The sequence below is a fragment of the Carica papaya genome, chromosome 3 (assembly GCF_054855325.1).
Source record: "Carica papaya isolate Zhongbai chromosome 3, ASM5485532v1, whole genome shotgun sequence".
NCBI classification, from domain to species: Eukaryota; Viridiplantae; Streptophyta; class Magnoliopsida; order Brassicales; family Caricaceae; genus Carica; species Carica papaya.
In genome coordinates, this window is record NC_142311.1 from 31,748,389 (window position 1) to 31,820,477 (window position 72,089).

At 34.2% G+C, this 72,089-nt stretch overlaps 3 protein-coding genes across 6 annotated transcripts; 2 read left to right on the plus strand and 1 right to left on the minus strand.

The window, feature by feature from the left end:
* The first annotated feature begins 2,442 nt into the window (after positions 1-2,442).
* On the plus strand, positions 2,443-14,007 carry EMB269 (GTP1/OBG family protein). 4 transcript variants are annotated; one of them, XM_088216531.1, is made up of 8 exons: positions 2,449-3,626; positions 4,078-4,157; positions 4,266-4,351; positions 7,263-7,554; positions 7,655-7,814; positions 10,831-10,939; positions 11,359-11,497; positions 12,527-12,761. In XM_088216531.1, the coding sequence occupies exons 1-7, from the start codon at positions 2,515-2,517 to the stop codon at positions 11,452-11,454; spliced, it is 1,935 nt and encodes a 644-aa protein (XP_088072657.1). In that variant the 5' UTR covers positions 2,449-2,514; the 3' UTR covers positions 11,455-11,497; positions 12,527-12,761. The 4 variants fall into 4 exon arrangements, 2 of the variants coding, with proteins under 2 accessions (XP_088072657.1, XP_021904974.2); XR_015818018.1 differs by adding an exon at positions 13,813-14,007 and having other exon boundaries at positions 2,453-3,626; positions 4,078-4,351; positions 12,527-12,657; XR_015818019.1 differs by lacking the exon at positions 12,527-12,761 and adding an exon at positions 9,460-9,780 and having other exon boundaries at positions 2,443-3,626; positions 4,078-4,351; positions 11,359-11,455.
* A 6,643-nt stretch (positions 14,008-20,650) lies between these two features.
* PUCHI (Integrase-type DNA-binding superfamily protein) lies at positions 20,651-22,417 on the plus strand. Its single transcript, XM_022049186.2, has one exon. The coding sequence runs from the start codon at positions 20,682-20,684 to the stop codon at positions 21,861-21,863; it is 1,182 nt and encodes a 393-aa protein (XP_021904878.2). The 5' UTR covers positions 20,651-20,681; the 3' UTR covers positions 21,864-22,417.
* A 518-nt stretch (positions 22,418-22,935) lies between these two features.
* LOC148268569 (Zinc finger C-x8-C-x5-C-x3-H type family protein) lies at positions 22,936-28,797 on the minus strand. Its single transcript, XM_088216533.1, has 7 exons — positions 28,385-28,797; positions 28,103-28,245; positions 27,677-27,742; positions 27,366-27,485; positions 26,951-27,259; positions 26,543-26,860; positions 22,936-24,000 (listed from the first exon to the last, which is right to left on the minus strand). The coding sequence occupies exons 1-7, from the start codon at positions 28,470-28,472 to the stop codon at positions 23,605-23,607; spliced, it is 1,440 nt and encodes a 479-aa protein (XP_088072659.1). The 5' UTR covers positions 28,473-28,797; the 3' UTR covers positions 22,936-23,604.
* Positions 28,798-72,089: the final 43,292 nt, after the last annotated feature.

Consider the following 72,089-nt stretch of genomic DNA (forward strand, 5'->3'; position numbering starts at 1 on the left):
CTGCTATTAAAAAAATATGAGAAGTCTTCTAAGAAGTAAATGTTGAGCTTAGTAGTAAAACTAACATTTCACTTGTATTAAAGATGAAAATTTTGAAGCTGCTTTCGAGCCAATAGCTACAATTCAAAAAATATTTGTTTTTATTGAAATTTTCTTTTTGTTTGCACTAATGATGTTGAACAACTTATTTCCTTTCAAGAATCTTGTTACACTTATGCTACTAATGAAGTGGTTCTCATTCATGATATTACATTAAACATGAACTGCATAAACAAATTTCTTGTGATAATTTCATTTTGTCTCGTTGGTTTTATAATTCTTAAGAATCTATAATTTTGATTAACTTTCAATTTTTATATAAGATTATAAAAAGTCTCCACTTTTGAAGATTTTGAAGAATATTCATGTCTTTCCTATCATGATGTTTCGCTACTTAAAAATACAAGATCAACTTTTTGCCAAATGGGATAGTACGGTACATAACAAGAAGATTTAATTTAGAATATATTTTTTTATGAAAGAAACTTTTCATAATTATTCTAATTTATTTTGTATTTTTATGTTATTTAGGTCATTTAGATTTATTTAAGCATTATAATTAGGTCATTTAGATTTATTTAAACATTATAATGTTTTAGTTTCTTTTCAGATAAATTTTAAATATTATAGTAATTATAATTTTTTTACTTTTTTTTTATAATTTTTCCTATTAGTTGTATTACAGGGGCTAGTGGCTACAACAAAGAGAATAGATCATGACGAATTAGTAATGTCTTTGTTATAGTTTTATTTCATGTTATCTCTTTCTATATTCATTCTTTTGAATATCATTTTGTCTAATCTATCTTATTCATTGAATTTCTTCCTATATTTCTTAACTTTGACCTCTACTATCATCTAATCTATCTTTATTCTTATATTTCTCATCTAAATTTTCTCTATTTCTAAACTATGCGCATACTAGGTTAGTTTGATCATTATTCGTCCTACATCGAAATCATTTCTTAATTCAACATTTGCAGTAATCGATTAATCATAACATTAACATCCTGTTTGGATAAATTTTAATGATGGTTAATTCATGTATGGTAATGACAGTAATTAAATGACAATGACATAGAATGAGAATTGTAAAAAAATTTTATATTTGGATGATTATATATTAATGTATATTAATGATATATTTTTGTTTGGATAATAGAATGATATAGTTATATTTTCAATCAAATTACTAATTTATCTATATCTATTTATATAATAGTAAGTGGTATATAAGAGATATATAATAAAAAAAAATTAAATTATTTACCAATATAATTACATTTATATTTAAATAAATAATTATTACAAATTAAATTTTTATATTTAATAAAATAAATAATAAATTATGAAAATAAAAATAGAATTAAATATATTATATGGGGTATAAAGAAAAAAAAAGTAACATATCAGTCACATATCACCGACTCAGTGGTTTTAAAATTCATCCCAAATTTGTCGGTCATATACCTTTTATTACCATTGAAAGTTGAAACTTTCGTGGAATGTCATATATTAAAATCTTATCATTTACTACAATTTAAACATAGTGTAAACAACCAAGATTTTACCAAAGAGAAAGGCGAGAGTACTTCCAATATATTTGGGATTTAATAATCCAAATAAGAACTTTTAAGTACCGTAAGATTTGTGATACGAAAATGACAAAGCTAATATTGAAAAGAAATTTAGGAATGAAGATTAGCTAAAAAAAAGTAAAAGGAACAAAACAAGATATGAAATTAGCAATTCATGTCTATTTAATTTTAGCAATCCATACAGATTACCTTCATTATGCATCAGTGACAGGATTACTCTTTTCTTCATCCCTAATATAGATTTCAAATGCATCAGCGACGGGGTTAATTATTTGAGAAATGAGTTCTGTTGTTTCAAACCCTTATTGGAACTCACCTATTTTTTCCCCTATCAATACCATCTAGTCTTACGTTCAGATTCATGGTTTTAAGAGTATTATTGTGCTCAACAGAAACTTGATGGAAGCAAAATCAGGCCAAAGAGAACAGGAAAGAGCGTATTTTCAATTCTTGATCTGAACACTATAGTGCTCCACTAATCTAACACGTCATCCGCCTTTGAGGATCCATCTTGTAGCTCTTCCAACCAAATTTTCAGAGCGAGCGAGCTCACCTATCAAGTTGAACAATTACGAATCGACATAACATAAGAGATAGGAAGATGAGACAGAGAAAATTACAAAAGAAAATTAGACAACTAAGAAATGACGTCGTTTGAGATTAGCAGAAGAAGATGAAGCAGAGAAAATTACAAAAGAAAATTAAATAACTAAAAAATGACGTTGTTGAACCAGCGTGGCAGAAGAGATTAGAAGAAGACAGAGAGAAAATTAGAAAAGAAAACTAGGCAACTAAGAAACGACGTCGTTTCCGTAGGTTCACTTTCTATTTTGCCGCTTTTTTTTTTATTTTTTTTTTCTTTTTCTTCCTACTGCAAATGGCGTCTTCATCCCTATCCATAAACTGTCTCTACTCTGCTCAAGCTCTAGCTCGCCCGAGGACCCGAAACCCTGCAAAACCCTCTAATTCGAAACCAAAACCATCCTCTAAAACCCTCTGCCCTGACTCTAACCATCATCACCATGCCCAACTCAAATCCCGACGAACACCCGGCCCTCAGCCGGTCAGCCTATCCGGCGGCGAAGCTACCACCTATACTCGCCTCCCTCCAAAAGAGGATTTCTCCGTTCCTTCTCTGTCTTCTTCTCTTGCTTTCTCGCCAGAAGTCAGGCTCTCTGATTCAGATGTAGCAAAGTTCACTACAGAGAATAAAATTGGCAGCTTGAGTACCGAAGACGATGAAGAAGAAGAGGAGGTCGATCAGGAGGGAGGGAGTGATTATTCCTTTGGGGTGAATCATGGTCGATTTGATATCTTTCCAGGAAATTTGGGTTCTAGCGATGAGGATGAATTGGATGAGGTTTACGGCAGTGAGTATGAAGATATGGTGTTTGAGGTTAACGGCGGTGCGGTATATAATTACGAAAACGGAGATGGTGGTGATGATAATGGGGAAGATGGAGTTAAGGATGGAGAAATGGTGAATTTATCTGATTTGGAGGATGATGTTCAGGTGAAGGAGAAGGGGGTTCCCGCGGTGATGCGGTGCTTTGATAGGGCAAAGGTATATGTAAAATCTGGGGATGGAGGGAACGGTGTAATGGCGTTTAGGCGGGAAAAGTATGTGCCTTTAGGAGGACCATCTGGTGGAGACGGGGGGAGAGGTGGGAATGTGTATGTTGAGGTTGATGGGTCGATGAATTCATTGCTGCCTTTTAGGAATAGTGTACATTTTAGAGCCGGGAGAGGGGCTCATGGGCGGGGGAGGATGCAAAATGGGGCAAAAGGAGAGGATGTGGTGGTGAAGGTGGCACCTGGCACGGTAATCAGGGAAGCAGGGAAGGAGGAGGTGTTGTTGGAATTGTTGTATCCTGGACAACGTGCATTGTTGTTGCCTGGTGGGAGAGGGGGAAGGGGGAATGCTTCATTTAAGTCCAGAACAAATAAGGTGCCTAGAATTGCTGAAAATGGTGAAGAGGGTCCAGAAATGTGAGTTATTTTTTTATAATCTGTTTGATTACTGTTGGGTGCCTTTCATTGTTTTTTGGATTCTTGGTTACCTATATATTTTTTGTTTGAATATCCACTGATTTTGTGTGTCTGGTTTGGGAAGAAACGTTTTCAAGGTTGCATTTTCATACTTTTTCCATGAGTTTTTATTATTCTTCAATCATAGGTTGGCATGAACCTGATTTTCTTCTGGATGCTAGGGACAAAATATTTTAAGGTTAAATATCATGGGCATGTGCTCTGATATCCTCATAGATCAATACTGAGAATAAAGTACAGTTGCTTTACAATAAAGAGAAATGAAGTTAGTCCAAAGTGAGGAGGCAAATATGCTAAGATATTCCATGAACAGATTAAGGATTTTCATGTTTATGTCATGTGTTCCTCTTGGGTTTGTATTCATTTTAGGAATATTGGTATTTTATATCAGGTGGTTGGAATTGGAACTAAAGTTGGTCGCCGATGTTGGAATAGTGGGTGCTCCAAATGCAGGAAAAAGCACACTTTTGGGTGTGATAAGTGCTGCTCAACCAACAATAGCAAATTACCCTTTTACAACTTTACTTCCCAACCTTGGCGTGGTTTCATTTGACTATGATTCTACAATGGTGGTGGCAGATTTACCAGGTTTGCTTGAAGGAGCACACAGGGGTTTTGGTTTGGGTCATGAGTTTCTTCGACACACTGAAAGGTGTTCTGCCCTGGTATTTGCTCTATGTCCAAATAACTACTGTTGCAAATATAAAATTATTAGTCTCTTAATGGATGATTACATATTTAAACCTAGTATTTTTAGCTTTGTATTGTTTTTTTTAAGTAAAAGAAGACAACATTATTAAGATGAGAAGGAAAAGTACAGCAAGGGAGAAAGAGAAATCCTCGCCATAGAAACAAAAAAATAAAACCCCCAAACAGAAAAGCAAAAGTAAAAGATGAAAAAAGTAGACAGTAGAAAAGCTGCAAGCTGTATATAGATATATCCCAGTATCATTGGAGATTGATGATGCAAATATCTGTGAAGAAACCATGGTTTAGCTCATATGGACGCCAAAAAACTCGCCCTCTCCCTCAGCTCGGAATATGAAGTGTAGAGATTTGGGTAAAAATATTTTCTTTATTTTCTACTCCTTGTTGTGTTATAGACGATCCATATATATATATATATATATATACAAATTTTCCCAGTACAAATAGGAAAAATTACCCTTATAGTAGAGATTCTAAATAATTACAACATTAATAGGGAAATTAACTATATAGAAAAATATCACAATTATTTAGGAAACCAAATATTTATGTCAACATGAAGAAATCCTGTTATTAAAAACTCTTGAATTGTGCATCAACCAGATGCACCAGAGACCTGTGAACAGCACCCCTGCCACAGGAGTTTGGCAGCCTTCCGAATCCAATCCTCTTTGATAAACATGCACAAAAAACTATTCATTGTTGGAGGCAATACCCAACTACATTCAAACATCCTAAGCACATCAGTTCTCAGCCTTCAAGGCACCTTGCAATATAGGAACAAATGTACATGTGTTTCCCCCCTTGAAGCACAAAACACAGACACTGGGAGAAAGAGCATGATTAGGATGACGGATTTGGAGCAGATCAATTGTGTTAAGCTTTTGATGAGTCATCATCTATGCAAAGAACCTCACCTTAATAGGAATAAGAACTTTCCAGAATCCTTTAGCAACAATCATAACCGGGTTGGTGGGGTTATTTATGAGATAATCAAATAAAGATTTGCGAGTAAAAATGCTAGAGATGTCTAAGGTCCATAATCTTCGGTCGGGCTGGAGGGAAATGGTAAACTTTGCGAAGGCTTTCAGCAGGACCAAAATGTTTAGGTCTCTCTAACATAAAGATTATGAGATAAATGGAGGTTCCAAGATGTTTTACCCTCCTGTGTTGTTGTAAAATAGGATATGAGAGCTTGAGGACTAGAAGAAATCATGTGCAACCTTGGGAATTGAGGCTAGTGATGGGTTGCCTAACCAACAATCTTCCCGAAATCTCAAATGTGGAGCCATTTCCTACTTGGAATCGGGTGTGAGGTAGGAAGAATGTGGAGCCATTTCATGGACCATTATGAGTAACAAAAATTGCTCGATTTTGTACGATAACTCCAAAAAATCCTCCATCCAGAATTCTCTACTGTAACCCCAGAGCAGATTGTGTGGCATAAGTTTAGTTGATTTGAAAATTGAATCATAAGTCCAATCTACTTTCTTCCTGTCTCTGTCATCATGATTGGTGCATGGCCTCTGCCTGAGTTGTTCGGCAACTTCAGCTCCTGGTCTCTCCACACTATTGGGAAGAAGCAACATCCCTGTCAGATTCCTTCCCTCTGCCTCTTTTGGCTTCTCTTTGCCCTGGTCCAGAAAAGTCACAGAAGACAGCACGCGGCCATGTTCATCTGCTCTCTTCCTCGAGGCCCCTCTAGAACAGACCTTGTTGACTAATACTGACCCCCTGAACTCAGCTATTTCCAGGAACCTCCCACGTTCATTCTTATTTATTGCAGCATGCATATACCCTTTCCCCACTCCGCAGACTAGTTGTAAAGTAAACCCTCTGCTGCTGATGTTTTGAGGCAGTTACAAAGCCACCCTGCCTCCCTGATGCCAGTTCTGATTGTAAAACATTGCCGCTTCTCATGTGCACTGTCCCCCTTTGCCCCATTTGTTGTCATCCTCCCTTCTTACTATGAAAGACTTCCTCCCTAACATGAATTTCCAAAGAGTCCCCCATGGATTCCCATAATAATGGTTAAATGGCAAAATATTGGAAACGTTATCAAGCTAAGCTTGGTCTCCACGGCAAAGCTGTTTTCCTGACTATGAGGCCATCAAAAACCACTATAAACCACTAGGTTTTCATCTTCAAATGCCATTAGAAAAACAATTTGCCATGTTTGCAGCCTTCACTTCATGTTTGCAAGTGGTTAGGTTACAGTCAATTTTCCTTCAGTTAGGCGTCCCATTCTTCTTATTCAAGTCAAATTTTTAAGCTTTATATGTAGATTATCTAATGCTATATTGTTGACCAAGTTCTGTTAACCATTTGTTGTATGGACTCTTGGGGATCAGTTGGGTAATGCCCAGTACTATAAGGGATGAGATCTGGGATTGGAAGGGTATTAGTGGTGGGAAGAACATGTGGTTCTCATTCCCCTTGCTATATTTCGGTGGTTTGAAAAGAAAGAAACAAGAGAGTTTTTGGAGGGTGGAAGCCAATTTCGATAGGGTTAGAGATAAATAGTTCCACACCTTGGGTTTTTTTTATCATGGGTCATCTTTTGTATTCTATGGAGGATTTTGGGAATGTTAGTGATATTCTATTTGACTTGTAAATAGTTTTGTACATGGGTTGGCATCTCTTTGTTGCTAATAAATAATGATACATACCATACTTTTTATTTCAAAAAAAAAAAAATTAATAAATGAAACTCTTGTTAGCACCTTCCTTGATCACCATGAACCCGTTTTGGGTCCTGGACCAATTATTTTTTTGACTATTCTTTTCTCATTTCTCTACCTCTTAGCTTAAATGAGTGCTGGTGTAGGGTTTGCAATTAATAAAATGTTTATTTTTTGGGACATGTAGGTGCATGTGGTTGATGGCTCAGCACCGCAACCAGAATTGGAATTTGATGCTATTCGTCTTGAGCTTGAATTATTCAGTCCTGAACTAGCTGAGAAGCCCTATATTGTTGCTTATAACAAAATGGACATTCCAGAGGCATACAACAATTGGCCGTTATTTAAGGAACGTCTACAAGCTCATGGGATTGAACCATTTTGCATGAGTGCAGTGAAAAGGGAGGGAACTTATGAAGTGATTTGTGCAGCATATGGGCTTCTGCAAAAGAATAAAGAAGCCAGCAAAGAGTTTGAAGGTCAAACTTCTCATAATTCTCCTAGCTACCTCCCATATAAGTGATTCATTAAATCCTTCTTATTTTAATAACTAGGCCTGAAAAAGCTCCATATTTTTAGGATGGGAAGATCCAATTAATTTGAACCATGTAGCAGATAAGGTGCATAAGCAGCGAAGCACTTCCATCAATGAGTTTGAGATTTTTCATGATAGTGCTACCAGTACTTGGCATGTAGTTGGATCTGGATTGCAACGTTTTGTTCAGATGACAAACTGGCGGTAGGTTAACGATTGTGTATTTTGATTCTTACTGGGTACTCTATTGCATCAAATGTCAACATTATTTTCATTATTTATCTTCCTGGAAATGATTGTTTACAAATAATAGGGAACATCCCTTTAAATTTGGATTTCATATTTCTATTTTTTATCTTTTTGCAAATTATTGTTTTCAAGTTATAGGACATTCTTTTAAAGTTGAATTCTGCTCATTAAACGTCCTATAGGTTTGTTTCCTTCAAAGAAAATTTTAAAAATTTGTTTGTTGAAGTTGGTGACAAGTAGTTACTTATTTATAGAAGGTTTACAACAACTGTTCACTTAGATAGTAACAGGTGTCGGCACAAGAAACAAGTTAGTACTTTGTTGAGTTGAAATTGATTCTCTTGGAATTTTCTGAATCTTGCTGCAAGCAATTCGTAAAATTCGTCAAGTTACAGGTTCTTTGTTTGATTTAAGTTTTTTATCTAGTTCACTTTTATTTTTATGAAGTTTCAAGTTATGTATCCTTCAACTTGAGGGGGTGATAGTGAACAAGAATTTTTTTCTATTTTAGTCTATTATGGGATAATAGGATATTTTGCGCATAGGCATTTCTATATAGTCAATGTCCCTATAGAGTTAGGTTTTCTTCTTAGTTTCTTATTCTTTGTGATAGAAATTCCTATAAATATGATTTACTATTCCTTCAACATAATAACAGAGCACTTTACAATTTAATTTTAGTTACTCTTCTACCTAGATGACTAGGAATAGCTGTAGAGGCAGTGAACAAAACCATGAAATTTACTAAACTGTTGCATCTGTTGCCTAATATCAAGTTGGAGGAATAAATTATAATATGATAATGTTGATCATCATTATTTTGATACATGATATTACAATATGATCATAATACATGATATTTATTGGATACCTGTGAATAAGAGTAGGAAAACTAAAAATTGAACCAAACTATGCAGAGTTTTGACTATGTAGGGAAAGATATTGTTGAAGAGAGAGGAGAGAGATTTCTGAGCATATTCAAATGGTTCTTTACGCACGTATATACTAGTTACCTATACATAGAAGTAACTGTATATATTTACAAAAGTAAAGGCAAGTACTCAAGGATCAACGTCATGAAGCAAGGTATACAGAAGGAAGTAAAACATTTCTGTGCCATTTATCTGTATTCAACCTCTGCAGTAGACCTAGCTACTACTAACTCTTTTTTATTCCTCCAAGTAACCAAGTTGCCTCCACAAATGTGCAATAGTCAGTTTGACCTCCTGTCATCAGGAGATCCAGCCCGATGTGCATCGCTAAAACGTTCTACCTTGATGTAATTTTGCTTGAAAAAAGTAAGCTTTTTCCAAGGGAAGATTTTCAGATATCTGAGAATTCAATAAATTGCATTTTTTTATGGTTCTTGGGGTTCATTCACGTACTAGTTTATAATTACAGATAAGCTATATCAGGCCTTGTATGTGGTCAGTAGAATAGTGTTCCACCTAGTCTCTGACACCTCTCAACTTTAATTGGCTTATCATGTTGCAGTTTTTTATTGGTTTTAGTGGGAGAGTCGGTTGGCTTACAATCCAATATACTAGTTTCTTCTAGGAGATCCAAAATGTATTTTCGTCTGAGACAGAAAACGCTGCAGGACAGTGCAGTAGAGCAGGTGTGGCTGGAGACAAGAAACGCACAGCTTGGTGATGGTAGGGACTCTGCTGCTAAGTAGAGCTGCATCTAGTTAGTGCAGTAGAGGCTTCCGGGCAGTGGCAGGAACTTTGCACGACTTAGCACAGCTGATCGTTGGTGGCAGAGCAGGCGGCTAGAGCAGGGTGGTGCTGATGGAGCAGGCAGTTGGAGCAGTGGCTGAAGCAGGTGCAGACTCAGTTATGAAGGGAGGTTGTTGAGATTTCCTGCTACAAAGGCTGGTGATGGATTTTAGGGATGTTCTTTTTTAATTCGGGCAATAAAGGTCAGGTTAGGGTTTATAGAAAAACATTAGAATATTTGTCTTATAACTCTGATACTATGTGGTAGAATAGAATATTATGATATTATTGAATAATTTGACCCTATATATATAAACAAGTATGTGTAAAAAAGGGAGACCTTAAAAATTAAGTACATAGCTATGTTTTTACTAATCTACTCTTGTACAAAATAATTACATATATACATTTTCAACTAGCTATGAATAGAGCTTTGAAATTAAATCTTTCAACAATCCTATCAGATTTTTGTTTCCCAGTAAACACTCACCTGTAGCCTATTGTTTTTTTCCCCAATAGAAGATTGAAAATTGCCCATAACTCGTTCTTTATCAATGCACTCCTCTCTTAAACCATTAGCTTTCTTCTGCTTTGGATTCCTCAAAGTTTCTTGCCAAACTTGTGGAATAGAAACAAAAGAAAACGATGGTACGAAAGCTTCCATAGGAAGGTGATAGTGAATTATATGAGGCATAAGTAGGTACAAGGCATTTAGTAGAAGTACGAGTCCCTTTTTTAATAGTAATGGGAGCATTAAGATCATCAGTACTAGAGAGAAAATTAGGAGCTATTGAATTCACGGTGTTTCTTTATGATCTGAAGCCAATGTCTGGGTTGGCTGGCAGCTCAACCGTCTTGTGTCTGTGGTAGTAAGTTCTTTTATCGTTCCTATCTAATCTACTGCACTCTAGACTGTTTTGGGCTGTCATCCTTATCAGTAGGGACAGAGGTAACAGTAAGTAGAACCGCATCCAGTAATTGAGAGAGGAAATTTTCCTTATTTTCACGAGTCCCCCTAAAGAGCTGGCTGTAAAAAAAGGAAATGTGATTCAAATTCCGAAGGGGGAATTTCATGCTAACAAATAAATAGGATTTATAGCTTTTTGTCTAGCAGAATATCCAATAAAAGCATACCTGAGAGTCCGAGGTTCTAATTTTCCCATACTTCCACATTTAGAATAAAAGCTTCCTTTTCTTCCTTTTCTATAAGCTAATGACTCATGATGTGTTACTCAACTTATGTTTTGTTACAGATACGTTGACTCGGAGAAGAGGTTCCAACATGTTCTGGAAGCATGTGGTGTGAATAAGTCCCTAAAGAAACTTGGGGTCAAGGAAGGTGACACAGTGATTGTTGGAGAGGTGCATCACAATATCCTGCTGGCAATATCTTGTGTTTCCTATGATAGCTCTAGCTTGAACCTAATTGATGTACTTAAAAATATAAACTGCACCACATGATAGCTGCATGTGTTTGAAGTTAGGTTTTGTGAACACTAGGGGTTAGGATGTCATTGTGGTTACTTGCACATGACACATTCAAGAGCATGTGTTTCAGGCAATTCATATAGTAGATTCTGGACACTTTTCAGAAATAAAGCTAGATGAAGTTTGTTATTTTTACATCCAGGGTTACATTATAAGGTTATTAGGCAGAGAGATCATTGCAATTCTATGCTTTTCATTGTGTACAACCAGATAATTCATCTACAAACTTATAGAACATGTTACATCATTTAATCTAAACATGATCATATTTATTCCTCTCTGCTTCCTTCTAGATGGAGAGTATTTGGCATGATTCCGACGAGAACTCTGGAGCATCAAATGTGAAGAAGGGTTCAGCAGATTCAATCAGATGGCCTCAGTGGAAGTAATCTGCCAATGTTTCTCGAGGCAAATTGATGCTGGTTCCTGCAGGTATGATAGATAAATTTTTCTTTTCCTGAAGTTAAGTTAAATAGCAGCTAAAATGCAGAAACTTTGTTGCATGTCCATCATGCAACACAATTTATTTAGGCTTTTCGCTCCTTTACCACTTGTTGAAATTTGGTTTGATATCACTTGCTAACAATTTGCTTAGATAAAATTTAGGATTGCAATAGATCTAGGTGTGAGAAAAATTAAACTAATAGAATTACAAGAGGACAAAGTAACATGAAATATGCTGCTAAACAAAATTCTGCCTTGGGTTGTTATTGTTGAGTTACGTTGCTCTATTGAGCTTTCTCGTTACAAAAATGAAAACACAAATAGGTTTTTTAGCGACTTACTTGGTAGGGGTCGTTGTCCTCTATATGCTTAAAATCTGTCATATTTGCATAGGACCACTTGAGCAACAAGTGGAGCATGTCACTTTTTGAATTAAAATACAAATAGGTATATATAGTCTTAATGTTGCCGCCATTGTCAAACCTCCTTAAGCCACATTAACTGCAAACACTAATTGATCTTATTCAAATGTTTTTAACCATTATGCCTTTCCAAGGGTTTTTCACGTGTGCTAACTTAAGCTAAGTGTGCCATCATTTAAAGTACAATTGCAAATTGTTTTATGAACTTTACTTGATTTGTTTTTCCGGCACAAGGTTTCTGATATAATGGTGGCAAAACTTGGTATGCTTTGTTCTGCTATAAAAGAGAGGATTTTGGTCATAGTGATGGCAAACGTATAATGACAATATATTACAGGAAGAGTATCTTGTTGTGGATCAAACAAAATTCTTCTTAACCACACTGCTTCACGTTATGCATTTGCTGCTGCAGTAAACTCTATACTTCTGCTCATAAAAGTTCTATAGCTTTTGCTTTTTAGATGACCGTGAAATTCTTTTTTAAACTCATGCCATATATCTAAATGTGCTTTTTCCATCATCAATTTGACTCTATCCAATCACTATTTTTATAATCAACGAGGTTTGGTTTCTTTTTCGTTGGCAATGTTTGCAGCAACAGCAATGATGAGGAACATAGAGATGTTCACAAAGCTCGATGAAAAATTGAAGTATGAAGTAAAGTTTGGTTGGAGAACTTCATCAAGAGAAAATGTTTGCTTGGAGAAGGCACTGTTGGGGAAGGAGGTAACATTAAACTTTTGCATAATGTCTGTTATGTTCTTAATTTGGTTCAAAATTTATTAAATGTCAAATAACTACTGAAGAAAGAATATAAGTTAAATTTTTTACGATATTGCCTGATAATTGATAAGTAAATAGATATGATCAAGGGAAAGTATGGAAGCATTGCAATTGAACATTTTCTCTTATTCATGCCTCTTAATAGAAATATGGATACTAGGTTATCTACTAATACCAAGAAAGATAAAACTCGTAAAGGCTATTTACGAAGATGTCCTTGTCTTTTTTGGCTTGAGCTCTAAAGTGGAGGAATTTTGAGAATGCTTCTGATTTCTACTTCAAGGGGTAAACTTCTAGTGTAATCATTAATGAAGAGAATAAAATATTAAATATATAGTTTTGAAGAATGGTGTTGTTAGTCCATAGATGTATGCATGCACGCAGTAACTCCCCAGAATGTTCATAGAAATGCAAAAGCAAAGCATTTTGTATGAAATATAGCATTCAAAAACTTCATCTTTTAGGCAATCCAACACCTATATTTTTCTTCTTTTACATCGTCAATCCCTTGTAAGTCGAACTTCCATATTGTAGATGCCGCATATATGATTCACCTGTCTCATTTTAATTCTGAAATGTGTGCTTCTCATTCAATGACATAATAATAAGAGGAAATATTGTATCCCAATTCCTGTGTACTATTTTAATGATTATATTTCTCCTCTTTTTAATCATTGTGCAATCAATGAATATTTGTTCTTCATTAGGAATTAATAAATTCTGAGCTAAATCAGAACCAGAATAGGCATCATGCATAAATTTAGTGTTTATCTCACTTATTCAGCACCTCAATTGTGCCTTTCTCCATCTTGAAGCCTACTTAGTTTTGTAGGTTTACCTGACCCGCACAAGGTTAGATATAGTTTTCCATCTTGAAACTCTTGAACTGTAGCTACTACATGTCCAAAACTTGGTGACAGATTCCTTAATATACCCCCTTTTCACCTTCTGTTGTGTTGCAGGAGTTATTATACATTTTTACCTTCATCTTCTGGCTAAAATTTAATCAAATTTTCGTTATTTAGAGTTTAACATGGATTGCTTTCAAAGAAATTGGGATATTATTATTATTATTATTATTATTTTTTGCTCTTATAGGGCGATTTGGTCGAGCTGGTTGAAAATTTACTTGGGATGTAATTTGGGATTTGAAATTAATCTTGCAGCATGAAAAATTAAGCTTAAAAGAGGTTGTAATTCAACTACAAAAATTATTATAACATATGTACGTGATTACTATAAGCTATAATTTAATTGTTTTATTTTAGATGTTAAAATTAATAATTTTGAAGACGTCAAAATAGAAAACAGAAAAAAAAAAAAAAAAAAACTGTTTACAATGTACTCTTTCTTATGATTAAATTCAAACGGACACAAATTCCAAACTTGATTTTCTAATAAATCAACCCAAAAAAAAAAAAGAAGAAGAAAAGAAATTGTTACCGGCACAATAATTTCCTGCAGATACGGAATTATGATATAAATAGAGAGCAAATCTCGTGGATTGAGCTCTAAAACAAGTACAAAGGACGCCGTCACTCTCAGCCGTCCAATCCAAATCAAGCGTCTCCTAATTGAATCTTTGACCAATCCGCTCCTCCTAGATTCGGTTTCACTGTTCATCTCCTTCTCTAACCAATCCCCACCCCTACATCTTACCTCCGATCTTCGTCTTCCGATCCTCGAGACGCGTCAGAACGGACCGTCTTTCTTTTGCCACGTCATCCCCGGCTCCCAGTGTTTCTGTCCGAATGCGTGGCAACAGTGTCCACGTGTTTGGCCCGCCCCCTCCCACTCGACCCACGTTGTACTGGCGTACTAGGTTTACTGCCCTCATTGTGCTTACGTGGCTGTATCTAATTGGTTGACTCGACAACCCCGCTTCTGTTGTTGAACATGAAATATCCAAACTGTTTGAGATCTGTCCAAGAAATATATATATATATATATATATCCACGACTAAAACAATGAAATGGAATAATATTAATTTTATAAAATTTAAACGTATAATATTGAAGTTTCGATTATTATTATTATTATTATTATGAGAAAATCAATTCGATACTACTATTTAATAAATCAATTATGTTAGTAAAAATTTTGGATTTGCAAAATAATAATTACAAATTCGTCTTCGTAGTAGAAATTAATCATTGCAGGCGTGAAGACGATGAGATTAATTGAAACAAACACCATCAACTTCCTGAGAATGCTGAATCTACAGTACCTGTAAAAAGTTGGTAAAAATACTTTTTAATATACGGAACCAACTGCTAATCAAGCAGTGATCAAATTATATTAACAATTATTAGTCGGTCTCTAAACAAAAAAAAAAAAAAAAAAAAAAAAAAAAATTACCATTAGTAATTTATCTTTTAACTACACACCACAAAAAGTTTATAATTAATTGTTCAACTTATAACTCTTTGTTACATGGTAAAATTTTAATGCACTATTTAAAAAAAAAAAATCTATGAACTCATATTCACAAAAAAAAAAAAAAAATCAATTAATTAATTAATTAACATTTGTAGATAGCTTGAGCTCCTTTTCACTATTTTCAAAAGTCAAAGAGGCAAACATATATACTACATATAGTATACCGAAAACTAAATAGCAATTTAAAGTAATTAGGCACGTAAACACTACTTAATTACAATTACTTACACCATATACTTACATATATACACACACACACACACATATATATATATATATATAGGTCTACTACAATAGATTCATCTAAGAAACCAATCATTGCAGAAATCACCTACATAACATGGACGCACCATGCTTCTGTAATAGTCACCCCTATATCAGTGGGTGCGATCAGCTACTATATTATAATATAAAAGTATGTGTGTGTCTGTTATATCAATAAATTTTAAATTAATTGTTGTCACTATATATATATATATATACACACACACATAAAATATAGTAAAAAACTATGGTAAGTTATATTATTTTTTTCTTCAGATATTTCTTAATATTCATGCATAAATCTCTTTATAATATCATAGATAAAATTTAATCATAACATCCAATTATATCATCATTGAGCTACATAAATTCTTTTTTTAAAAAATAAAAAAAAAAAAAAAAACAAAGAACAAAACGCATATAATCTAAATAATTAAAAAATCATTAATAAAAATTTTATTCTAACGTTTTAATTATTTTAAGATAATAATATTGTACTTGAACTAATCATTTAATGAAATTTTATTGATAATTTTATTAATAAGAACGAAATAGTGTAATGACGAGTACATAACAGTTAGATATAGTAAAACTTTACGTTACATGCTAATTAATCTCTACATACATACATACAAACACACACACACACACATATATATATATATATATATATATTAGTGGTTGCTAAGTGGGTGGCCACAAGTCATGTTTTTGACTACTTGACTTGAAAAGACCCAAAAAAAGGGAAGGAGGGGGGAAGGGGGGCAAAATCAACACAGCAAGATGGGACAATTTTTTTATGATACTAAATTTAATGTAAATAAAGTATAGTTTTATATATATATATATATATATATTAGATGTATCGTGTTATATGTATGTATATATATATAAATATGTATTATGTATTATGAAATATGAGTTGTATATGTGTGATGAGCATTGGCCACTGTTATCTCTCCCACAATCTCCTGTTCTGGCTCGTCAAAGTCCAAATTCTACAAGAAAGAAAGAGATGTAATCTTTTTCCCTAAATTCCGGATGACCAAAATAATAATAATAATAATAATAAAGTGAACGTAGTGTGTTTGTGTGGTCTTGGAGAATGTGTAAAATTCTCATATTCCCACCAAAATTAACAAAAGTCCCACAACAAAACTTCAAGAGGCCCCTACACCCTCCCAAAATATATATATATATATATATATATATTTCAAATGGGTCGTATTTTTTTTTTTTTTTTTCATTAGAATAGAAATATATGTATGTATATATCCCTCTAAAAAGCAAAATTGTATATGGGTTTCGATTGAATATAAGATAAAAATACAATAATTATAACAGTAAAAACATGTTAAAGAAGATTATATTTTTGAAGTATTATGGTTTGCTTCCTTAATCCTTTAATTAGCTTAAAGTCCTTCTTGTTCTCTGACAGGTTACGTGGAATAAGGAAGATTCTATTTAGCAAGTTTGAATTACTTCCACCTCTTCATTTGTTTTTGTTCTTCTTTTAATTGGGTTTCTGTATGCATAAGGATTGAGCGTATGTATACATATATATATATACATGGGTGTGTGTGTGTGTGTGTATTATATTGAAAAGCATGTGGTTTGTGGGCAAGTACTTGTCCTCTTTCAAGAGAGGGTTGGACGTGTAGAGCTTATTCATGTCCTACAAAAAGTATCATAGTGGAGTAGTCAAGGGTGGTCATATATTTCTAATTAATTCATTTAATTCCTAAAGAATTTTAAAAACAATTAATTAAGTTATACAATTTTTAATCTCTCTTTTTTTCTTATGTCATATTCAATTTTTTTTTTAAAAAAAGATTAATTTGTTAATTAATGAAATAAATTATACTAAATTTTATTTTCTAAGACAAATTTAAAAACCCATTTTTTATATTGACCTAATACATTTAGTTTTTTTTTTTTTTTTTTACTTCTCTTTAATATTTTTTTAACAAAATACAAATAATTAAATTAAAATGCACTTTTTTACTTCCTAAAACTAATCATTAAGGACTTTGACTGGTGTTGAATAATTAATTATGATTTCGATTATATTTTTTTTATTAACAGATGTATTTTGTATTTTTTATTCTGATCGTAATAAATTATCAAAACATAGAATACTATACGCTTGGATCAAACAATGTGTTTATTTATGCTATTGATTTAGTTATCTTATGGTATGTCAAAATATTAATATAAATGCTACATAAATTCAGGTTAGAAACATGATATAATTAAATTGGATCGTTGTTTATAATAAATATCACGACATAAAATTTGATATGTTCTTGTTATCATTACACACATAAAATATATATATGTATACATAGATTATACCACTTTACACTAAACTTATTTAAATTTTAATTTCATTGTGTTAAGTAATTAATTATAATTGATGATACTAAAATTATAGCTGAAATTTAGTATTTATAAATTTGTTAGGTGCATGATTAATTAGAATAGAGCATAATAATGAGCACATGCCAAGCATTAGTACAAATGAGAAATAGAAAAAAACAAATTACAAGCAAAAAATAAAATAAAAGAGATTGACCCATTTGAGTATTAGTCATTGCTTTCTTGTCATTTCCAATGCAGTTTAGGCATGTGATGTTAACCAAATAGCATTACATATGTATGTATATATATATATATATATATACATATTATATACTTAATATACTTCCCTTGAAGGAACTCCTAATTTAATCCAACTTGTTTTCATTGCCCTTTTGACTTAGCCTTTTCTTCTTTACTTTTGGAGATCAAATACAGCCTATCCATGTCTCCTCCATTTTCATATATACACATATATATATATATATATTACTAAAAAGGCAGTTTTGCAAGGAACTCGAAAAATATGCAATGTCCCACACCATAACTTTTTCTTGAACCTTTTCTTATCTCTAAATTATCTTTCAAATCCTATTTTTACATTCTTGTAAAACATCTTTGTATCTCACCTACTATTAAGAAGAGACCACCATTTTAAACTTTATAAATTTTATTTACGTTCATGTTTATATCATCAAATCATCCATCCTTTCAATTAAATTAATAATTTACTTGGGTTATTTTTTAAATAAATTAAGAATTTTTAGACAAATTTGAAATAAATGATTGAATTCTATTCAAAAGTTTATTTTATAAATATAATAATTTTCAAGTCAACCTCTAGAATGGGTTTGCCCAAGGTATGATATATGTATAATTTTCTCTCATGACTAGAAATTACATACGTAAATACACATTCATATATAAACACCCACAGTAGGATATCCAGTGTATGTATGTATGTATGTATAAATAAATCAAGTCTTATAAACTGACAAGCAACACACAGCCAAAATAACCTTGACTTTATGGGTGACTATGAAGGGAAACCCTCTCGATTGTTGTTGTACTTTAATGCTCAAATATTTGCAGGTTAATTACAAAAGGAAGCCTTAATTATCTTTGGTAATTCATATGTAGAAATTCATATATATATATATATATATATCTCTTAACTGCTCCATTGAAAAATACATGAAGAAGACAAGAACTCCCAATTGATTTTTTTTTTTTAATCGACATAAAATACGGAGTCTCCCCATGTGCATAATATTAATTACATTATTTTTGGTGTAATATTTTTAATTAATTCAGATAAAAATAAATAAATTCATATTAAAAATATTTGTAACCTAATTTCAATATAGTACTGAAAAATTACTTATCGTAAATTTTTTGGTAGACCCAAGAAAAAAAAAATTAATTTTAGTAATTACCTAACCCTAAGAAACTATAAATATTATATAATTCAAGGTGGTGATGAAATTAGTCAATGATAAATTTAGTAATTAACAATCATATAATTAATTAAAGTTAATTATCTTGAGAATTTCAAGGTGTGTTTTCCAAATTTTGTTGTTTTATATGTCCAAAACAATAATCCCACCATCAACCACTCTAATCATGGTTAATTAATTTTTATTAATTATATAATTCTTATGATTTTGACATTCCTATAATTACAATTTTTTTATTAATAAAAATTTAACATTAAGATTATAATTGTAATTATGTTCGTAGCCCAACAAGCTATTGAGTGTCAATTTTTAGATAGATCCGCTGGCTAGTACTACCTATACATACATATAATATATATATATATATATATATATATATATATATAGGCTAAGTAATTAACCCGGATTACACCTGACTTGATTGCTTTTAATATCGAATTTTGTTATATAATTTAATTAGTAGTTTAATTTTCCTTGTAGCTTGCATTAACATGATGTAATATTTACATCATTAACAATAATATATAGTGATCATAACTAGGGTATTTATAAGCAAAATGTTAATTATATGTTAATGAGGTTTCATTTTCTTAATTAAATATTTTCTTAATTCATTTGTGCCTAAACTATTAAAAATTTTCCTAAAAAATGTTTTAGTTCTCTAACGGATGAGTTCAAATATTCTTTTAAGCTAAGATCTTAGATCATGTTAAACTTTATGCCTTTTAGAAAAAAAAATTAAAATTCATATATATTTTAATTAATTACGTAATATATATATATATTAATTACAATATAATAAAAATACTTAATACAAACATACAATCTTTTATAAAAAAAAAAAAATAAACGTAATATCTATTTATTCAAATATTTATTAACTAATATGAAAATCATGAGTCAAACATAACTAATAATATGGTTTTATAATATTAATGTAATTTTATAGCAAATATATATATATATATATATATATATATATAAGACTACGCTTTTTTTTTTTTGCAGTTTTATCATTTAGTTCATCATTTAAGATCTTGTTTTAAGGGCGGGGGGAAAAAAAAAAGAACTAAAAGGTAGAATGGAGTCAAGGCTGGTAAAACTATGTGTTTGTGTGTATACATATATATGTATGTATGTATATATATATATATATGTATATATGTGTGAATGGTTGTTAATTAGAATAGAGTGGAGTAATAATTATATATGATATAGCTAATTATATAGCTATATGATAAATGATTTTGGATTTGAAATTGTACCTTAGAAATAATTAAAATATTATAAGAAAAAGGTAGTATGGTGTTGAAAATAATGACATCAACAAAAATATGTCTTCCTTGTCTTTTTCTCTATTTCCCCCATCTTTATAAGCCTCACATTCCCATAATTTCATATCACCCAAAACCCCCCTTCCTCCATCAAACATTCTCCTCATTCATACCATGGCTGCTTCAAAACCCTCTGATAAACCTTTCAAACCATTCGAATTACCTTCACCTCAAATGGGTAGTTTCGCCCTAATCCAACGCACCACTGCTACCACTACCAGTACTACCACATCTCCGTCTCAGGAGAGACGAGGACGAAGGAAACAAGGTGAGCCGGGAAGGTTTCTCGGCGTCAGACGGCGGCCATGGGGTCGATACGCGGCGGAGATTAGAGACCCGACGACGAAAGAAAGACACTGGCTTGGCACGTTTGATACAGCTCAAGAAGCGGCTCTTGCTTATGATAGAGCTGCACTTTCCATGAAAGGTGTTCAAGCAAGGACCAACTTTGTTTATACTCATAATACCAGTTTCCATTCTCTTCTTTCTCCTAATTTGGTTGATCATCATCAAACACTGATTTTCCCTCCCCCTGCTAATTCAAATTTTCTAACCAATCCTCCTGCCAAAAATCCCGTTATAAATCAGAACAGTACTTCACCTGATCAGCTTAATAAGGGTACTATATTGCATGGTGATGATCGTGATCGTGATCGTGATCGTGATCGTGATCGTGATCATGATCATAACTCAAATATATTGTCATCATCAGTTGATGATTGTTCTAGTAATTTCTTTTTCACTCCAGATGATTCTAACTCTGGTTACCTGGACTGTGTTGTGCCCGGAAACTGTCTTAAACCTCCTTCAAGCTCGCAGAACCATAAAAGTTCTACTGATATTCATATAAATCAATATTCACATTGTGATGATCGTAGCTATTCTTCAGTATTTGATCCTGTAGATGTCACAAGCATGTCAACAATGGGAATATCTAATAACAATGATGATTTCAGTGCTTGGTTTGGTGAGGAAGTCGTCAACATGCAGGGTGGTTTCTGGAGAGATGATGATCATCAGCAGCAGCAGCAGCAGCCATGGGAGTTGAGTTATTATTCTGGTACTCAAGTATCGACGACCATCGTCAACGACGTCGCTTTAGATGGGTGCATTGGGAATAATTTCTATCCGGCCGCCATGGATAATTTTGGAAATGGGGTAATGCTGCCGCAAGTTCAAGCTGCTTCTTCTTCTTCTTGTTCTTCAAAGTCGTGTTCTTCAAAGTCGTGTTCTTCCCCATCATTGCCGGTGGGTCCATTTGGGGAAGTAATGGAATCTGGTTATCCGCTGTTTTGAGAGAAGAAATTTGGAACTAGTAAACTGTGTTTATGTTTTGTGTGGATGAAGGTTTGGGAATTATTGTTGGGAGTAATTTCTGTTTTTTTTTTGTTTGATTTAGTTTTTGCCTTTTATTTGCAGTGTAAGTACACTTAAAAAGTGTTGGAAGCAAGAGATCTGGTCCTAAAAGATGAAAATGGAGGTTGTCTTGTCAGAAAGCTCCTTTAACCAAATATTCATATATATATATATGATCAGAAAATTCATGACCCACCCATCAAAATCACGACATTGACCGCATGAATCATGGCATTTGCTACCTCTCTCTCTCTCTCTTACTACATACATGTATGTATTTATATGAAAAGAAATGAAGATGGGAGTATCACCAAGAATATAATATAAGTACTATATTAATACTATTTCTATTGATTTAATTTTTGAAAAGCAAAACTAAGCTGAACTTGGTTATTTAACGTTGACTATGATATGAGACCTTCAAAATTAAATAAAGCGCATGCAAATACATAGTTCCTTATATATGGGTATCATCATTGGCGCTTGCCAATTTTCTTTTCATTGCACTTTTTGGTCATTGATTAATGCTTCTGGTTTTGATTGTTTAGCCTCTTCTTTTTTACCCATTTTTTTCAAAAAAAAAAAAACCAAGAAAGAAAAAGCTTCAACTTTTCCATGGTGAGATTTTGCATTTGACCATATGTTCCCAACTCCCACCTTATTTCAAAGGCTTATACAGAATGAATATTACTAATGGGTAGTATAAGTAAAACTGGACCAGTACAAAAAAGAAAAGGAAAAGAAAAGAAATTCATCTAGTATTTGAGTAAACTACCAAAGATTGGCAACCATCCAACATAATAGTTTGAAGTCTGGGCCTTTTTAGCCTGAAACCAGTAAGGAGTTCTGCAAGAAGGAAGATCAGATCAGATCACACAAAATTGAGAAATGGTGCCTCCGGATAAATTTACCACTTGATCGAACCCGCCAGATAACTGCCTGACCCCGGTCACCTACATCATTTGCTACAGCAGTAAAATTTAGTGCATCATCACATCAAGGATCAACTACATTCATGAACTAAATCAATTAAAAATAAAGGGAAAATTATTACACAAGATGATTCTTCATATATTTGTAAATTTATCAGTAACCATGTCAAGCATTTGAATTGTCACAACATAACTATATATCTAATTCCATATAAAAATGGCATCATGATGCCTTCTTTAAGTCTCTTTAATGACTTCCCTTTTTCACAACAAACCCCAAACAAAAAAGTGAGGGAAAAAGATCACCTCCTGTCTAACTTCAACTGAAAGCTTGTTCCCAAAATATAGAAAATCTCTCTAAAGGGCACAGTTGATGTAAAAGGATGGATGTTGTTGGCTGATCTTTTTCATTCCATAAAAGATCTAACCATAAATAAACACAACAATCTGAGGTGTAGACATAGATTTTCCTAAAGGTGCTGCTGAGTTCTTTCGTGGTTATTTCAAAGTGGTTTGAAGGCACTATGGGTTTAAAACTTTCCAATGTTGGCAATAGCTTATTCAAGTAAAAAGGATGGCCATATAAGATTATATGGACACAAATGACCTAACTGCTGTGTGCAAGACCTAAATCTCTGAATCAAGATAACAGAGAAATGAGCCTCCTATTTGAGAACTGCACAAAAAATATGTTCTGGTTCATGAAGTTGACCAAAAAGACAAATCATGAGTTGCCTTCTTTTTTTTCTTTAGCTTGAAGTGTGAACCTCTGAGCTACTGCTGCTGCCACCAGTTGACAGGGCAGAACTCTGACCAGAATGTTGCACACTCGACTGAGGGACTGATCCACTCTTTGAAAAAATTGAACCAACTGAGCCGCTAGTTGTACTCACTGATGATGATATTCTAGTGGAACTGAAGTCTCTGCTTGAACTAGAAATAAGTTCTTGCCGCAACTCAGATGATGAGGATGATGGGGCTAAAGTACCAACTGAAGATCCCACAGGGTAGGGAGCCACAGGCATGTCAGCAAGGGAAGATGCAGATGGACTGTAACTTAGGGTTCCCATTGGATGATCAAATTTGCATGCGGCCCCAAACTTGCACGCCCCACGTTGCGCGTAATGCGTGCAGGGTGGTGCTCCCTGATTGTCATTTTAGAAAATTAACAAAAAGTGAGCTGCAGAAGACGCATAACAAATGAAGGCAAATGCAAACATGCACGTGCACCATTTAGAAGTATATGGAATAGAATACTAGGAAACAAGGGAGAAAAGTTGGAAGAATGTAGGCCGTGTATAGAACTTTTGACAATAATAAAACAAAAGAAAAATAGAATCGTAATGCCAGTATCATCACAGAAGTACCAGAATATTTAGCCACAACCAACTGAAACAAAAGAAACAATCCTATAAAAGAACAAAATTCACACTGTTTACTAGCTATGCACTAAAACATATCTTGCCAAATAGCCAAACAAGGATGGCATATAAATCAATAGATAGATTGTTCAACTTCGCATAAAAAGGCCAGATGCAAGATATACATGGAAATTTGAAACCATGGATTCATAGTTAGCACAACAAGTACAAACAGAGGAAACACCAAGTTGTGTAAAACCAAAATTTGAACCACCAGCTCACACAAATAGTCGGAACTTAATCCAAAAGGGGGAAATCAGGAATAGACAAGAGAAGGGAAAGTGAAACTATGGAGAGCCCATCAAGCTACTCCTAGCAAATGAAGGAAAGCATGAAAAGAAAAACACCATTTGTGTTAAAATGTATATCGTAGGAGGTTTCAGAACCACACAGCAACATCAAAAAGCATACGAATACAAGCAGGGGATGAAGGAAAACCACAAAAGGACTTCACATGTGATGGAAATCTGTAACTCAACAATTCTACTCCTAGACATCTGCCCGAAGCATCATAGTGGCTCCATTCTCCCAAAACTCCACCATAAAATCATATGAGTTTATGGTTGATGTTTTCATATACCTGGCCAAGCTGGAAGCAGCCTTAGGAGTTGATAAACTTCAAAATTCAATAAGAATACACTTTTTCCTTCTATTTCCTGAAGTTGTTAAAACTCATGACATCACTAGGCTTTGATCAATGTGAGCATTGATCACCGGCTGATGAGCAAATCAGGAACGAGGAAGTGAAAAATTAGTTTAATTTGAGATTCTTTCACAAATTCAACAGAACATAATCTTCAAGAAAATTTGATGTAAAGACAAAAAGATAACAAGGCTGTTAAGTATGATCAAACAAAAGTGGAGAATAACTTATATTAAGTCACGTAGGACCAAGTGGTGTTCAAAGTTAAAATGCAACCTACACCTTTCTGAAGGCATTCCTATGCAGTTACTCTGTCAGTTATGTCAGCAAAGATAATAGCCTTATAGGTGCAGATGATTTGCTTTACATGCCATAATTTCCAGAAGGATGTGCAAGCTCTCTATATCTCATGATCCATGCTCTGAAGAGTGCACCAAAAACTATGATAAGCTATTCATAGAATTCTGATCCCAAAAAAAATCAACCTATGTCTCGTTTTGCTTGCAAGCTAGAATAATCTCAACACTCTCAGTAGAGACAGCCAGACTATCCAAATGTGCATCTCTCAGCAAAGACTTTTTCCATTTTTCCTTAGTAACAAGAAGAGATCTAGGTACAAAAATGACTTCACTCAAAAAAAAAAAGATACCACGTAAGACGAGTCATGTAGTTTTGCAGCTTTCTATCCTCAAGAATACAATAGCAGAATAACCAATGAAGTTCCAACTCAGCATGTTATCATATAGTCCATGGTCAACCTATCAAGAAGTGGAGATGTGAAAGAGAGTATGGGATGCCTGAATACTACCATCGTTTATTTGAAATTTCCATATTCATGGTCGAGCTAATAAAAGTTTAACTTGCTTTACCTCTTAACCCAAAAATGGCTTTTCTTGAGCACGAGAGGCTAAAATCATTTAGGATATATATGCATCTAGAAATAGAAAATAGCACCACACAACCGGCCTACCCATAAAAGTAAGTCAGCAAAAAGAATGGACATAAAATGCTGAATGTAACCTACAAGGTTCTTCCAAAGTGGAAGTGCCCTTCAAGCACTCACCATGAAGAACAGCCTTTCCAAGAAAAGAGCAAATTACAAATGAAAAATTTTCCAGCATTATCTGCATGGAGGGATATCAACATTGAATTGCAGGATATACAGCAGAAAGGAAATTAATTAGTAGAACTATTACCTTCTCAAATATATTTTAAGTGATTATATGCAGAATAAGCCTCACAATCATAGATATTATTCTGCATATAATCCCTGCTCCGTTCAAATATCAGAAACATTCATTAGCAACAAAGACAAAAACTTGGGTGACATACTGTCACACAAATACGAACCAGATGGATATCCTAACAACAAATCTTGCAAATAAATTGAATGAAGCACATTAAAGACCAAACTGATTCAAATGAATAAATTAGCCACCTAGAAAGTGAAAAATTTCTATGCAAAGTTTTTAAAGAGACACAGAGAGGATGAGGGTTTTATAGATAACATACACGCAGCAAGTAGAAATGAACATACATAATAAACATATATCAGCAAACAGATTAAAATCAATTACCAGAAATAATGCATAAAAAAGAAAGAGTTGTTAAGGAGATGCTTACCGGACGCAAGGGAAGGCCCATGGGACTCAGGATAGGAGTTGTTTTTGGTGCAACTAGTTCTGGAGGGTGATGGTATCTACAAGAGGATCCAAATTTACAATCCCCTGTTTTCATGTAATACTGACATTCTGGTTGGCCAGGTCTCTCTGGAAATAAGTGTTCCTTCTGGCTAGTACTAGAAGGACCAAGTGAAGAAGGTAAAGATTGGTAACTTCCTGTGTAAGCAGTTCCGGAAGTAGATAAAGGTGCAACCCCATAAATTGAGCTTGATCCAACAGCAGGTTGAGTGCCAGGGGAAGCCACAGGACTTACAGGCGCCTTAACAGATAAATTTAAGATGAGAGAAAGAGAGCGAAACAGAATATAACTCTGAAAATATCAAAGCAAATAAAGCTGATTTTCACCTACCGGATAAGGGCCCCAACCTGAAAAAGGAACCATGCCTGGGGATAGCAGCACGGTACTATATGCCCCCGGTAAATAAGACCCTGGTATCAGAGGAGGCCTAGCCACTACTACTCCATATTGCTGAGATGGAGCAACAGATGGAGACTGTAGTGCAGGATACAGTGCAGGTGCAGGCGCAGGGACAGGCGAGACTTGGGCAGGTGGGGGAGAAGGAACCTGTATACCAGCTCCAACAGGGTGATGAAACTTGCATGTTTGACCGAATTTACACTGCCCCGTCTTCATATAGTAGGAACACTCCTTTTCACCCTGTTATCAATTTGAACTTCTGAGCCAAGATCACTGCACAGTGAAAAAAACTAATTTTCCTATATGATAGGTTATATTACTATGCATTGTTAAGATATATACAAACCGGCCGCAAAGGATATCCTAAATAATTTAGTGACACAGGACTAACAGAACCGGCTCCCTGCCTGGGATGGTGGTACTTGCAAGAAGGACCAAATTTGCACATCCCTGTCCGCATGTAATACTGTAATTCATGCAAAAAAGAAACACAATGAACATTGACTAGAAGTTACAAGAAACTGATAGCACTATGAAACCTATTGCTTTCCAATATATGAAATGAATCAGCAAATCCTCGACTGCAGATGATGTACATTACTCAACAAAAATCATTTCGCATAAAACCCAAGTGCATAGGAAAAACAAATTAGGTACCTGGCACACAGGCTGGCCCGTTCGCTCAGGAAACTCTCCGGAACCAATTCTTACAGCTCCGATGACCTAAGCCACAAATGTTTTGATATTAATTCAATGAACACAAAATATTTCTGTCTATATCGCGAACAATATAGATCTTGTTATTTGCCATTTAAATACTAGCCAAATCCATTGCATTAAACTGAAATTCAACAGCATAGCAACAATACCACTACATAGCAATAAATTCTCCAAAACCATCAGCCACTCAACGCTATATCTCAAAAATACACAGACAGACTTCCCCAATGGCAAACCCCCTCAAAATCCACTGAAGTCGCAAGATCAAACCCAACTAAACCCATGATCATCTCCAAAACCAAAGAAAACCCCGCAAAGCGAAAGTAAATCGAAGTAAAACAAGAGAGAATTCAACGAAATTACCGCGCCACGATCACGTGGATGATTGTACCGACATCTCGCACCGTACCCGCAGAACCCGGTTCGCATATAGTGATTACAATCGGCCTCGTCAGGTCTCTCCGGGTACGATTCCCCGCCTCCCAGCCCCAACTGCCACACAGATTCTACACACATTCTCCAAACAAAACCAAAATCACTCCACATTACCCAACAATAAACAAACACACAAACAAAAAAATCACGATTAAAAACCACATTAACATTATTAATCATAATTAAAGAATGCAGAAGTGATCACGTTACCTTCAAGCCCCGTTTCTCCTCCCGGAGCGGTCCATTCTGGTGATGGATCCGTCTGCTGACCTTCACTCCCCCGACTGTACCGCTCCATTCTCTATCTCCTCGTACGTACGGCAACCCTCGTTTTAGAACAATCCTAGAATGTCTTCCTCCCGATCAAATGGGAGTAGTTTTTCCGTTTGTAAAAAAAGAGAGAAGTTGAAGAAAAACAGATCCTGTTGGTTTTTTTTCTTTTTTATTTTCCTTCTTCACTTTCTCTCACACCAAACACACACTGTTCTTGTTTTCCCCCTTTCGATTTTTCTTTTTCAATTTTGATTTTTTTCTTTCTCACTCTCTCTCTCTTCCTTTCTCTCTCCGCCCTTGTTCACACTGCCTGTGTTCAGTTTTTTCAAAGTGAAAGTTTTGATCTTTCTTTGTGTGCTCGCTGTTGGTTTATATACGCGCCAAACAGAGAACAAAATTACCTTAAATTACCGGTTAAATAGGGCTTTAATATGTGATTATATAGCTAACCAACTCTCTTTCAATTTAGTTTTATCATTAATTTACCTAATTACCCTTCCGTTTCCTACTCTCTGGTTTCCCAGTTTCAATTTGTCGGGCGACGGTATAATTGTCTTTTCACAAACTAACTTTTTACAAGAAGGGTCCCGGTGTGGGAATTAATTAATTAATTAATCTCATCAGGTGAGTTAATTAAATAATATTCCTGTGCGGGCTTCAGGATAAGGAGAGTTAGATTTTCTAACCAATCAGATTTTTTTATGCGTTTTAAAAAACGAAATGAAATAAATAATTAAGCTTAAGTAATGATTAATTAAATAATTTTAAATTTATAGTAAATTTTAATTGGGGTTTAAAAATAAATTTTGGAGATTTGGTATTTAATGATTCAGACGTTGATTATTTATTTTTTTTGGGTTATAAAAATATTTTTTTTAAAATTTAATGAAGCATTATCGGAGGGACTAGTTAACTCATTTAACTAATATTTCGATAACATATTTATAAATTACTAAAAGAATTAGAATGTATTCAATTAAATAATATCAAACTATAAAGAATTAAATTGAAATTTATGTACTTAATGTTTGCATATTTGATTTTTTTTTTCACATTTTAGTTTAATAAATTATTAGATAATTTTGACTTAAAAAATTATTAAATATTTGGTAAATTAGAATTTTGAATTGAGATTTTGAACTTAATTGTTAAAATAGTTGTATTCTTATTATACACATTAGAATTAATATAAAAAATTAAAATTAACTATGAAAAATAATATTAAAAATTGTAAATTAACTGTGATTTTGAAAAAGAAAAAAAGAACTAATAAGGTCTGAACATACTAAATATAAATAACATGAAAAAAAAAATTATATATTTATTTATTTCAATAATTATTTATGGGGGGAGTTATGTTTAGAATAAATTTAAAATTTGTACTAAATTCATTTACAACTTCACAATTATTTTAATTATAAAATAACAAAAATTTTGTATAAAATTAAAGAAAAAATTAAGCTCAGGCAGAATTTTATGTCAAAATAAGAAGAATATATTTTGAATTTTACAAACTCAAATTAATTTAATGTGCTTATATTATCGTTGTGATACAATTTGCAAATCTTTTAGTTAAACTAAATATAGAAATTCAAATGAGTTTCGTATTCTTTTAGATTTAATAATTTTTCAATTGTCAAAAGAATATTGTACTTGATGAAATTTTCATTACTATGCTAATATATTTACAATTAGAACCAAATTTGGGAGGTTCAAAATGTTTCATAGCTCTTTATATATGTCTTTCAATAGTTAATAACAAATTATTAAATAATTAAAATAATCAATTTAAAACTTAAATTGGTAGAAGGTGAGTTTGATATATTCTTTATACATTAATATTTCTACTTTGTTGATACTATGTTAAATTGTAATACCCATATTTGAAATTTCAATCCGGAATTAATTTTAGAAATTAAAATTAATATATAAAAATATAAATAGGTAGAGAATGAAATTGAAAATAATTTTTTTTAAAAAAGTGAAATTTTAGGTTCGAGGGGTATTTTTGAAAGAAAAATAGGAAACTGTGGGTTAAAACATAAATTAAGAAAAATATGTCACGTAGGATTGCCAGTCAACAGCCCGGACAAACCGGAGCACGCCCCGTGGTAAGGCACGCTGACTCGGTGCCACGTGGGAGGCCATGCTGGCAATCCGCATGCTTGCAATCGGACGGTCCAGATTTGTTTCCGCGTGCATGGACGATCCAGATCCGTTCCCTCCTCAGGCGCGATTGGACAGTTGCGATTAAACGCAATGAACAGTCCAAGTTTGTTTCCTCTTTAAACACGATCGTACGGTCCAGATCAAATCGCGATGAACGGTTCATATTCATCTTCTCCTTAAACGGGATCGAACGGTCGAGATCAAATGCGATAAATGACTTATATTTAAGAGAGACGGGTATAAATATTTCACTTCACACCCCTAACCCTAGCCCCAGCCCACCGCTAGAGAAGAAGAACCAGTCACTGGAGAAGGGAGCCGACCGCCACCCGCCTTCGTGTCGAAGCCACCTCCAACAGCCAAAAAATGTAAAAATTCTCTCATTCACTCTAAATTTGATTTTGAACACTCCCATGGTCAAATTAGAGCAAAAGAACCAGTAGATGAGCCAAAAATTTCGAGTAAAGCCTAGTGGTGCCGCCATGGGTAAAACCATAAATCGCCTCCGATGGGGCCCCCTTCCTAATTTTTGTTTCGTGCGATTTTTCCACCATTGTATTCACCATTTCGTTTTCTACAGGTTGACCGAAGAAAAACGCACAACTGCGAAGGTGAGTCGGTGGAGCCGCTATACCGAAAAATCTTGCTGCTAGTAAGTTTTTATTTTTTGATTTTTTTCGGCCAAACGATGCCCCTTAACGTATAATCTCGCGGGGATAGGTATAAAACTGACCAAAATAAGCCAAAACGAGCCAAAAATGGCTAGTTCGAGGCAAACCACTGTCATGGGCGGCGGTGTTGTTGCTGGAGCACAACGGTGCTGCCGTGCTGGAATTTCAAAATTGACCAGAAAAGAGTTTTAACACCAATTTTAGATTTTTTTTTTGGATATTTTTACGTACATGAAGCGTGTTTCAATCTCCGTAAGAAAATTTAGAAAACCTGTGGACCGTTAGTAGGCACAGCTGAAAGTTTAGTATTTCGGACACTAATTGGGGTAAGATCCCTCACCATATTTCCTGTTATAGAATTGAAGTCTAATTATAAATGATACAGTATTTTACGAAATTTAGAAAACTTCGATAATTAATTACAGGTTACTAATGGAGCCGGAACTTGTTATTTATTGCTATTTGTCCTGTTTTAACTGTTTATTTGATTTACAGTTTTAAATACACGATAATACACTGAAATTGGTAAGATAATTCGGTTATATTTTCTTTATGCATGTATTGCTTGGCTTACGCGATTTACAGTTAAACTGTGAAACTGAAAATTAAATGTAAACGAAAAATTGCTTAGTCAAGTGAATGAATGAAACAGTTGTTTTATTGGATATCCTGAGAGATGGTGGATGGACTGGGTACATAGAAAATCCTACTGTGAACGTTATCTCATACTGGACGGGGTATCAAGGAATGATATTTTTGGCATTCATACCGGACGGAGTATGGGGACAGCCTGATTCACCCTCATACCAGACGGGGTATTGAGGGATGATACTTTTGGCGCTCATATTGGACGGGATATGGGGAAGGCCAGTTAGTTGACAAGTTTTGTTATGGGTTCACGCGTGGTGAGACATCACTACGGAACCCCAGGGATACCAGTAAGCAAATAAAAATAGAAACTTGTTGCTCTGACTAATTGAATATGAGATTATGATGTTGTTTGCGCTATTACTTCTATAGATCAGTTTTTGAAAATCTCGCTACGGTAAGTATGTAATAAATTATTTTATTAATGATAAATGAATTTACTTAATTTAAGAGCTCCATTAGTTATTTTTATAATTTTTACCAACCTTTATTCTTGTATCGGTGAGTAGTGTGATATTTTTACTACACTAGTGTGACTCACTCTTTCATTAACAATTTCAGATCAAGAGGACCAAGTTTCAGATCCCGATCCATAAGGGGGTTGTAAATAGGATGCCCAACTGTTTACTTTTCATTTATTTCTTTGATTTTTGGTTTGTTCTTTTAGAATGGTAATTCTTGTAGCCTTATTGGGTATTTTAAATTATTGTGTAAGGAATATAAACCCTATCTCTATTATTTTGCTTCCGCATTAAATTTATGATCTCATTTCTTTTCCAGTCGCGGGTCGTTACAGTTGGTATCAGAGTCGCATTCTTCAGAATCATTCCTTGCACAAAACCTTAGAAAACACAAAAAAAAATAAAAAATGAAATATTACTCAACCATTCCTTATGAAATGCAGGTACAGATAGATGAATAAAGGAAGACCCCCACTATATCGAGTAGCTCGGGAGGGTTCACTTCGAAAGGATGTTGACCGACTATTTGAAATGCTGGAGAGACTCATTGCTGCCCAACAGACTCGGGAGGAAAGGAAGGAGCTACCTTACCCTCCTCTGCTGCCACAGTTTGAGCCACCCCTGCAGCGGGAGGATCCTGAGCCACCCTGGTATGACGCTGCTCCTCCACAGTATCCAGTACCACCACAGTATGGTCCGGTACCCCAACTGCATTACCTAGCACCACCACAATATAGTCCGTGCCCTAACCGCATCACCCGGCACCACCACAGTACAATTCGGTGCCCCTACCATATCATCTAATACCACCAAAAGGTCATCCGGTCCATCCCCAGCACAATCCAGTCCCTCTTCCACGGGTCCCAATTCCTCCCATGATGGACCCAGGTTATATTTAGAGGTATAAAAGACTAAATCCATCCACTTTTGCAAGGACATCCTCCTTTAAAGAGGTCAAGTACTAGTTAGCTAAGACAGAGAAGGCCTTCACGACTCTTGTGATGAATTTCGAACATAGAGTCATACTTGCCACCTACATGCTGGTAGGAGAGGCAGACCGCTAGTGGTAACTCAAACAGGCCACTCTGCCCGTTTCAGTCACTTGGGAACAATTCTTGATGGTCTTCAATACAAAGTATCTCCTAGAGCATCTCCAACATCTGAAGAAAATGGAGTTTGCACACCAAGTCCAGGATAAAAGACTACCACAATATAGTCCGTGCCCTAACCGCATCACCCGGCACCACCACAGTACAATTCGGTGCCCCTACCATATCATCTAATACCACCAAAAGGTCATCTGGTCCATCCCCAGCACAATCCAGTCCCTCTTCCACGGGACCCAATTCCTCCCATGATGGACCCAGGTTATATTTAGAGGTATAAAAGACTAAATCCATCCACTTTTGCAGGACATCCTCCTTTAAAGAGGTCAAGTACTAGTTAGCTAAGACAGAGAAGGCCTTCACGACTCTTGTGATGATTTTTGAACAGAGAGTCATACTTGCCACCTACATGCTGGTAGGAGAGGCAGACCGCTGGTGGTAACTCAAACAGGCCACTCTGCCCGTTTCAGTCACTTGGGAACAATTCTTGATGGTCTTCAATACAAAGTATCTCCTAGAGCATCTCCAACATCTAAAGAAAATGGAGTTTGCACACCAAGTCCAGGATGATATGATTGTATCAGAATATGTCTGAAAGTTCCTAGAGTTAGACCGGTATTCCCCTGAGAACATGATGAATGAAGGCAGAAAGGCAAGAAAGTTCAAGTGGGGCTTCTGTCCTAAGATTAAATAGTAGTTGTATGTGTTCTAGGTCAGTACTTACTCGGCCGTTTTTGGCCAAAGCATAACTAGTGGAAAAGAACCTTCGCATTTTTTCTCCAGCAGTAGGGAACCTCAGGCCCTTGGTTTCACACCGCAGACCAGCAGCCATTGCACATGTTCAGTAGAACTAGAGACTTAGGTCAGTGACCCAGACTCTTCCTCAGATTCCAACAACAGGATGCGGTAGGACCTGCCAGTACTGCGGTAAGGATCATGGGGACCAACCCTACTATCGCCTCAACAATACTTGTCGTATATGTAGAAGTGCCAGCATTACGCGAGAGAGTACCCGAGGAATCAGAACCAGGCCAGACCTCCTATCTAGGGCAGAGCTTACAACCTTACCCAACAAGATGTAGAACCCAACCCAGATGTGATACAAGGTACGTACACTATCTGTAATCATCTTGCACATGTTTTGATTGATACTGGTGCCTCACATTCATTTGTTTCACATGCCTTTACATCAAACTTGAATGTATTGCCTGAAAGACTTGATTCTATGTTGTTTATGTCTATTCTTGGGAGTAGGACACTACTAGGAAAGGTTATATACAGAGCCTATATCATAGATATAGTAGATAAAAAATTAAGTGTGAACCTAATAGAGATTGACACAGGGAACTTTGATATAATCCTATGAATGAACTGGTTAGCAGTGTATCACGCCACTGTAGATTGTTTTCATAAGAAACAGATATTCAACCCTTCTAATGAAGAGTCATTTACAAATTAATAAAAAATTTGAAACATTATTCTTTCATGGTAATTTTTTCTATTATTAAGTGATTTAACTCGGCTGTTTTCTCTAACTAGATAAACTTAAGAAAGAAATTTGTATTCAAGAGATTCCGACAGTTCGAGACTTCTTGGATGTGTTTCTAGATGAACTACTTGAACTGGCAGTAGACAAAGAATTTGAATTCACCATAGATTTTCAGTCAGACACCCAGCCTATTTCGCTTATTCCTTACCACATAAATCATGTTGAGATGGAGGAGCTGAGGAAACAGATCAATGAATTGCAGTATAGTGGATTCATCCGATATAGTGTGTCCCCTTGGAATGCTGGAGTCACATTTGTAAGGAAGGAGGATAGGACGTTAAGGTTATGTATTGACTACAGAGGACTGAACAAGATCACGATCAAGAACAAGTACCCCCTCCCCAGGATCGATGACCTTTTTTATCAATTGCAGGGTGCCCAGGTCTTCTCCAAAATAGATTTGTGTTCAAGTTACGATCAGGTAAAAATTAAGACAGAAGACATTCCCAAAACAGCTTTTTGAACTAGGTACGGACACTATAAGTTCCTAGTCATGTCATTTGGACTAACCAACGCACCAATCGTCTTCATGAATTTGATGAACAAGGTTTTTAGATAATTTCTAGATTAGTTCGTTATTATATTTATCGATGATATCCTACTCTATTCAAAAAGTAGAGAGGGACACGCTCACCATCTAACTCAGGTTTTACAAGTTCTTGGAAAAAAAAAGTTGTATGCAAAGTTGAGTAAGTATGGGTTCTGGCTCGAGCAGACTACCTTCCTAGGGCACATCATATCAAGGAATGGAGTGTCAGTGAACCTCAAAAAAGTTAAAGCAGTGCTCGACTGGGAAATTAACCTCGGTCAAAGAGATTTGCAGCTTTCTGGGGATGGCAGGTTATTACCGCAGGTTTGTGGAAGGATTTTCTAATCTAGCTACTTCTTTGACTTGGCTCACAGAGAAGAACGTCAAGTTTGAGTGGAACAAGAACTGTGAAAAGAGTTTTTCAGAACTAAAGAAGCAGTTGACCATTGTACCTATGTTGGCATTGCCGAGTGGAACAAGTGGATATACAGTTTATAGTGATGCTTCCTACCTGGGGTTGGTTTGTATTCTGATGCAGTATGGGAAAGTCATAATCTATGGGTCCAGGCAGTTGAAGAGTCAAGAGAAAAACCACCCCACCAATGACTTAGAACTTGCCTCGATTATCCACGTCTTAAAGACTTAACATTATTACTTGTATGGGGAGACCTTTCAGATCTATACTGACCAATAAAAGCTTAAAATACATATTCATACAAAAGAATCTCAACATGCATCAGAGAAGATAGATAGAACTCCTCAAGAACTAAGATTGCAACATCTTGTATCACCTGGGCAAGGACAACGTTATAACCGACGCACTTAGCAGAAAAAGTGTAGGTTTATTAGCTCACCGAATGGTTTCAGAATGTAGGGCAATAGGGGTAGCACAATAGGTACGACTTCAGGACCTGAAGAGGGTTACATGTTTGGTCCACCTAACTGATCAACCTGAATTGATTCAGAAAATAAAGGAAGCTCAATCTACCGATTCCACCCTAACAGCCCTCAAGAAATATGCAGAACAGGGAGTAAATTAAAATTTTGAGTCTTTGATGATGGGTTACTTAGATTTCAGGACAGGATATGTGTTCCATGTGACAGTGAGCTGAAAAGAGACATCATGACCGAGGCCCATAGCTCAAAGTTTGTCATGCATCCCGGAAGCACTAAGATATATCAAAGTATGTGATCCTAATTTTTATAGAACCGGATGAAAAGAGATATAGCCGACTTTGTTTCTAAGTGTTTGGTATATCAGTAAGTCAAGGCGGAGCATCAATGCCCAGGTGGGCTACTTCAGCTATTACAACTCTGGAGTGGAAGTGCGAGTACATCACAATGGATTTCGTGACATGATTGCCTAGAGCACGCTCGGCACATAATGCCATTTGGGTAATTGTTGACTGACTCACTAAGTCTTCCCACTTCTTGGCCATCAAGATGACCAACCCCTTGTACAAGTTAACAAGAATATATATCTAGGAGATAATCAAGTTACATGGAGTGCTAGTAACAGTAGTATCTGACAGAGACCCCAAGTTCACTTCTCAATTCTAGTCTAGTTTTCAGCAAGCCATGGGAACAAAACTGTCTCTTAGTACCATGTTCCATCTTCAGACCGACGGACAATTAGAAAGGACAATCCGCGCACCAGAGGATGTGCTTCAAGCTTGTGTTTTTTACTTCGAGGGCCATTGGGATGATCATTTTCTCTTAATAGAGTTTACCTACAATAACAGCTACCAAACAAGTATTGGTATGGCTCCATATGAGGTGTTATATGGCTGCCCATGCAAATTGCCGATCTGCTGGGAAGAGGTGGGTGATAGAAAATTATTCGGTCTAGATCTTATGGAGGAGACTACAACCAAAATAATTGAGATCATGAAGAACATCTAGACAGCTCAAAGCAAGTGGAAAAGTTATACGGATACTCGGATGAGGAATTTAGAATTTGAGAAATGTGATCGAGTGTTCCTTAAGGTCACTTCTTTCAAGAGAATCAGCAGGTTTAGCAAAAGGGAAAAACTAAATCCATGATTTATTGGACTATTTGAAATCTTAGACAGAATTGACACTGCCACCTACAGATTGACTTTACCTCTAGAACTATTCAGGGTGCCTAATGTATTTCATGTGTGCTACACAACTACAATCCGGACCCCTCTCACGTCTTGGCCCATGAGCCCCTTTCACTCCAGGAGGATCTGTTCTACGAGGAGATACTGGTGGATATTATGGACCGAAAGAGTAGAGTACTCCGCAATTGAAAAATTCCATTCGTTAAGGTTCTATGGAAAAATCACACACAAATAGAAGCCACATGGGAGCCAGAATCAGACTTTAGAGTCCAATATCCCCAACTGTTTGATTGAGTGAGAGAGAGACAAATTTAAGAGACTAAATTTCTTTTAAAGGATGGAGAGTTATAATACCCGGACCCGAAATTTCAGCCCGAGATTAATTTTAAAAATTAAAATTAACATATAAAAATGTAAATTTTAAATTTATAAATTTTTATTTAATGTAAAATTAGAAAAAAATTGGTGGATGATGAAATTGAAAATAATTTTAGAAAAAAGGGATGAAATTTAGGGTTCGGGGGGTATTTTAAAAGAAAAATAAAAAATTGGGAGTCAAAATGCAATTTAAAAAAAATGTGCCACGTAGGACCGCCCAGTCAGCAGTCCCGACGAATCAAAGCGGATTGTGTGACAAGTTATGCTGACTCGGTGCCACGCGGGAGACCACGCTGGCAATTCGCGTGTCTGCGATCGAACGACCCAAATTTGTTCCCGCGCGCTTGGACGGTCCAGATCCGTTCTCTCCTCAAATGCGATCGGATAATCGCGATTAAATGCGATAAACAGCCTGAATTCATTCACTCTTTAAATGCAATCGTACGGTCTAGATTAAATTGCGATGAACGATTTAGATTCATTTCTTCTTTAAACGCGATCGGATAGTCGAGATCAAACGTGATGAACGGTCTAGATTTAAGTGAGATGGGTATAAATATCTCACTTTACACTGAACCCTAACCTTAGCCGCTAGTCCCCCGCCGGAGAAGAAGAACCAGTCACTGGAGAAGGGAGCCGATCGCTGCCCGCTGCCGCGCTGGAGCCACCTTCGACCGCTAAAAAAGGCAAAAATTCTCTAATTCGCTTTAAATTTGATTTTGAACACCCCAATGGCCAAATCATATTAAAAGATTGGCGGATGAGCCAGGAACCATGGGTAAAGCCCGGTAGCGCCGCCACGGGTAAAACCAAAAATCGCCTCCCATGGGCCCCTTCCTGATTAACTTCTCGTGCGATTTTTCCATCATTGTATTCACTACTATGTTTTCTACAAGTTGACTAAAAAAAAACACCCAACCACAAAGGTGAGCCGGCAAAGCTGCCGCAACAGAAAATTCTACTATCGGTAAGTTTTTTTTTCGACTTTTTTCGGTCAACCGAGTCCCCCTAACGTGTATTCTCATGGGAATAGGTATAAACCTGGCCAAAACTGGCCGAAAATGACCAGTCCGAGGCAAATTGCCATCGCGGGCGGCGGTATCATCACCGGAGCACGGTGATGCCACTACGCTGGAATTCTGAAATTGGTCAGAAAAGAGTTTTAACGCCAATTTTAGATTTTTTGGGGTATTTTTAGGTATGTGAAACATGTTTCAATCTCCGCAGGAAAATTTAGGAAACCCGGGGATCGCCAGTAGACATAGTTGAAAGTTTAGTATTTCGGACACCGATTCTGGTAAGAATCCCTCACCTTATTCTGTATTATAGAATTGAAGTCTAATTACAAATAATACGATATTTTGTGAAATTTAAAAAACTTCGATAATTAATTACAAGTTACTAATGGAGATGAAATTGGTTATTTGTTACTGTTTGTCATCTTTTAACTGATTGTTTGATTTTACAGTTTTAAATGCATGATAATACACTAGAATTGGTAAGATAATTCGATTGTGTTTCTTTTATAAATATATTGCTTGTCTTGCATGATTTACAGTTAAACTATGAGACTGAAAATTAAATGTAAATGAAAAATCAAGTGAATGAATGAAACGGTTGTCTTACTGGATATCTTAGGAGATGGTGGACAGACCGGATACTTAGAGAATCCTACCGTGAACATTATCTCATACCGAACGGGGTATCAAGGAATGATATTTTTGGTGCTCATACCATACGGAGTATGGGGACGATTCGATTCACCCTCATATCGGACGGGGTATTGAGAGATGGTACTTTTGGTGCTCATACCAGACGGGGTGTGGGGATGGCCGGTTAGTTGACAAGTTTTTTTATGAGTTCACGAGTAGTGGGACATCCCTATAGACCCCAGTGATACTAGTAAACAAATAAAAAGAGAAAGTTGTTCTTATGACTAATTGAATATGAGATTATGATGTTGTTTGTGTTATTGTCTCTATAGGTCGGTTTTTAAAAATCTCGCTATGGTAAATATGCAATAAATAATTTTATTTATGACAAATGAATTTACTTAATTTAGGAGCTCTATTAATTGTTTTTATTATTTTTACCAACCTTCATTTCTGTATCAGTGAGTAGTGTGATATTCTTACTAGGTTAGTGTAACTCACTCTTTTATTAACTATTTTAGATCAAGATGACCAAGATTCATATCCTAATCTACAAGGGGGTTGTGAATAGGATACCCAGTTATTTATTTTTCATTTATTTCTTTGATTTTTCGTTTGTTCTTTTAAAATGATCATTCTCGTATCTTTGTTAGCTATTCTAAATTATTGTGTAAGGAATGTAAATCTTAACTCTACTATTTCGCTTCCGCATTCAATTTATGATTTCGTTTCATTTTCAGTCGCGGGTCATTACATAAATAACATATTATAATCGATTATTTTTAAATTTAGATAAAAAATTTATATAAAAATGGTTAAAAAGTCAAATTATTATTTATATATTAATATAAACAAGGAACTATTTGTAGAATTTCAATTTGCTTATATTAATATATAAATAATAATTTGACTTTTTTACCATTTTTATATAATTTTTTTATCTAAATTTAAAACGAGATTTAAAATTAAAATTCTATATATATATCAACTTGTTATTGCAATTTGCTTATCTTTTAAATTAGGTGAATGTTGGCAATTTGAGTAATTTTTTCTTTGAAGGACTTGTTTGTTGAGAGTTATAATCTTTTTATGTACTTAAATCTAATTATAACAATGTGAAACTATTTGAATAATAAGTAATACTATAACTCAAACTGAAGATTTTAAACTCACGGAATTCTTAATCTAATAAACTCCTAATGAGGAATGAAATTATCTTTTAATTTTAATTATTTGTTCTTAAACACTACTTTTTTAAGTAAAAAAAAATTATGTTGGTATTAACCTATTATAACCATTTAAACTAAGAAAATATAGTGGTTAAAGAATGTTTTTTTGTTGAAATCATAATAATTTGTTTTGATGATCATTGTAGGTCTATCAATAGATTAATGAGTTAAAATCTAGATCAACTGAATCAAGTATTATGAGTTGGTCACCATTACTAGCCTATAATATAACTAATAAATTGAGAAATGCTACGTCAGTGAAATTTAGATTTATAACATTTAATTAAAGTGATAGTATCTTAACTATTAAAGCATTTTGTTCTTAATCACTACTTAACTAGATGTCAAATTTGTGAATGATTATCAGACCTACTTGTTTCTTACAATATAAACCAATGCTTCAATAGTCAAATTCTTCTTCCTTATCGTGTCATCTTTGGTTTGCCTATTTTTATCTTATATGCCGTATTTTTTTAATAAAAATTGTAAAGTATATTGAGAGAGATAAGTTACATGGGTTGGTTATGGGGACCAAAATAATAGGCCTTTTGCAACATATTGTGCACTACAAAATTTTTTCTCTTATTCATACAAATCCAAAATACTCCATATTAAAAAAATTTAAATTACAAGATAGAGACCTAGAGAGAATAATTGGATTCAGTACATACTTAATATTGCATATAAATATCAATCCATATATATATATATATATATATCTGATTACACACTAAGGTTATTAGTCTCTCACACTACACCTCGATGACTTCCATTACTATCTGGCAAAGGTGAGCCTTAGGGTGAAGAAAACTATTGGCTCTGAAACGACCCATGTACTAGGAAGAAAATAAATTATGAATTGAATGTGAAAGCGAAATAAATAGTTAAGGTTTACATTCTTTACACAATAATTTAGATTGTCCAATAAGGCTACGAGAATAATCCTTTTAAATGAAAAATAAACAACTGGGCATCCTACTCGCAACTCTCTTGTGGATCGGGCTCTGGATCTTAATCCTCTTGATCTGAAATCGTTAATAAAAGAATAAGCTACACTAGCCCAGTAAGAATATTACACTACTCACCAACACAGAAATAAATATTTGTAGAAATTATAAAAACAACTAATGGAGCTCTTAATTCAAGTAAATTCGTTTATCATGAATAAAAACTATTTACCGCATGCTTACCGTAGTGAAATTTTTAAAACCAATATATATAGTCAGGAACATAGATAATATCGTAATCTCATATGCAATCATTCGAAACAACAACTTTTCTCTTTTATCAGCCTACTGATATCCATGGAGGTCCAAAGGGATATCCCCATTACACGTGAACTTTTATTCAACATTTTCAATAACGGGTTGTCCCCATACCGTCTAGTATGAGCGCCAAAAGATACCATCCCTCAATACCCTGTCCGGTATGAGGGTGAAACAGGTTGTTCCCATACTCTGTCCAGTATGAGCATCAAATTACCAATCCTCGATACCCCGTCCAGTATGAGGTAACATTCACCATCTCCCAGGATATCCAGTAAGGCTACCGTTCATCCATCTACTTAATCAGACAATTTTTCGTTTACCTTTAATTTTTAATTACCAAATTTAACTGTAATCACATAAAAAAAATAATCCAAGCATCAATAAAACACAATTGCATCATCATACTAATTCCAGTATATTATCATGCGTTCAAAAACTGTAAGATCGGACAATCAGTTAAACATAGCAAACAATAATAAATAACCGGTTCTGACTCCATTAGTGACTTGTAATTAATTATAAATATTTTTTAAATTGCACAAAATATCGTATTGTTATTAATTAAACTTCAATTCCATAATAGAGAATGAGGTGAGGGATTCTTACCCGAATTAGTGTCCGAACACTAAGTTTTTTACTGCGTCTACTGGCGGTCCCTAGGTTCCCTGAATTTTTCTTCAGGGATTAAAACACGCTTCAAATACCTAGAAATACCCGAAATGGGAAAAGGGAAGGACCTCATCGGAGGCAGTTTTTGCCTTTTTTTTTTCACGGTAGCGTCGTTGGGCTTTGCTCGCAGTTTTTACCTCATCTACTAGTCTTTTTACTCCAATTTGGCCATGGGGGTGTTCAGAATTGAATTTTAAGTAATTAAATTTTTTTTACCTCTTTTGGCAGTCGAAATTGGTCTTGGCGCGGTGGTAGGTGGCGGTCGGATCTCCTCTAAGTGATTGGGTCTTCTTCTCCGGCGGGGGAGTCTGGCGGCTAGGGTTAGGGTTTGGTGTGAATAGAATTATTTATATCCATCTTTTTTAATCTGGATCGTCCATTGCATTTAATCTGAATCGTCCGATCACATTTAAATAGGGAGTGAATCTGGATCGTTCATCGCAATTTGATCTGGACCGTCCGATCGTGTTTAAAATGAAAATGGATCTAGATTGTCCGATCACGTTTAAATAGAGAGTTAATCTGAAACGTTCATCGCGATTTGATCGGGGTCATCTAATCGTATTTAAAGAGAGAACGAATCTGGACCGTCCATGCGTGCGAGAACAAATTCAGACTTTCTGATCGTGGGCACGCGGATCGCCAATGTGGCCTCCCACGTGGCACCACATCTGTGTGGCTTGCCATGCGGTGCGCTCCTGTTCACCGGGGCTGCCGACTGGGCGTCATACATGGTACAATTTCTTTAAATTATATTTTGACCTCGATTTCTGATTTTTCTCTCAAAAACACCTCCATAACCCAAATTTTCACCCTTTTTTCTCAAAAGTTTTTTCAATTTCATCATCCAATTAACTTTCTTCATTTTTATATTAAAATAAAAGGCAAAAAACTAAAAAAAAGATATTTATATATAAATTTTAATTACAGTAAAATTAATTAATTAAAGGTATTACAACTCTCCTCCCTTAAAAGAAATTTGATCTCTTAAATTTGTCTCTCTCTCACTCAATCAAATAGTCGGGGATATTGGGTTCTGAAGTATGATTCTAGCTCCCATGTGGCCTCTCCCAGTGTGTGATTCTGACATAGGATCTTAACAAAGAAAATTTTTCGGTTACAGAGTATTATACTCTTTCGGTTCACAATACCGACCGGTACTTCCTCGTAGGATAGATCCTCCTAGAGCAAAAGGGGCTCGTGAGCTAAGACATGAGAAGGGTTCAGGTTGTACTTTTGTAGTATGGACACATGAAACATATTATGGACTCTGGATAGTTCTGAAGGCTGTGTCAGTCTGTAGGTGGCAGTGCCAATTCTGTTTAAGATTTCAAATGGCCCAATGAACCAGGGATTTAGTTTTTCTCTCTTGCCAAACCTACTGATTCCTTTGAAATGAGTGACCTTAAGGAACACCCAATCACCTTTCTCAAATTCTAAATCCCTCATCTGGGTATTCACATAACTTTTCTACTTGCTCTAAGCCGTGTAAATGTTCTTCCTGATCTTAACTATTTTAGCTGTAGTCTCATCTACAAGATCTGAGTTGAATTATTTTCTATCACCCACATCTTTCCAACATATCAGCGATCTACATGGACGGCCATACGACGTCTCACACAGAGTCATGCCAATACTTGCATGGTAGCTGTTATTATAAGCGAACTCTATTAAGAGTAAATGATCATCCTAATGGCCCCCGAAGTCAAGAACACAAGCTTGGAGCATATTCTCTAGTGTGCGGATTGTCCTTTCTAATTGTCCATCGGTCTGATGGTGGAATGCAATACTAAGGGACAGTTTCATTCCTATGGCTTGCTGAAACTAGACCAGACTGAGAAATGAACCTGGGATCCCTGTCGGACACTACTGTCACTAGCACTCCATGTAACCTGACAATCTCCTAGATATACATTCTTGCTAGCCTGTCCAATGGGTTGGTCATCCTGATGGATAGAAAGTGAGAAAACTTGGTGAGTCGGTCAATAATTACCCAGATGACATCATGTCCTGAGCACATCCTAGACAATTCTATCATGAAATCTATTATGATATGTTCCCACTTCCACCCTAGAATTGGTAACGGCTGAAGTAGCTCACCTGAGCGTTGATGGTCTACCTTGACCTGCTGGCATACCAAACACTTGCAAACAAAGTTGGCCACATCTCTTTTTATCCTGCTCCACCAAAATCGAAGTCGCATACTTTGATATATCTTAGTACTTCCGGGATGCATGACAAACTTTGAGTTATGGGTCTCTATCATTATGTCCCTTTTCAACTCACTGTCACCTGACACACACACCCTATCCTGAAATCTAAGCAACCCATCGACAAAGACTCGAAATTCTGAATTAATTCCCTATTCTGCATCTTTCTTGAGGGCTGCTAAGGTGGAATCGACATACTGCACTTCTTTTATTCTCTAGATTAACTCAGGTTGAACAATCAGGTGGGCCAAACATGTGACTCTCTTCAATTCTTGAAGACATACCTATTGTGTGGCCCCTATTACCCTGTATTTTGAAACCATTAAGTGAGCTAATATGCCTGCACTTTTTCTGCTGAATGCATCGGCTGCCATGTTGCCATTACTTGGGTGATACAAGATGTTGCAATCATAGTCCTTGAGGAGTTTTATCCATCTTCTCTACCGTATGTTGAGATTCTTTTAGGTGAATATATGTTTCAAGCTCTTATGATCGGTATAGATATGGAAAGTCTCCTCATACAAGTAATGACACTAAGTATTCAAGGCGTGAATAATTGCAGTAAGTTCTAAGTCATGGGTGGGGTAGTTTTTTTTTGTGACTCTTTAACTGTCTGGACCCATAAGTTATGACATTCTCATGCTATATCAGAACACAACCCAACCCTAGGTATGAGGCATAACTATAAACTGTATATCCACCCGACCCACTCAGCAAGGCCAACGCAGGTACAGTAGTCAACCATTTTTTTAGTTCTGAAAAACTCCTTTCATAGTACTCGTTCTACTCAAACTTGACGTTCTTCTTTGTGAGCCGAGTCAGAGGAGCTGCTAGGCTAAAAAACCCTTCCACAAACTTGCAGTAATAACATGTCATTCTCAGAAAGTTACGAATCTCCTTGACCGAGGTCAATTTTTCCCAGTCGAGCACTACCTCAACCTTTTCGGGGTTCACTGATACCCTATCATTTGATATGATGTTCCCTATGAAGGTAGTCTACTCGAGACAAAATTCACACTTACTCATTTTTGCATACAACTTCTTTTCTCTGAGAACCTGCAAAACCTGAGTCAGATGGTGAGCGTGTTTCTCTTTACTTTTGAATAGATCAGGATATCATTGATGAATACAATGACGAAATGATCTAAGAATTATATGAAAACCCTGTTCATCAAATCTATGAAGATGGCTGGTGCGTTGGTTTGCCCAAATGGCATGATTAAGAACTCATAGTGTTCGTACCTGGTTCGAAAGACTGTTTTAGGAATGTCTTTTGCTCTGATCTTTATTTGGTGGTAACCTGAACGCAGGTCTATCTTAGAGAAGACCTGGGCACCCTGTAACTAATAAAAAAGGTCATCGATCCTGGAGAGGGGGTACTTGTTCTTGATCGTGACCCTATTCAGACCTCTATAGTCGATACATAACCTCAACGTCCCATCCCTTTTTCTTGCAAATGTGACTCCAGTACCCCCAAGGGGATACACTATATCGGATGAATCCACTATCCTGTAATTCATTGATCTATTTTCTCAACTCTTCTATTTCAATATGACTCATGCGATAAGGGGCAACTGAAATGGGTTGGGTGCCTGATTGAGAGTCTATGGTGAATTCAACTTCTTTGTTCACTGGTAGTCCAGGTAGTTCCTCTGGGAACACATCCGGGAAGTCCCGAACTACCAAAATCTCTTGAATACAAATCTTTTTTATGGGTTTACCTAGTTAGAGAAAACAACCAGGTTAAAGTACTTGATAATAGGAAAATTTACCATGAGGGAACAAATGTTAAAAACTTTTATTAATTTGTAAATGACTCCTTATTAGGAGGGTTGAATATAAGTTTATTATAAAAATAATTTACGGTGACGTGATATGCCGCTAGTCAGTTCATCCCTAGGATTACATCAAAGTCCCCCGTGCCAATCTCTATTAGGTCTACACTCAATTTCTTATCTACTATTTCTATGACACAGGCTCTATATATAACCTCCCCTACTAGTGTCCTACTCTTAAGAATAGACACAAACAACATAGAATCAAGTATTTCAGGTAATACATTCAAGTTTGATGCAAAAACATGTGAAACAAATGAATGTGAGGTACCAGTATCAATCAAAATATGTGCAAGATGATTACAGATAGTGTACATACCCTAGACCACGTCTGGGTTGACTTTTGTATCTTGTTAAGTGAGGTTGTAAGCCCTGTCCTACATAGGAGGTCTGGCCTAGTTCTGGTTCTTCAGGCACTCCCTCACATAATGCTGGGCACTCCCACATATGCGGCAAGTGTTGTTAATGCGACAGTAGGGTTGGTCCTCATGATCCCTGCCATAATGCTAGCAAATCCTACTGCATATTGTTGTTGGAATCTGAGGGGGAGCCTAAGTCACCAGCCTAGGTATCTTGTTTTATTGAACAGGCGTAGTAGATGCTGGTCTGCGGTGTGATACCGAGGGCCTAAGGTTCCCTACTGCTGGAGGAAAAATGCGAAGGTTCCTCTCTACTAGCTCGAACACATACAGTTGTTGTCTGATCTCAGGACGGAGACCCCATTCGAACCTTCTTACCTTTTTACCTTCATCCATCATGCTCTCAAGGAAATATTGGCCCAACTCTAGGAACTTTCGAATATATTCTGATACGGTCATGTCACCTTAGACCAGATGTGCAAACTCCATTTCCTTCAGATATCAGAGATGTTCTGTAAGGTACCTTGCATTGAAGGTCGTCAAAAATTATTCTCAAGTGAGTGAAATGAGTAGGGTGGCCTGCTTGAGTTATCACCAGCGGCCTGCCTCTCCCACCAGCATGTAAGTGGCAAGTATGACCCTGTGTTCGGGAATCACCCCAAGAGTCGTGAAGGTCTTCTCTGTCTCAGCTAATCAGTACTCAGCCTCTTCAAATAAAGATTTTCCTGCAAAAGTAGATGTGTTTAGTCTTTTATACCTCTCAAAGTAGCTTGGGTACATCATGGAAGGAACTAGGTCCCGTGAAAGAGGGACTAACTTGTGCTGAGGATGGACTGGATGGCCCGATGGTGGTACTGAATGATACGACGAAGGTACCAGATTATACTGTGGTGGTGCCAGATGATATGGTTGGGGCACCAGGCTATACTGTGGTGGTGTTATGTGGTACTATGACTAGGGCATCGAATCATATTGTGGTGGTGCGGGATGGTACGGTGGAGGAGCAGGGTCATACCAGAGTAGCTCTGGATCCTCTCGCTGTATGGGTGGCTCAACTTGTGATAGCAGAGGAGGGTCGGGTAGCTCCTTCCTTTCTTCTCGGGCCTGCTGGGCAGTGATGAGTCTTGTTACATTTTAAATAGCCAGTCAACATCCTCTCGAAGTGAACGCTCCCAGGCTGCTCGGTTTAGTGGGGGTCTTCCTCTTTTCATTTATATGTACCTGCATTCCACAAAGAACATTTGAGTGTTAATTCATGATTTTTTGTGTTTCCTAATGATTTTCTGCAATGAATGGTTCCGAGGAACGCGGCTCTGATACCAACTGAAACGACCTATGTACTATGAAGGAAATAAATTATGAATTGAATGCAGAAGCGAAATAAATAGTTAAGGTTTACATTCCTTATACAATAATTTATATTACTCAATAGGGTTACGGGAATAACTCTTTCAAAAGAAATAACGAAAAATCAAGGAAATAAATGAAAAATAAATGACTTGGTATCTTACTCACAACCCTCTTATGGATCAGGCTCTAGATCTTGGTTCTCTTAATCTGAAATGGTTAATACAATAATGTGCTACACTAACCCAGTAAGAATATCACGCTACTCACTAACACAGAAATGAAGGTTGGTAGAAATTATAAAAATAACTAATGGAGCTCTTAATTCAAGTAAATTCGTTTATCATGAATAAAAATAATTTACCACATGCTTACCGTAGTGAGATTTCTAAAACCAATCTATATAGTTAGGAACATAGATAATACCATAATCTCATATGCAATCATTCGAAATAATAACTTTTATCTTTTTTATCAGTCTATTGGTATCCATAGGGATCCATAGGGATATCCCTACTACACGTGAACTTTTATTCAACATTTTCAATAAGGGGTCGTTCCCATACCCCGTCCGGTATGAGCGCCAAAAGATACTATCCTTTAATATCCCGTCCGGTATGAAGGTGAAACGGGGCGTCTCCATACCTCGTCTAGTATGAACGCCAAATTACCAATCTTCGATACTCCGTCCGGTATGAGGTAACGTTCATGGTAGGATTTCTTATGTACCTGGTCCGTCCACCATCTCCAAGAATATCCAATAAGGCTGTCGTTCATCCATCCACTTAATCAGAAAATTTTTCATTTACCTTTAATTTCCAGTTACCCAATTTAATCGTAATCACATAAAACAAGCAATCCATGCATCAAGAAAATACAATTGCATCATCATACCAATTCCAGTGTATTATCATGCATTCAAAAACTGTAAGATCATACAATCAGTTAAACATAGCAAATAGTAATAAGTAACCGGTTTCAACTTCATTAGTGATCTGTAATTAATTACGAATATTTTTTAAATTGTACAAAATACTGTATTATTATTAATTAAACTTCAATTTCATAACAGGGAATAAGGTAATGGATTATTACCCGAATCGGTGTTTGAACGCTAAGTTTTTTACTGCATCTACTGGCAGTCTCCGGGTTCCCTGAATTTTTCTTCGGTGATTAAAACACGCTTTAAGTACCTAGAAATACCTCAAAAAATCCAAAATCAATGTTAGAAATTCTTTTTGGCCAATTTTGAAATTCCGGCACAGCGGCTCCGTCGTACTCCAGCAACGGCACCATCACCCACAGCGGTGATTTGCCTTGGGTTGGTTATTTTCGGCTGGTTTTTGTCAATTTTGTATCCATCTCTGCGAGAAAATACGTTAGAGGCCTCGGTTGGCAAAAAAAAAATCAAAAAAACCGTCTGAAGAGGAGGTGGGCGCCCTCTAAGTTGACTACTTTACTTATTAATGGACTATGAGGGGGGAAGGCGAACGGGAACCAACCAAGAACCTGAACCGCTTGACTGACTGACTGACCCCTTTATACTCGATTCGTTAGTGTCGGGGATGGATGGAACCAATTAGAAGTGCAAATTGCGCAAGTGAAGCTGGGAAACGGACCATAGCGCAACCACTAGGACTCGTGTCGGAGGAGTTTTGAGCGCGAAGCTTACCAACGGCGGGGTTCTCCGGTGCGACAGCTCCGCCGACTCACCTTCGCGGTTAGGTATTTTGCTTCGGTCAACCTGTAAAGAAAGGAATGGTGATTACATTGGTAAAAAAATTACACGAAATGGGATATGGGAAAGGCCTCATCGGAGGCGATTTTTGTCTTTTCCTGTTGCGGCACTCTCAGACTTTGTCCGCTATTTTCGGCTCATCTACCAGTCTTTTTGCTCAGATTTGGGTATGGAGGTGTTCAAAATTGAATTTCGAGCAATTGAGAAAAATTTTACCTCTTCTGGTGGTCGAAATTAGCTCCAGTGCGGCAGTAGGCGGCGGTCGGATCTCCTACCAGCAACTGGTTCTTCTTCTCCAGCGGAGGGGTCCGGCGACTAGGGTTAGGGTTTAGTGTGAATAGGGTTATTTATATTCGTCTTTTTTTAATATGTGTCGTCCATCGTGTTTGATCTAAAACGTCCAATCACGTTTAAATAGGGAGTGAATTTAGATCGTTCATCACGATTTGATCTGGACCATCCAATCGCGTTTAAAGGGGGAACGGATCCAGACCGCTCGTGCGCACGGGAACAAATCTGGACTGTCCGAACGCGGGCACGTGGATCGCAGTGTGGCCTCCCGCGTGACATCGCGTCTGCGTGCCTTGCCAGACGGCGTGCTCCGGTTCGTCGAGGCTGCTGACTGGACATCCTACGTGGCACAATTTTCTTAAATTGTATTTTGACTCCCGGTTTCTAATTTTTTTTTTCAAAAATACTCACAGAACTCAAATTTTCAACTCTTTTTCCCAAAATTATTTTCAATCTCATCATCCAATTAATTTTCTTCATTTTTACATTAAAATAAAATTCAAAAAAGTAAAAAAAATATTTTTATATAAATTTTAATTACATTAAAATTAATTAATTAAATGATTACAGGCTTCATCGAGGTCCATACCTAGAGGAATACAGAGGCTGATTTAGGTTGCATGGATGCTTATAACAAAGGTACTGTAGGCAATTTTTCCATTATTGAGTGTTTTGTCTTATATGCTTTATTAATATACATTGTTCTCATAGATTGATTGTTGTAGTTGAAACTCTACTTGTATTATTCGTATATTACATGAATGATGAAATTTATCATCCAAAAAATACTTTGATTATGCTATAGATACAGAAAATCAATCATAATCGACGCATATAGAAAGATATATTGAAACACTGGAGTATAGATATTAATGTTTGTTTTGTTTGAGAGATAAAACATAGAAGGCCATTTTGGCAAAGAGAGATGAGAAAGTAGTTTTAGTTGTAAGCCCCATTTGGATATTTGGTTAAGGAACATTTGAATAAGAGATAAATCACGGTATATGTCACTTAAATGGCATAAAACATAAAATGAGATATAGAAAAAAAAATTCATTACATTTTTTATACGTTAGATGCCATGTGGCATCTATGGTATATATTTACATCACTAGATAATGTGACTTGTTCAACTTGTTATCGTGTAACACTTATACTAAAAGTGTTAATGTAAAATAATAATTAGAGATTAAAATTTATATTTTTAAAAAATAGGTAGACCAAAAATACAAAACAAAATAAATAGTATAATACCAAATCAAATATTTAAAATCAGAATATTTTCTATGACATGAAATGACACAACTTATAATATTTAAACTCTTAATCTCTTAAAAAGAGTAAGAAAGTACACTACTTGACAAAAGATTAAACATATAATATTGACATTTGCTTTACACTATTTACATATAAATAAATTTATTATATACATAAAAGGAAGTCCAAAAATTAATCGTAATTTAATAAAAGTATTTTATCATATTTTAATTAAAAAAATAATTAGTTACTAATACTCTTATAAATCTTTATTTAAATTTATATAATAATTGTCTATAAAACTATTTTAGTTAAAATGATAATATATAAAATATAATTAAAATAATAGTATTTACAATAATTATTTATTTAAAAAATTTTAATTATAGAAATATAATTTAGTTTTTAATTGAATATTTATTGTAAATATAACATAATATATATATATATAATAACCATCTATAAAACTCTAAATTTATGCTTTATATAAATTCTTAATCATTTATTTGTTAACTTCCATAAAACTTCCGTTTGCGTTATTTTTTAATAATTTTTTTTATTAATTTATATAAGCAGTAAAAATGGATGCAGTAATTTATACACACTACATGAATCTCACGTCCACGCGCTTGAGCAGATCGTGCGTCAATCTTGAAAACCGAGATGTACGGACATATGTACTAAAGTTAACCGACCAAAAATTTGCTTTCCTTTTCTGTTCTCGATTGGTCCGCAATCAACCGAGGCGGCGCGTGGTGTTTGTACTCAATCAAATCCGTTAATTGAAGCAACATGCTGATCAGGAGTTTTGCTCTTGATGATGAAAATCTAACGGCTGAGATGACGAGAAGCTCTTCAAACTCTGAAGGAGACGGAGTAGGTGAGCAGTCTCCGAGTCCTGGTAAATGATAAAGGAGGTGACCGGTAATAGCCGGTGAGAGGGAGGAGTGATGGGAGTAGAGGGGAACGGGTAGAACTGGTAAAGGAGTCGAATGAGGAAAATATAATATATTTTTTTTGTTTGACTTTTTTGGCACTTTAGAGATTTGATGGGTTTAGTAGTTTTATGGAAGGTAGTGGATGGATTGTATGTCGGCGAGGTAATTTTTTTTTTTTTAAATAATAAATATCTAATCAAATTAGAAAAAATCTACCAATAAATTATTGATGGGATAGTCGATACACCCTTTTTTTTTTTATAAATATTGTTAATTTAAGTTTAATTATGTATTTTCATTACTAAAATTTATTACAATAAATCTATATATATTACTCATATTTATTTATGTTAAACAAATAAAAACATGTTACATATTTTAACAAATTTTTACATTACATGTTTCAAATTGTTGGTATACCCTTTATTTTATAATTATTATTGATTTGAGTTGAATTATGTATTTTTATTAATAAATTATATTATAATAAGTGTGTATGTATTAATAACTTTTATTTATATTAAATAAAAAAACATGTTATGTGTTTTAATATGTATGCATATATAATTAGTTCGTAATACTCGAATTATGCAATAAATGTATGAAAATTATGAATATTTAGTTAAATACTGTTTAAATGATTCTTTTAATTATTCAATTTATTAATATCATACAGAATGATTTTTTTAAATAAAAATGAATTTAAATTGGATTGATTAATTTACAAATCTCTATGATATTATATTAAATAATTTAATTACTATATATATGAGTTAACTTGCCAATAAATCTATTGAATTATCTACGTTACACATTTTAATTTGTAAGACATTGAATTATAAAAGAAAAAAAAAATCTAACAAAAAACCCACTTAATTTTTTAGCTTAAAAGTTATGCAATAAATCTATTTTATCGGGAAACATTTATAAGATTAAAAGTAGAGCATAGTCCCACCCTAAAAAAAATTAAATATTATACTTGACCCACAAATGATTTATTAGTAGATTACCCATTGAGATTAATGCATATAATCTTTTCATATATTTATTTTAGTTGTACATAAATTAATGAGATCTTGAATTTACGGTTGAGAGTACCACTACTAGTCAATTCTAACCCCACATGTTGAATTTGACATGCACAATTTTTTTTTTTTAGTTTAGACATAAATATATACATATATGATTATATATATTTATGTATATGACCAAACGAATATAAATAGGGTGAAACGTGGGTACCACTTCCATATATATATATATGCACATATATAATATAATATTTCATTATACTCTCATGAAAAAAATTTGTTTCAAGATTGATATTAAAATCATAGTGTGCCACAAGCGCATGCCAATCAATTATTCAATTTTTTTTCCGTGCCTAGTTTTTCTACAAGAGCACTATTCTCAACCATATCAAACACTATTTTATACCTTTTTCTCACTCCACTCTAATGCATAGACCGCATTTTAAATTTTTTCTAAGCACTTTCTCAATCTTATCAACACCAATCAAATTCGTATCAACTGAGGTAAATCAAGATTCTTTACAATATTTACCTCATGAATTCATGTGGATTCTCTTTAAGATCTGCTATTTCAGTTTCAAAATACATTCATCTCAAAATTCTTGATAAACCCAACTTTGTCCTTATCTTTTTCACGAAAAATAGATTCTAAATAAGTGCTTTCTGCATATTCTTTGTCATGAATTTAAGGCTTACGTTTCAACTCGTGTTGAAATTTTAAGAAACAATGGTGTGTCTATATCTAAAATTATCCTGTTTTGATATTTTTGAGCTGACATCAACGAAGGTAGATTTGATAAGTTCAAAAAAGTTATAGAGATGGTGAAAGAAATGGGCATTAGTCCTTTGAAAGCACAGTTTGCTCTGATCATTGTTGTAGTGAGTACAATGAGGAAGACTCGGTGGAAAAAAAAAGATTAAGTTGTATATAAAGTGAGGTTTGTTAGAGGAGGAGATTTTGTCAGCGTTTCGTAGATTTTCATGGTTTATGGTTGCATCCGAAAATAAGATCATGGTGGTAATGGAGTATGTTGTAAATGAAATAAGGTTTCAATCTTCGAAAATCATCAAGCGGTCTCTTCAATCTTATCATTACCAATCAAATTCATATCAACTGAGGCAAATCAAGACTCTTTTACAGTCTCTTACCTCATGAATTCATGTGGATTCTCTTTAAAATATGTTAATTTAGCTTTAAAATACATTTATCTCAAAACTCCTGATAAGCCCAACTTTGTCCTTGTCTTTCTCACAAACAATGGCTTCTTAAAAAGCCAAATCATGAACCTCGTCAAGAAATGTCCAGCGGTATTAACTTGCAATCCCAGTAATCTTTTGTCTAAGGTAAAATTTCTCCAATCTAAAGGCCTTTCAGTGGTTGATATCATGCATCTTTTTTCTTTTAACCCTATTCTCTTTCATAGAAGGTTAAAAGATTAAATAATCTCTTATTTTGACTTGATTATAGATTTTTTTTATTCTATCGAGGAAGCAATTGATGTTGTTAAGTGCGTCCCACATATTCTTTGTCTTGGTTTTATGGCTTACGTTGCATCTTCTACAGTTTAAGGAACAATAGTGTGCCTACATATAAGATTCTTATGTTTTTGTGTTTTCGAGCTGACAATAATGAAGATAGTTTTGATAAGTTCTAAGAAGTTGTAGAGATGGTAAAAGAAATGAGGATTAGTCTTTTGAAAGAACAGTTTTTTTTTGTCATTGTTGCAATGACTTAGTGGGAAAGAAAGATTAAATTATATATGAAGTATTGTTTATAAGATGAGGAGATTTTGTCAGCATTCAGTAGATTTCCATTAGTTATGATTGCATCCGAGAATAAGATTATGTTGGTAATGGAGTATGTTGTGAATGAAATGGGGTTTTGATCTTTGAGAATCATCAAATGGCCTTTGATTTTGCTTATTTTGATGTAGTCCCAGAGATAAGATTCAAAATCTAAAAATGTAACAAAACTTGTTTTGTACATAGATAGCTGCAGGTTTCATACCTTTTTTTTTTTTTTTTTTCTGTACAACCATTATTCTCAACCATGTCAAATATTGTTTCATATCCTTTTCCCACTTCACTTTGATGCACAGACCGCATTTTAAATTTTTTTCAAACACCTCCTCAATTTTATCAACACCAATCAAATTCATATCAACTGAAGTAAATCAAGACTCTTTTACAGTCTCTTAGCTTATGAATTCATGTGAATTTTCTTTAAGATCTGTTATTTTAGCTTCAAAATGCATTCACCTTAAAACCCTTGATAAACTCAACTCTGTCCTTGCCTTTCTCACCAATAATAGCTTCTCAAAAAATATAGTCATGAACCTTATCAAGAAATGTCCAACAATATTAACTTGTAATCCCGATAATCTTTTATTTAAGTTAAAATTTCTCTAATCTAAAGACTTTTCAGTGGTTGATATTGCGCATAGTTTTGCTTATAGCTCTATTATCTTCCATAAAAGGTTAAAGGATCAAATAATATCATATTTTGATTTAATCATAGATTTGCTTCATTCTACTGAGAAAACTATTACTGCTGTTAAGCGCTTCCCACACATTCTTTATCATGGCTTTAAGGCTTACGTTACACCTCGTGTTGATGTTTTAAGGAACAACAATGTGCATACATATAAGATTTTCTTGTCTATATGTTTTTTAGTTGACATTGATGAATGTAGATTTGATGAGTTGGAAGGAGCTATAGAGACGGTGAAAGAAATGAGGATTAGTCATTTGAAAACACAATTTGTTTTGGCCATTATTACAATGAGTAAGATTAGGAAGACTCAGTGAAAAAAAGATTAATTTGAATATGAAGTGGGGTTTTTTAGATGAGGAGATTTCATCAATGTTTGGTAGATTTTCATGGTTTCTGGTTGCATCCAAAAATAAGATCATGGAGCTAATAGACTACGTTGTGACTAAAACTCAGTGATTTTGCTTATTTTGATGCAGATTTAAAGATAAGATTCAAAATTAGAAAAATAGTGCAGCAAAACTGGTTTTAATATCTAGTTTTTTCTACAAGACCACTACTTTCAAACATGTCAAACACTATTTCATACCCTTTTCCAACTCCACCCCGATTCATTGACTGCATTTTAAGTTTCTTTCAAATACCTCCTCAATCTTATAAGCACCAATCAAATTCGTATTAACTAAGGCAAATTAAGACTCTTTTATAGTCTCTTACCTCATGAATTCATATGTATTCCCTTAGAGATTTGCTATTTCAGCTTCAAAATACATTCATCTCAAAACCTCTAATAAACCCAACTATGTCCTTGCTTTTCTCACCAACAATGGCTTATAAAAAAAAATCATGAACCTTGTCAAGAAATTTCCATTAGTATTAACTTGCAATCCCGATAATCTTTTATTCAATGCAAAATTTCTCCAATTGAAAGGGCTTTCAATTGTTGATATTGCACATATTTTTGCTTTTAATCCTATATCTTCCATAGAAGATTAAATGATCAAATAATCTCTTATTTTGACTTGAGTATAGATTTGCTTCTTTCAATTGTTGAATTGCACATATTTTTGCTTTTAATCCTATATCTTCCATAGAAGATTAAATGATCAAATAATCTCTTATTTTGACTTGAGTATAGATTTACTTCATTCTACTGAGGAAGTAATTACTTCTGTTAAGCGTTTCCTGCATATTATTTATCATGGTTTTAAGATTTACGTTGCATATCGTGTTGACAGTTAAAGGAGCAATGGTGTGCCTACATATAAGATTATCCTGTTTCTGTGTTTTCAAGCTAATAATGATGAAGGTAGTTTTGATAAGTTCTAAGAAGCTATAGAGACAGTTAAAAAATAAGGATTAGTCATTTGAAAACATAGTTTGTTCTATCCATTCTTGTAGTGAGTACAATAAGAAAGACTCAGTGGTAAAGAAAGATTAAGTTATATGTATAGTGGGGTTTCTTAGATGAGATTTTGTCAGCGTTTGGTAGATTTTCATGGTTTATGGTTGCATCTGAGAATAAAATCACGGCGATAATGGAATATATTGTGAATGAAACCGAATTTTGATCTTCAAAAATCATCAGACGCCCTGTGATTTTATATAATTTGATGCAAATCTAAAGATAAGATTCAAAATTATAAAAATAGTGCAACAAAATTGATTTTTACAAAGACAGCTATAGGTTTCATAACTAGTTTTTTTTTTCATGCATAGTTTTTTCAACAAGACCACTATTCTCAACTATGTCAAACACTGTTTAATACCCTTGTTCCACTCTACTGCGATGCATAGACTGCAGTTTAAAATTTTTCCAAACACCTTCTTAATCCTATTAACACCAATTAAATTCGTATCAACTTAGGCAAATCAAGACTCTTTTATAGTTTCTTACCTCAAGAATTCATATAGATTATCTTTAAGATGTGCTATTTTAGCTTCAAAATACATTCATCTCAAAACTTTGATAAACCCGACTTTGTCCTTACCTTTCTCACCAACAATGACTTCTCAAAAAGAAAAATCATGAACCTCGTCAAGAAATTTCCAGCAATATTAACTTGCAATCCCAATAATCTTTTATCCAATGTAAAATTTATCCAATCTAAAGGTTTTTCAGTGGTTGATATTGCACATATTTTTGCTTTTAACTTTATTCTCTTCCATTGAAAGTTAAATGATCAAATAATCACTTATTTTGACTTGATTATAGATTTTCCTTATTCTACTGAGGAAGTCATTGTTGTTGTTAAGTATTTCCTGTATATTCTTTCTCATGGTTTTAAGGCTTACTTTGCACCTCTTGTTGATGTTTTACCCAATAACAGTGTGCCTATATCTAAGATTCTCTTGTTTATGCGTTTTTTAGCTGACACTAATAAAGATGGATTTGATAAGTTCGAAAAAATTATAGACAGTGAAAGAAATGGAGATTAGTCATATAAAAGCACTATTTGTTCTGGCAGTGTTGCAGTGAGTACAATGAGGAAGACTCAGTGGGAAAGAAACGTCAAGTTGTATATGAAGTGAGGTTTATCAATGAGGAGATTTTGTCAGTGTTTGATAGATTTTTAAGGTTTGTGGCTGCATCTGAGAATAAGATTATGGCGGTAATGGAGTATATTGTGAATGAAGTGGGGTTTCAGTCATCGAAAATATTAAGCGGCCTGTGATTATTCTTATTTTGATTCAGGTCTAGAGATAAGATTCAAAATTAGAAAAATAATGCAGTAAAACTGGTTTTATACAGAAACAACTACAAGTTTCATACTTAATTTTTTCCATTGCTAGTTTTTTCAGCAAAATCTCTATTCTCAACCATATCAAAAACAATCTTATACCCTTTTCCCACTCTACTTCGATGCATAGACCGCATTTTAAATTTCCTTCAAACACCTCCTCAATCTTATTAGCACCAATCAAATTCGTATCTACTGAGGTAAATCAAGACTCTTTTACAATCTTTTAACTCACGAGTTCATGTGGAATCTCTTTAAGATCTGCTATATTAGCTTTAAAATAGATTCATCTTAAAACCCAAGATAAACCCGACTCTATCCTTGTCTTTTTCCCCAACAATGACTTCTTAAAAGAAAAAATTATGAACCTCATAAAGAAATTTATAGCAGTATTAACTTGCAATCCGAATAATCTTTTGTCCAAGATCAAATTTCTCCAATCTAAATGTTTTTTAGTGGTTGATATTACGCATAATTTTTCTTATAACCTGACTCTCTTCCATAAAAAGTTAAAGATCAAATAATCACTTATTTTGACTTAATTATAGATGTTTTATTCTACTTAGGAAGCTGTTGTTGTTAAGTGCTTTTCGCATATTTTTTGTCATGTTTTGAAGGCTTATGTTGCAGCTCGTGTTGACGATTTGAGAAACAACGGTGTGCCTACAAATAAGATTCTATTGTTTATGCATTTTCAAGCAGACATTGATGAATGTAGATGTGATAAGTTCGAAAAAGCTTTAAAAATAGTGAAAGAAATAAGGTTTACTCATTTTAAAGAACAGTTTGTTCTGGCCATTGTTGTACTGTGTAAGACTCAGTGGAAAAGAAAGGTTAAATTATTTATGAAGTGGGCTTTATGAGAGGATATTTTTCAGTGTTTGATTGATTTTCTTAGTTTATGGTTATATATGAGAATAAGATCATTGGGGTAATGGAGTATGTTGTGAATGAAATTGGGTTTCGATCTTCAAAAATCATTAAGCGACATGTAATTTTGCTTATTTTGATGCAGGTCTAGAGATAAAATTCAAAATCAGAAAAAAATGCAGTAAAATTGGTTTTGTACAGAGACAACTACAGGATTCATAACTAGATTTTTCATGCCTAGTTTTTTCCGCAAGACCTCTATTATCAATAATGTCAAAAATTGTTTATTACCCTTTTCTCACTATACTCTGATGCATAGACTGTATTTTAAATTTCCTCCAAACATCTCATTGATCTTATCAGCACTAATCAAATTCGTATTAACTAAAGCAAATCAAGACTCTTTTACAGTCTCTTACCTCATGAATTCATGTGGATTCTCTTTAAAATATGCTATTTCAGCTTCAAAATACATTTATCTCAAAACCCTTGATAAAACCCAACTATGTCCTTGCTTTTCTAACCAATAACGTCTTCTCGAAAAGAAAAATCATGAACCTCATCAAGAAACTTCTAGTAGTATTAATTTGCAATCCCGATCATCTTCTTTCCAATATCAAATTTCTCCAATCTAAAGGTTTTTCAATGGTTAATATTGTGCATATTTTTGCTTATAACCATCCTCTCTTCTATAAAAGGTCAAAGGATCAAATAATCCCTTATTTTAACTTAATTATAGATTTGTTTTATTTGACTGAAGAAGTCATTGTGCTGTTAAGTGCTTCCTGCATATTTATTGTTATGTTTTTAAGGCTTACATTGTACTTCATGTTGACAATTTGAGGAACAACGATGTGTCTATATATAAGATTCTCCTATTTTGGTGCTTTCGAGCTGACAACTATGAAGATAATTTTGATAAATTCTAAAAAGTTGTAGAGGCAGTGAAAGAAATGATGATTAGTCCTTTGAAAGCGCAATTTGTTTTGGCTATTATTGCAATGGGTACAGTGGGGAAGACTTTGTGGGAAAGAAATGTTAAGTTGTATATGAAGTAGGGTTTGTCAAATGAAGATATTTTGTCAACGTTTGGTGGATTTCTATGGTTTATGGTTGCATCCGAGAATAAGATTATGGCAGTAATGGAGTATGTTGTGATCTCGAAAATCATCAGACGGCCTGTGATTTTGCTTATTTTAATGTAGGTGTAGAGATAAGATTCAAAATCATAAAAACAGTGCAGCAAAACTGGTTTTGTACAGTGACAGCTGCAGGTTTCATGCCAAGTTTTTTCAGTGTCTTTTTACAAGACCTCTATTCTCAACCATGTCGAACACAGTTTCATACCTTTTTTTCAATCCACCTTAATGCGTAGACCGCACTTTAAATTTCCTCCAAACATCTTAATCTTAATAGTACCAATCAAATTTGTATCAACTAAGGTAAATCAAGACTCTTTTTCAGTCTCTTACCTCATGAATTCATGTGGATTCTCTTTAAGATCTGTTATTTTAGCTTTAAAATATATTCATATCAAAATCCCTGATAAACTTGACTCTGTCCTTGCCTTTCTCACCAATAATGGCTTCTCAAAAAGAAAAATAATGAACTCGACAAAAAATATTTGATAGTTAACTTACAATCCCGATAATCATTTGTTTAGGATCAAATTTCTTTAATCTAAAGGTTTTTCAGTGGTTAATATTGCACATATTTTTTCTTATGACCTTACTCTCTTCCATAAAAGTTTAAAGGATCAAATAATCCCTTATTTTGAATTAATTATAGATTTGTTTTATTATATTGAGGAAGTGATTCCTACTGTTAAGTGCTTCCCGCATATTCTTTGTCATGTTTTTAAGGCTTACGTTGAAACACGTGTTGATTCTCCTGTTTCTGCATTTTCAAGCTAACACCAATGAAGTTAGATTTGATAAGTTCGAAGAAGCTTTAATGACAGTGAAAGAAATGGGGTTTAGTCCTTTGAAAACACAATTTGTTCTGGCTATTATTACAGTGTGTAAGACTCAGTGGGAAAGTAAGGTTAAATTATTTATGAAGTGGGGTTTGTGAGAGAAGGAGATTTTATTAGTGTTTGACAGATTTTCATAGTTTATGGTTGTATCTAAGAATAAGATCATTGCAGTAATGGAGTATTTTGATCTTCGAAAATCATCAAGCAACCTGTGATTTTGCTTATTTTGATGTAGGTCTAGAGATAAGATTCAAAATTAGAAAAATAGGGCAGCAAAACTTGTTTTGTATAAAGACAATTGTAGGTTTCATAACTAGTTTTTTCTATGCCTAATTTTTTCTACAAAACGTTTATTCTCAACTATGTTAAACACTGTTTCATACCTTTTCCCACTCTACCTTGAGCATAGAGTGCATTTTTAATTTTCTCTAAATATCTCTTCAATCTTATAAACATCCATCAAATTCATATTAACTAAGGCAAATCAAGACTCTTTTATAGTCTCTTATATCATGAATTCATGTGTATTCACTTTAAAATCTGCTATTTCAGCTTCAAAATACATTCATCTCAAAACCCCTGATAAACCTGACTCTGTCCTTGCCTTTCTCACCAATAATGACTTCTTAAAAAGAAAAATCATGAACCTTATCAAGAAATTTCCATCAGTATTAATTTACAATGCCGATAATATTCTGTCCAATATCAAATTTCTCAAATCTAAAGGCTTTTTAGTAGTTGATATTATGCATATTTTTTGCTGATAACCCTACTCTCTTCCATAGAAGGGTAAATGATTAAATAATCCCTTATTTAACTTAATTATACACTTGTTTCATTTTACTAAGGAAGTCATTGTGCTCTTAAGTGCTTCACGCATATTCTTTATAATGTTTTTAAGGCTTACATTGCAACTCGCATTGACAATTTGAGGAACAACTGTGTGTCTACATCTACAATTCTCCTATTTCTGCATTTTCGAGCTGACAATGATGAAGATAGTTTTGATACGTTCTAAAAAGTTGTAGAAACGGTAAAAGAAATGAGGATTAGTCCTTTGAAGGCACAGTTTGATCTGGCTATTGTTGCAGTGAGTACAGTGAAAGAAGACACAATGGGAATGAAAGATTAAGTTATATATAAAGTGGGGTTTATCATAGGAGGAGATTTTGTCAGCGTTTGATAGATTTTCATGGTTTATGGTTGCATCCGAGAATAAGATCATGTCGGTAATGGAGTATATTGTGAATGAAGTGGGGTTTCGATCTTCAAAAATCATTACACGGCTTGTGATTTTGCTTATTTTGATGCAAGTGTAGAGATAAGATTCAAAATCAGAAAAACAATGCAGCAAAACTAGTTTTGTATAGAGACAATTGCAGGTTTCATACCTAGTTTTTTCAATATCTAGTTTTTTCTACGAGACTTCTATTCTAAACCATGTCAAACACTGTTTCATACCATTTTTCCACTCCACTCTAATGCGTAAACCGCATTTTAAATTTCTTCTAAACACCTCCTCAATCTTATTAGCACCAATCAAATTCATCTCTACTGAGGTAAATCAAGACTCTTTTACAATATCTTAACTCATGAATTCACGTGGAATCTCTTTAAGATCTGTTATATTAGCTTTAAAATACATTCATCTCAAAACTCCTGATAAACCGACTCGGTCCTTACATTGCTCACTAATAATAACTTTTTAAAAAGAAAAATCATGAACCTCGTTAAGAAATTTTTGACAATTAACTTACAATCCCGATAATCTTTTATCTAAGATCAAATTACTCCAATCTAAAGGTTTTTCAGTGGTCGATATTTTGCATATTTTTTCTTATAACCCTACTTTCTTTTATAAAAGGTTAAAGGATCAAATAATCCCTTATTTTGACTTAATTATAGATTTGCTTTATTTTATTGAGAAAGTTGTTGCTGCTGTTAAGTTCTTCTCGCATATTCTTTGTCATGTTTTTAAAGCTTACGTTGCAACTTGTGTTGACGATTTGAGGAACAACGGTGTGCCTACATTTAAAATTCTCCTATTTTTTGCATTTTCGAGTTGATAATGATGAAGTTAGATTTGATAAGTTCGAAGAAGCTTTAAAGACAATGAAAGAAATGGAATTTAGTCCTTTGAAAGCATAGTTTATTCTGGCCATTGTTGCAGTGTGTAAGACTTAGTGGGAAAGAAAGGTTAAATAATTTATGAAGTAGGGTTTGTAAGAGGAGATTTTGTCAGTGTTTAGTAGATTTTCATGGTTTACGGTTGTATATGAGAATAAGATTATAACGGTAATGGATTATGTTGTGAATGAAATGGGGTTTCGATCTTCAAAAACCATCAAGCGACCTGTGATTTTGCTTATTTTGATACAGGTCTAGAGATAAGATTCAAAATCAGAAAAATAGTGCAGTAAAATTGGTTTTGTACAGAGACAATTGTATGTTTCATAATTAGTTTCTTCTATGCCTAGTTTTTTTTTTTCTGCAAAACCTCTATTCTCAATTATGTCAAACACTGTTTCATACCCTTTTCCCACTCTACCTTAATGCATAGACTGTATTTTATATTTCCTCCAAATAGCTCCTTAATCTTATCAGCACCAATTAAATTCGTATCAACTTAGGCAAATTAAGACTCTTTTACAGTCTCTTACTTCATGAATTCATGTAAATTCTTTTAAAATATGCTATTTCAACTTCAAAATACATTCATCTCAAACCTCCTAATAAACCCGACTCTGTTCTTGCCTTTCTCACCAATAATGGCTTCTCAAAAAGAAAAATCACGAACCTCATCAAGAAATTCCCAGCAGTATTGCCTTTCTCACCAATAATGGCTTCTCAAAAGAAAAATCGTAAACCTCATCAAGAAATTCCCAACAGTATTAATTTGCAATCCCAATAATCTACTTTTAAAGATCAAATTTCTCCAATTTAAAGGCTTTTCAAATGTTGATATTGAACATATTTTTGCTTATAACCCTCCTATCTTCCATTTCTATTATTAAGTGTTTCCCACATATTTTTTAACATTCTTTTAATGTTTACATTGACCTCGTGTTGACGATTTAAGGAACAACGGTGTGCCTACATCTAAGATTCTCTTGTTTCTATATTTTTAAGCTGACACCGATGAAGGTAGATTTGATTAGTTCGAAAAAAGTTTAAAGATGGTGAAAGAAATAGGGTTTAGTCTTTTGAAAGCACAATTTGTTATGGCCATTGTTGTAGTGTGTAAGACTCAGTGGAAAAGAAAGGTTGAGTTATTTATGAAGTGGGGTTTATGAAAGAAGGAGATTTTCTCAGTGTTCGGTAGATTTTCATGGTTTATGGTTATATATGAGAATAAGATCATTGCGGTAATGGAGTATGTTGTGAATGAAATGGGATTTCAATCTTCGAAAATCATCAAGCGGCCTATAATTTTGCTCATTTTGATGCAGATCTAGAGATAAGATTAAAAATCAGACAAACAGTGTAGTAAAACTAGTTTTGTATAAAAACAACTGTAGGTTTTATACCTAGTTTTTTTCATGCCTAGTTTTTTCTACATGACCACTATTCTCAACTATATCAAAAATTGTTTCATACCTTTTTCCCACTCTACCTTGATACATAGATCATATTTTAAATTTCCTTCAAACACCTCCTTAATCTTATCAGTACCAATCAAATTTGTATCAACTAAGGCAAATCAAGACTCTTTTATAGTCTCTTACCTCATGAATTTATGTGGATTCTCTTTGAGACATGCTAGTTCAGTTTAAAAATCAATTCATCTCAAAATCCCTAATAAACCCAACTCTATCCCTGCCTTTTTCACCAATAATAGCTTCTCAAAAAGAAAAATCATGAACCTCATCAAGAAATTTTCAATAGTATTAACCTGTAATCCTAATAATCTTCTTTTCAATATCAAATTTCTCAAATCTAAAGGATTTTCAATGGTTTATATTGCACATATTTTTGCTTATAACCTTACTCTCCATAAAGGGTTAAGAGATCAACTAATCACTTATTTTCGTAATTATATATTTGTTTCATTTTACTGAAGAAGTCATTACTGCTATTAGGTGCTTCCCGCATATTCTTTGTTATATTTTTAAGGCTTATGTTGCACATCGTGTTGATGATTGAGGAACAACGGTGTTTCTACATTTAAGATTCTCATGTTTCTGCATTTTTGAGCTGACACAGATGAAGGTAGATTTGATAACTTCGAAGAAGCTTTAAAGACGATGAGATTAATAGGGTTTAGTCCTTTGAAAGCACAATTTGTTTTGGCCATTGTTGCAGTGTGTTAGACTCAGTGTGAAAGAAATGTTAAGTTGTATATGAAGTGAGGTTTGTTAGAGGAGGAGATTTGGTTAGTGTTTCATAGATTTCTACGATTTATGGTTGCATTCGAGAATAAGATTATGGCAGTAATGGAGTATGTTGTGAATGAAATGGGGTTTCGATCTTCAAAAATAAACGAGCAACTTGTGATTTTGATTATTTTGATGCAGGTTTAGAGATAAGATTTAAAATCAGAAAAACAGTACAACAAAACTGGTTTTGTACAGAAAATGCTGCAAGTTTCATACCTAGTTTTTTCCATGCCTAGTTTTTTTTTATGAAAAATCACTATTCTCAATCATGTCTAACAATGTTTCATACCATTTTCCTACATCACCTCGATGCATAAACCATATTTTAAATTTCTTCCAAACAACTCCTCAATCTTATCAGCATCAATCAAATTCGTTTTAACTAAAGCAAATTAAGACTCTTTTACAATCTCTTATCTCATGAATTCATGTAGATTCTCATTAAGATTTGCTATTTCAGCTTCAAAATACATTCATCTCAAAATTCTTAATAAACCCAACTATGTCCTGGCCTTTTCTCACAAACAATGGATTCTCAAAAAGCCAAATCATGAACCTCGTCAAGAAATGTCCAACAGTATTAACTTATAATCATGATAATCTTTTATCCAATATCTAATTTCTCAAATCCAAAGGCTTTTTAGTGATTAATATTCCACATACTTTTGCTTATAACCCTATTCTCTTCCATATAATGTTAAAGGATCAAATAACCTTATTTTGAATTGATTATAGATTTGCTTCATTCTACCAAGGAAGCTATTGTTGCTGTTAATCGCTTTCTGCATATTCTCTGTCATGGTTTTAAAGCTTACGTTGCACTTCGTGTTGAAGTTTTACGGAACAACTATGTGCCTACATCTAAGATTATCCTACTTATGCATTTTCAAGCTCACACTAATAAGGTAGTTTTGATAAATTCGAAGAAGCTGTAGAGATGGTGAAAGAAATGGGTATTAGTCCTCTAAAACCATAGTTTGTTCTAGCCATTATTGCAGTGAGTACGGTGAGGAAGACTTAGTGGGAAAGAAATATTAAGTTATATATGAAGTGGGGTTTGTTAAAGGAATAGATTTTGTCACATTTTGGTAGATTTCCATCTTTATGGTTGCATCCTAGAATAAGATCATGGCGCTAATTGATTATGTCATGGATGAAATGGGTTTAAATCTTCAGAAATCATCAAGGCCTGTGATTTTGCTTATTTTGATGTAGGGCTAAAGATAAAATTCAAAATTAGAAAAATAGTGCAGCAAAACTGGTTTTGTAGAGAGATAGCGACAAATTTCATAACTAATTTTTTTAATGCCTAGTTTTTTCTGCAAAACCATTATTCTCAACCATGTCGAACACTTTTTCATACCTTTTTCCCCCTCCACCCCAACACGTATACCGTATTTTAATTTTCTTCTAATCACCTCCTCAATCTTATTAGCACCAATCAAATTCATATCAACTGAGACAAATCAAGACTCTTTTACAGTCTCTTACCTCATAAATTCTTGTGGATTCTCTTTAAGATATGTTATTTCAACTTTAAAATATATTCATCTCAAAACCCCTAATAAACTCGACTCTGTCTTTGCATTTCTCACAAATAATAACTTTTTAAAAAGAAAAATCATGTACCTCGTCAAGAAATGTCCAAAAGTATTAACTTGCAATACCAATAATCTTTTCTCGAAAGTCAAATTTCTCCAATTTAAAGGTTTTTTAGTGGTTGATATTGTGCATAATTTTATTTTTAATCCTACTCTCTTCCATAGAAGGTTAAATGATAAAACAGTCCTTCATTTTAACTTGATTACAAATTAGCTTCATTTTATTGAGGAAGTCATTGCTACTGTTAAGCGCCTCTCGCATATTATTTGTCATGGTTTTAAGGCTTATGTTACAATTTGTGTTGACATTTTACAAAATAAATGTGCGCCTACATGTAAGATTCTCTTATTTTTGCATTTTCAAGCTAACACTGAAAAAGGTAGTTTTGATAAGTTCAAAAAAACTGTAGAGATGGTGAAAGAAATGAGGATTAGTCATTTGAAAGCATAGTTTTTTCTTGCTATTATTTTAATGAGTACGATGAGGAAGACTCAGTGGGAAAGAAAGATTAAGTTATACCTAAAGTAGGGTTTATGAGAAGAGGAGATTTTGTTAGTGTTTAGTAGACTTCCACGGTTTATGGTTGCATTTGAGAATAAGATCATGGCATTAATGGAGTATGTTATGAATGAAATAGGTTTAGATATTTAAAAATCATCAAGTAGCCTGTGATTTTGCTTATTTTGATGCATGGCTAGAGATAAGATTCAAAATAAAAAAATAGTGCAGCAAAACTGATTTTGTACAGAGACAACTGTAGGTCTCATATCTAGTTTTTTCCATGCCTAGTTTTTTTTGTAAGACCATTATTCTTAACCATGTCACACACTGTTTCATACCTTTTTCCCACTCCACTAAGATGTGTATATTGCATTTTAAATTTCTTTCAGACACCTCCTATATCTTATGACCAATCAAATTCGTATCAATTGAAGCAAATCAAAACTCTTTTACAGTATTTTACCTCAAGAATTCATGTGGATTCTCTTCAAGATATGTTATTTAAGCTTCAAAATACATTCATCTCAAAACCCCTGATAAATCCGATTATGTTCTTGTCTTTATCCCCAACAATGGCTTCTCAACAAGCTAAGTTATGAATCTCGTCAAGAAATGTCCAAAAGTATTAACTTGCAATTCCAATAATCTTTTATCCAATGTCGAATTTCTCCAATCTAAAGGCTTTTTAGTGATTGATATTGCACATATTTTTGCTTCTAACCCTACTCTTTTCTATATAAGGTTAAAGAATAAAATAATCCCTTATTTTGACTTAATTATAGATTTGTTTCATTCTACCAAGAAGGCATTGCTGTTGTAAAACGCTTCCTGTATATTATTTGTCATGATTTTAAGGCTTACATTGCACCTCGTGTTGATGTTTTAAGGAACAACTATGAGCCTACATATAAGATTCTCCTGTTTTTGCATTTTTGAGCCGACAACATTGAAAGTAGTTTTGATAAGTTCAAAGAAGCTGTAGAAATGGTGAAAGAAATGGGGATTAGTCCTTTGAAAGTATAGTTTTTTCTAGCCATTTTTGTAGTAAGTATGGTTAGAAAGACTGAGTGGGAAATAAAGATTAAATTATATATGAAGTAGGGTTTATCAGAGGAGGAGATTTTCTTAGTGTTTGATAGATTTTCATGGTTTATGTTTGCATATGAAAACAAGATCATGATGGTAATGGAGTATGTTATGAATGAGACGGGATTTCAATCTTTGAAAATCATCAAGTGGTTTATGATGTTGCTTATTTTGATACAGGTCTAGAGATAAGATTTAAAATAGGAAAAACTATGTAGCAAAACTAGTTTTGTACATAGACGGTTACATGTTTCATACCTAATTTTTTCCAGGCATAGTTTTTTATGCAAAACCATTATTCTCAACCATGTCAAACACTGTTTTATACCTTTTTCCCTCTCCACCCTGATGTATAGACCGCATTTTGAATTTCTTCCAAACACATTCTCAATTTTATCAACATCAATCAAATTCATATCAACTGAGGTAAATCAAGACTATTTTACAGTCTATTACCTCATGAATTCAAAACACATTCATCTTAAAACTCTTGATAAATTTGTCTCTGCCTTTACATTTCTCACCAACAATGGCTTTCAAAAGCCAAATCATGAATCTCGTTAAGAAATACCCAGTAGTATTAATTTGCAATCCCGATAATATTTTGTTTGAAGTCAAATTTCTCCAATCTAAAAGTTTTTTAATGGTTGATATTGTACATATTTTTTACTCTAACCCTACACTCTTCTATAGAAGGTTAAAGGATCAAATAATCTCTTATTTTGACTTGATTATAGAGTTGCTTCATTCTACTAAGAAAGCCATTGCTGTTGTTAAGTGGTTTTCGTATTTTCTTTGTCATGATTTTGAGGCTTATGTTGCACTTCGTGTTGACATTTTGAGGAACATTAGTGTGCCTACATTTAAGATTCTCTTATTTCTGCATTTTCGAGCTAACACTGATGAAGGTAGTTTTGATAAGTTTGAAGAAATTATAAAGACGGTGAAAGAAATAAGGATTAGTCTTTTGAAAACACAGTTTGTTCTAACTATTATTGTAGTGAGTACAATGAGGAAGACTCAGTGGGAAAAAAATGTTAAGTTGTATATGTACTGGGGTGGCTCCAGATCTTTCTGCTACAAGGGTGGCTCAAATTGTGGTAGCGAATGAGGGTTAGACAGCTCCCTCCTTTCCTCCATGGCTTGCTGGGCAAAGATGAGTCTCTCCAGTATCTCAAAGAGTCAATCAACATCCTCTCGAAACGAACCAGTCTAGGCTGCTCAGTTTAGTGGGGGTCTTTCTCTCCTCATATCTTTGTACCTTCATTTCACAAGAAATGGTTGAGCAATAGTTTGTATTTGGTGTTTTTAAGTCATTGTGTACGGAATGGTTCCAATGAATGCGGTTCTGATACCAACTATAACAGTCCAGAACCTTAAAAAAGGAATTGATTATCTGTAATGCGGAAGCGAACAATAAAGTTAGAGTTTACATTCCTTACACAGTAAATTGAGATACTCAGTAGAGTTACGGGAATATCCCTTCTATATTAGTTTATAAAAAGACAAACAATAATAAAAAATAAATAAATAAATATCCTAAGTTAACCTCCACTAACACTTGAAAGGAGTCTGGGAGATGAACTACTCACAATCTTCTTGCTAATCGGTCTGGATCTTTGTCTTCTTAATATAAAATGGTTAATAAAAAAGTGAGTTACACTATCCCAGTAAAAATATAACACTGGTACAAAAAATTAAATATTGGTAAAAAAATTAGAAAATAACTAATGGAGTCATTGTTTTAAGTAAATACATTTAACTTTAAAATATTTTATTCGATATTTACCGTTACGGTTTTATTTTTTCAAAATCAATCTATGAAGACAAATAACCAATTGACATTTTAATTTCATGCATAGGATCAATAATTCTTAATTTTTAACCTACTTACTAGGAACCTTAGAGATCCATAGGGATATCCCTCTACCGTGGACTTAGTAATAATGGGTACCAAAAATACCATCGTCTCAATACTCCGTCTAGTATGAGGGTAAACCATATCTCTCAAAACTCTTCAAGTATGGGACTTCTCAACTCTGTTCGACTGAGATAATGTTTATGTTAGGGTTCTGTAGCAGCCCAGAACTTAAATGAAAATAAAGTCATCAATTGAATGCGAAAGTGATTAACATAATTTGGAGTTTATATTTCTTACACAATAGATTTAGAATGCTCAATAGGGTTATGAGAATGACCATTCTAAAAGAACAAACCAAAATAAAAAAGATAAATAAAAGATAATATGTTGAGCATTCTAGGATGACCTTCACTAGTTTTTGAAGGGAGTTCGAGTGGTGAACTATTCACAACCCTCTTGATGATCGAGATCTGGATCTTGGTCCTCTTGATCTAAAATAGTTAATGAAAGAGTGAGCTACATTAGCCTAGTAAGAATATTACACTACTCATTGATACAGAAACTGAAAGTTGGTAAAAATCATAAAAATAACCAATAGAGCTCTTGATTTAAGTAAATTTATTTATTATAAGAAAAATCATTTATTGCATATATTTAAATTGCACAATTTCCAAAATTGACCTACAGAGGTAATAACTCAAACAACATTCTAACCTCATA

What these genes read in the sequence shown, in the direction of transcription:
- EMB269 (XM_022049282.2), top strand. Translation starts at nt 2,515, where the DNA reads ATGGCGTCTTCATCCCTATCCATAAACTGTCTCTACTCTGCTCAAGCT. An exon ending in GGTGAAGAGGGTCCAGAAAT is followed by an intron (nt 3,627 to 4,077) that starts GTGAGTTATTTT and finishes ATTTTATATCAG; the next exon opens with GTGGTTGGAATTGGAACTAA. An exon ending in CTGAAAGGTGTTCTGCCCTG is followed by an intron (nt 4,352 to 7,262) that starts GTATTTGCTCTA and finishes TGGGACATGTAG; the next exon opens with GTGCATGTGGTTGATGGCTC.
- PUCHI (XM_022049186.2), top strand. Translation starts at nt 20,682, where the DNA reads ATGGCTGCTTCAAAACCCTCTGATAAACCTTTCAAACCATTCGAATTA.
- LOC148268569 (XM_088216533.1), bottom strand. Translation starts at nt 28,472, where the DNA reads ATGGAGCGGTACAGTCGGGGGAGTGAAGGTCAGCAGACGGATCCATCA. An exon ending in TAGGATATCCTTTGCGGCCG is followed by an intron (nt 27,260 to 27,365) that starts GTTTGTATATAT and finishes AATTGATAACAG; the next exon opens with GGTGAAAAGGAGTGTTCCTA. An exon ending in CAGGTTGGGGCCCTTATCCG is followed by an intron (nt 26,861 to 26,950) that starts GTAGGTGAAAAT and finishes TTATCTGTTAAG; the next exon opens with GCGCCTGTAAGTCCTGTGGC.